This window comes from Pongo pygmaeus, chromosome 13 (genome assembly GCF_028885625.2).
Source record: "Pongo pygmaeus isolate AG05252 chromosome 13, NHGRI_mPonPyg2-v2.0_pri, whole genome shotgun sequence".
NCBI lineage: Eukaryota > Metazoa > Chordata > Mammalia > Primates > Hominidae > Pongo > Pongo pygmaeus.
In genome coordinates, this window is record NC_072386.2 from 71,710,797 (window position 1) to 71,782,885 (window position 72,089).

The 72,089-nt window shown below is 39.3% G+C and overlaps 1 protein-coding gene and 1 pseudogene across 1 annotated transcript; both read right to left on the reverse strand.

Annotated features, from left to right (window-relative positions):
* Nucleotides 1-18,244: 18,244 nt before the first annotated feature.
* On the reverse strand, nucleotides 18,245-24,489 carry LOC129043566 (putative spermatogenesis-associated protein 31C1). The gene is given in 4 exon segments (XM_054500229.1): nucleotides 18,245-22,094; nucleotides 22,351-22,411; nucleotides 22,979-23,108; nucleotides 24,259-24,489. Coding segments are annotated over 4 exon segments (4,119 nt in total). The 3' UTR covers nucleotides 18,245-18,397.
* Nucleotides 24,490-49,668: 25,179 nt separating this feature from the next.
* Nucleotides 49,669-52,307, reverse strand: LOC129043568 (probable ATP-dependent RNA helicase DDX10; annotated as a pseudogene).
* Nucleotides 52,308-72,089: the final 19,782 nt, after the last annotated feature.

Genomic DNA, 72,089 nt, shown 5'->3' on the forward strand with positions numbered 1-72,089 from the left:
AGGTTATTTTCAATCCTTCTCTTGTCTCTTTAAGCCTTAAGATCATATGTATCTTTTAAGAGATGTAAAAACAAATAGGAAGAATGAAAAAAATATATATTTAGTGAAGTTTGGAATCTATTCAGAAATGGAGAGCTTGACACAAGAAACCAAAACCAGTCTTCCTATATTAAGAGATTTTTGCCCATGATAAAATGTGACTTCCTGTTTACAAACCTAATCCAAGTTCTTGAAAATTTACTTGGTTATTGAGGGCTCTTGCCAAACTGTTTTTTAGGTAATGTAAGTTCAAGTAGTTAAAAAATATGGTCACAGAAAGTCTTATTTAAATATAGAACTGGAATATTGAAATATTTTTTGATGAGGCCAGGCATGGTGGCTCATGCCTGTAATCCCACTTTGGGAGGCCAAGGTGGGCGGGTCACCTGAGGTCAGGAGTTCGAGACCAGCCTGGCCAACATGGTGAAACCCTATCTCTACTAAAAATACAAAAATTAGCCAGGCGTGGTGGTGCACGCCTGTAGTCCCAGCTACTCTGGAGGCTGAGGCATGAGAATTGCTTGAACCTGGGAGGTGGAGGTTGCAGTGAGCTGAGATCTCGCCACTACACTCCAGCCTGGGTGACAGAGTGAGACCCCATCTTAAAAAAAAAGAAAAAAAAAGAAATATTTCTTGATGAAGTTTAATTAAACAAAAAGTCGCTTCTATGACATACTCAAAACAAATAGGGCACATGTGTTTAACATTCTATATAGAAACCCTATGTTTAATGTAAAAAATTATAAATAAATACTTTAAAAAGTATGTGATTGTGAATATCCATAAATTGACAAGTTTGGTTTTCCTGTGGAATTTTTATATTCGTAGGCTGGAGTGATCACAGGGAAACCACATCCAACTGACCTTTGGAAAATAGTATACCTAAGCATTTTGCAGAAGGCAGATGACCTTCTGGGGGCAGGCAAAGGGCTCCTGGAATGTTGGGAGAGGTCAGTCTGTCAGGATAATCAGGTGCATAGAGACATAAGTGTACTAACATCGGAGGGTCTGATTACCTTTGTACAGTTTCATACTTTTTAACCAGCTGGAATGAATTTCTGTTTATGGGGCAGAGAGTGGGGCCCAAGATTAGCCAAGGCCACGGCAGAAGCAGTGGGAGTGAGGATGGGTGAGATTTTGCAGGCTCTTACTAGGAAGAAAATCTACTTTCTGCTTTAACCTTTTCTTACCCTGCCCCATTCACATGTTTTTCCTTTAATCTATTTAGCCTTTTCAAAACTCTGGTAAACAGACTCATACGTTAAATAAAGATGGTATATCTTTAACTTCTAGAAGAAACATGTTATAAGAAAATGACATTGCAGATAGTTTAAAAAGTAACTATTGGAATATGACTTAAGTCAGTATGAATTTTTTATAAAAACATTTATTGAGATATAATTCATATACCGTAACATTAACTCATTTAAAGTATACAATTCAGTGGGTTTTTTTAGCATATTCACAGGGCTGTATAATAATCACCTAAGTATAATTTTAGAATATTTTCAACTTATTTTCCCTAAAGAAATTCTGTACTTATTAGCAGTCACTCTCCATTCCCTCATCTCCTCCCCACCATCCTTAAGCTACCATTAATCTACTTTCTGTCTCTATAGATTTGCTTATTCTGGGTATTTCATATATATAAATGGAATCATATAATTTGTAGCCTTTTGTGATGACTGGCTTCTTTGATTTAGTACAATTTTCCAGTTTAATCCCTGTTATAGCACATATTAGTACTTCATTTTTTTGCCAAATAATATTCCATTGAATGATATACCATATCTTGTTTACTCATTCATCAGTTGTTGGACATTAGGTTGTTTCCTTCTTTTGGCTATTGTGAATAGTGTTGCTGTAAACTTTCATGTACAAATTTTCATTTGAACATCTGGTTTTAATTCTAACATCACCTGTGTTTGTAAATAAAATCTTATTGTAACACAGCCACACCCTTAGGCATGTAGTTCACTCTTTGTTCTAAATAAATCAGTCCCGTCAAGCAGAGTTGTAGAGCATTTTGCTCCTATTTTCTGCCTTTGTACATGGTCAGAACCCCTGAGCTGCTGCACTAGGTATAAGGACCAGGACTTGCTTGTCCACAGTGACCCTTTCCCCGCTACCGTATCCGTGTGCAAGGGGAGGTGGCAACCACTGTTATTTTTACATAGAATCTCCATTTTATGAGTGAGCTGTGGTGTGGTGGTTGAGGCCCCAGTTTTCTTGGCCTCTTGCTCCTGGGGTAGCGCTTCCACCCTAAGAGTAGGGGCTAGTTGGGAAAGGGACCTGCTCCTCTTCACTGTACCAGCTAAAGAAGAATTTCTGAAACATGGGGCTAAGGGATATGAGAAACACTAGCAGCCTGCATGGGATGCAACTGTAGCCCTAGACTGGAAGCTAGGGGAGAGGGCACATAATGGAGTGAGTCCCGGCTTAAACCCAACAGACTCTTGCAGTTCTTACTGAGATTTGGTATATTTTCTTCAATGAATATTTCTCTGTTTGCTTATGCCCCTGGGACAATTTGCAGAAACTTTCAGGAATTACTTTTTAGAATTTTCACTAGTTAAATTGTTTTTTTGCTGAGGAGTGGGTCTCCTGAGCTAATTCACCATTGTGGATTCTCTGCCTCCTCCATTCACATTTAAGTTCAAATATTTGAGTAATGCTGATAAAATGAAACTTACACATGTCATTCATCATTGCTTTTTGGATTTTAAAAGAGTCTTTCTTTTTATCTTTTTCACATTTTTTGATGCATGCAGCCCAAGGGTTTGTTATTTTAAAAAATTGATTAATTTATTTATCTTAAACATTTTTCTAGCTGTTTTGAGGAATAACTGACAAAGAAAAATTGTATGTACTTAAGGAATGCAATGTAATGTTTTGATTATATCTACATTGTGAAATGATTAACCCTATCAAGCTAATTAACATATCTATCACCTCACATAGTTATTTTGTGTATGTGTGGTGAGAACATTAAGATCTACTCTCTTAGAAAATTTAAACTGTTTAATACAGTATTATTGACTGTAGTCACCATGCTGTACATTAGATTTCTAGAACTTAACACATCCTGCATACCTGATACTTTGTACCCTTTGACCAATTTCTCTCTATTTCCCCAACCCCCAAGTCTGGCAACCAATATTCTACCCTCTGCTTCTATGAGTTCAACTTCGTTAGATTCCACATGTAAGTGAGATCATGCAGTATTTGTCTTTCTGTGCTTGGCTTATTTCACTTAGCACAATGCTCTCCAGATTCATTCATGTTGTTGCAGATGGCACAGTTTTTAAAGGTGGAATAATATTTTGTTGTTTGTATATATATTTTCTTTGTTCACCCATCAACAGACACTTGGATAGTTTCCATATCTTGGCCATTGTGAATAATGCTGCAATAAACATGGAGTGTAGATATCTCTTTGACATACTGATTTCATTTCCTTTGGATATATACCCAGAAGCAAGATTGCTGGATCCTATGGTAGTTCTATTTGTAGTATTTTGAGAAATCTCTATACTGTTTTCCATAAGGGCTATACCAATTTACTTTATCATCAATAGTGTATAAGGGCTTCTTTTTCTTTACATCCTTGCCAACACTTGTCATCTTTTATATTTTTGATAATACCCATTCTAATGGGTATTATCACCTTAGATGTGAGGTGACATCGCACTGTGGTATTCATTTGCATTTCTCTGTTGATTAGTGATGATGAGCATTTTTATATACCTATTGACCATTTGTATGTCTTCTTTTGAGAAATGTCTATTCAGGCCTTTGCTCATTTTAAAATCAAGTTGTTTTCTTGCTATTGAGTTATTTGAATTCTTTACGTATTTGTGATATTAACCGCTTATCAAATGTGTGGTTTCCAAGTATTTTTTCCCATTTTATAGGTTGTCTCTTCATTCTTTTGATTGTTACCTTTGCTGTGCAAAAGGCTTTTAGTTTGATGCAATCTCATTTGCTTATTTTTGCTTTAGTTGCCCATGCTTTTGGGGTTATATCAAAAGAATCAATGCCAAGACCAGTGTCAAAATATTTTTACATATGTTTTCTTCTAGTGGTTTTACAGTTTCAGGTCTAATGTTTTAATATATTTTGAAATCAGATAGTGTGATATCTCTAGCTTTCCTTTTCTTGCTTAAGATGGCTTTGTTGATTCTGGGTCTTTTGTGATTTCATATCAGTTTTAGGATTTTTTTTCTATTTCTGTGAAAAATGCCATTGGGATTTTGATAGGGATTGTGTTGAATCTGTGGATCACTTTAGATAATATGGACATTTTAACAATATTGATTCTTTCAATCCATGAACATGGATAGCTTTCCATTTATTTGTCTTCTTTAATTTCTTCAATCAATGTCTTATAGTTTTCAATGTATAGATCTTTCATCTCCTTGGTTATATTTATTCCTAAGTGTTTTATTTTTTGATGCTATTAATAAATGTGATATATTGGGATATATCACAATATATAAATGGAATATTTTCTTAATTTCTTTTTGGGATAGTTTATTTTTAGTGTATGGAAATGCAACTGATTTTTGTATGCTAACTTTGTATCTTACTGAATTTATTAGTTCTAACAGTTTTTGTGTGGAGTCTTTAGGGTTTTCTGCATATAAGGTCATGTCATCTGCAAACAGAGACCATTTTACTTCTTTTCCAAGTTAGAGTTCCTTTTGTTTCTTTTCCTTGTCTGATTCTCTCATTAGTACTTTTAGTACTATGTTGAATAAGAGTGTTGAGAGCAGGTGGGCATCCTTGTCTTATTCCTGATCTTAGAGGAAAAGCTTTGAGCTTTTCACTGTGGAGCATGATATTAGTTGTGGATTTGTCATATATGACCTTTATTATGTTGAAGTACCTTCTTTCTATACCTAATTTGTTGTGAGTTTTTTTCATAAAAAGATTTTGGATTTTGTTAAATGTCTTTTCTGCATCTATTGAGATGGTCATGTCATTATTGTGGTATATCACATTTATTAATTTATGTATGTCGAACCATCTTTGTACCCCAAGGATAAACTCCACTTGATCATGATATATGATCCTTTAATTGTGCTGTTGAATTTAACTTGCTAGTATTTTGTTAAAGATTTTTCCATCTGAGTTCATGAAGGATATTGGCCTGTATTTGTTTATTCTTGTAGTGTCTTTGTCTGGCTCTGGTGTCAGGGTAATGCAGGCCTCATAAAATGAGTTTGGAAGTATTCCCTACTACTCAGTTTTTGGAAGAGATTGAGAAATATTAGTGTCAATTATTCTTTAAATGTTTGCTTGAATTCAGCTGTGAAGCCATCAGGCCCTAGGCTTTTCATTGTTGGGAGGTATTTTTTATTGATTCAGTCTCCTTACTTGTTATTGGTCTGTTCAGATTTTCTATTTCTTTGTTATTCAGCCTTGGTAAGTTGTATGTTTCTTTTCTTTTCTTTTCTTTTTTTTTTTTTTTGAGATGGAGTCTCGTTCTGTCACCCAGGTTAGAGTGCAGTGGCATGACCTCGGCTCACTGCAAGCTCAGCCTTCCGGGTTCACGCCATTCTCCTGCCTCAGCCTCCTGAGTAGCTGGGACTACAGGTGCATGCTACCATGCCTGGCTAACTTTTTGTATTTTTAGTAGAGATGGGGTTTCACTGTGTTAGCCAGGATGGTCTTGATCTCCTGACCTTGTGATCTGCCTGCCTCGGCCTCCCAAAGTGCTAGGATTATAGGCGTGAGCCACTGCGCCTGGCAGTAAGTTGTATGTTTCTATGAATTTATTCATTTCTTCTAAATTATCCACTTTATTGGCATATAATTGTTTTAGTAGTCTGTTATGCTCTTTTGTATTTCTGTATATCAGTTACAATGCCTCCTCTTTCATTTATTTATTTAAGATGGAGTCCCACTCTTGTCACCCAGGCTGGAGTGCCTTGGCATGATCTTGGCTCACTGCAACCTCTGCCTCTCAGGTTCAAGAGATTCTCCTGCCTCAGCCACTGGAGTAGCCGAGATTACAGGTGGGCATTACTATGCCTGGCTACTTTTTTTGTATTTTTAGCAGAGACTGGGTTTTGCCATGTTAGCCAGTTTGGTCTCAAACTGCTGACCTCAAGTGATCTGCCCCTCTTGGCCTCCCAAAGTACTGGGATTATACGCATGAGCCACTGTGCCCGACCTCCTCTTTTGTTTATAATTTTGAGTCCTTTCTCTTTTATCTTAGTTTAGCTAGAGGTTGTGTCAATTTTGTTTGTATTTTCAAAAAAATCAAGTCTTAGTTTCATTGATCTTTTCTGTTTTCCTAGTCTCTATTTCTGCTCTTTTCTTTTATTATTTCCTTCCTTCTGTTAACTTTGGGCTCAGTTTTTTCCTCTTCTTCTTGTTACCTGGAGAGTATAGTTAGGCTGTTTATTTGAGATCTCTCTTTTTTCTCACTGTAGACACTTATTATTATAAATTTCCCTTTTAGAACTGTTTTTGCTGGATCTCCTAAGTTTGGTATCTTGTGTTTCCATTTTTATTTGTTTCAAGATATTTTTCCTTCTTTCTCTTTTTGATTTTTCATTTGATCTATTGGTTGTTCAGAAGTTTGTTTAATTTTCACATTTTGTGAAATTTTCCAATTTTACTACTGTTATTGATTTCTAAATTGCATACTGTTGTGGTTGGGAAAGATACTTGATATGGTTTCCATTTTCTTAAATTTGTAAAGAATTGTTTTGTGGGGTAACATATAACCTATCCTGGAGAATGACTCATGTATGCTTGAAAAGAATGTGTATTCTGTTGTTGTTGGATGGAATGTTTAGCATATATCGTTTAGGATCATTTAGTCCGTAGTGTTCAAGTCTGCTGTTTCCTTATTGATTTTTTTGCTTGGGCAATCTATCCGTTGTTGAAAGTTGGATATTGAAGTTTCCTACTATTATTGTATTCCTGCCTATGTATCCCTTCAGTTCTATTAATATTTGCTTTATTTACCTAGGTGGTTTGATGTTGGGTGAATATATGTTTATTATTGTTACATCTTCTTGAGGAATTGACCCCTTTATCATTGTATAATGGCCTTCTTTGTCTCTTGTGACAGTTTTTGACTTAAAGTTTATTTTGCGTGATATTAAGTATAGTTACCCTGGCTCTCTTTTGGTTACCATTTGCATTTTTCCCATTTCTTCACTTTTATCCTATGCATGTCATTAATACTAATGTGAATCTCTTGTAGGCTCTCATTAGTTGGATCTTTTCATTTTTTTTAACCATTCAATTACTTTATGTCTTTTAATTGGAGAATTTAATTGATTTACATTTAAAGTAATTATAGATAGGTAAAGACCTGCCGTTGCCATTTTGTTAATTGTTTTCTGATGATTTTGTAGATTCTTTGTGTCTTTCTTCCTGTCTTGCTGTTTTCTTTTGTGATTTGACAATTTTTTATAGTGTTATGATTTCATATCTTTCTCTTTGTTTTTAGTGTACCTACTATACATATTTTCTTTGTGGTTACCATGAATTGTACATAAAACAACTCATAGTTATAACAGTCTATTTTAAGCTGACAACAACTTCAACTGCATATGAAATCTCTACACTAACTTTTTCTCTCCCTGCATTTTATATTATTGATATCACAATTTACAATCTTTTTTTTTTTTTTTTGACGGAGTCCTGCTCTGTCACCCTGGCTGGAGTGCAGTGGCGCAGTCTTGGCTCATCGCAAGCTCCACCTCCTAGGTTCATGCCATTCTCCTGCCTGAGCCTCCTGAGTAGCTGGGACTACAGGCACCTGCCACCACGCCCGGCTAATTTTTTGTATTTTTAGTAGAGATGGGGTTTCACTGTGTTAGCTGGGATGGTCTCGATCTCCTGACCTCATGATCCACCTGCCTCAGCCTCCCGAAGTGCTGGGATTACAGGCATGAGCCACCATGCCTGGCCCAATTTACATTTTTTTATACTGTGTATTTCTTAACAAATTTATGTAGCTGTAGTTATTTTAATATTTTTGTCTTTTAACCTTTATCCTAAAGTTAAAAGTGATTTAGGCACCACCCTTAAAATATTAGAGTATTCTGAATTTGACTATATTCTTATCTTTTTTTTTTTTTTTTTTCTTTTGAGACAAGATCTGTTCTGTTGTCCAGGCTGGAGTATAATGATGTGATCACAGCTCACGCCAGCCTCCAGCTCCTGGGCTCAAGCAATACTTCTGCCTCAGCCTGCTGAGTAGCTAGGACTACTGATACACATTATATGGCCCAGATAATTTAAAATTTTTTTTTGTAGAGACCGGATCTTGCTGTGTTCCTCAGGCTGATCTTGAAGTCCTAGCTTGAAGAGATTCTCCTGCCTCAGCCTCTCAAAGTGCTGGGATTATACATATGAGCCACTGTACCTGGTCTATATTTTTACCTTTACAGATAATTTTGTACTTTCGTATGTTTTCATGTTGTTAGTATTCTTTCATTTCAACTTGAAGGACTCCTTTTAGCATTTCTTTAAGGCATTTTGAAACCGCAGTTCCGTAAGGACCCCTGTTTTTATGGATCTGAGTGTCTGTTCCTAAGCAGTCAATCAGCATTCTAAAAGGCTGAGCAAGTAATGTTTTCTCTGGTCTTACATTTGAGATTATTGTCCATTTATTTTACTGCACTAGAATTAGACATCTGCCAATGATCCTGTTTTAGAATAAATATTATATCTCTTAGTACTTTTTACCCTTCTTATGAATGCTTTCAAAATATTTTATAAAAAGATGAACCCATTTTATCCTTAAATGTGAGCTTTTTTAAAGAGATAAAGCTGCCCATGAACTTTGGGGAAGATTCGCAGATACCCGTGGTTAGTTTTGCCAGTGACTACAGAAGAAGTGTTCTGGAGTTTCCCTCGGTTCTTGGATTGAGAGGGGTTTAGGATTACAGAAGGTAATAGAAAAGGTAGTAGATGGAATTCTAGCAATTTTTGTTCTGGTTGTGTTACTATACTCTCTCTATTGTCTTTCTCCAACCTGGGAATGTCTATTTATTGAATAATTTCTATGTTCAAGATGGTCCATCCATATATATGTGCATCCTAGTATACTATTTTATTTATTTAATCCTGAAAGATAGCCAGGGAGGGAGGTGTTGCTTTTGCATTAAGAGAAGTTAGCTTGAGCATAGCCACACAGAGCACAAGTAGAAAACTATTTAAACTCGATGTCTTATTCCAAGTTGATGCTCTTTTCAATGTACTGCAGAGCATGAATGTGGGAGACAGTAACATCTGTGGGATGTAGGGGAGACCAATAGGAGGAGAAAGACTGCACAGGTTTTAGGAAATGAGGGCAAGGTAAGGTAAGCATGAGGCAGAGGAGAAAGGGTCTTCCCTTTTCTTTTTGGCATAAAATGTACCCCACTTAGGCCCCAAAATTTTAGTTTTCTAAATTCCCTGTAAGCAAGTATTTAAATAGTTTACTAATACTTATATTTCTTTAGGTTATAAAGATTAGGAAAATTTACCAGACTTAGGCTGGGTGCGGTAGCATAAGTAAAATATACTACCTACCTCATTGTGTTGTTTGAAGATTAATATATGTAGATATATATGTAAAGAAATTGGAATTATTGCATGTACAGAAATGAATGGTGCCTGGCACACTATAAGTACTCAATAAATATTACTATTATTTAAAATTAGAAAATTTGAATGGTACTTATTAATTTTCAACATCTAAAATTACCCACAAGGTATATATGACTTAATTGTAGTTACAGAATGAAATTGAAATGTTAAGAGTCTTATGAAAATGCATCTATCAGAAGCTGGGAGGCAAAAGAGGAAAGGACAGGTGGAAAAAAGAGTGAGAGTTTAACATAAAGTAGGGAGTCAAGAGTTATGGTCTAAAATTAAAAAATAAGAAATAGAGGTTATATGAAAATGTATATATTTATAAAGGAAACAAATGAGAAATCATAATAGTATTATCAAAAAATTAGGAAGATGGGGAGAAATAAAGGTGGGAAATGCAGTAAAGGAGCTCAATCCTTATATCCTCTGTTATCTGTCACACTAGGAAGAATACATGTACAAATAAATTTTAAAGGTTAAAAACTCAAGAATTTTTGGTCTATACATGTTTACTTAGAGATATAACAAGAAACATATAGGTTGCCTCTGCAGAGAGGCTAGGATGGGAAAAGGTGAAACAATGCAATTTCTTTTATTATATTAGTTCTGTTACCTATTTACACATGACTTTAATAACTTTTCTTTTTTATAAAAGTAAGAGACAAAAAGATTCCCCAAACCAACTGTACTTTAGGTCAAAAATACAGTGTTTTTCAAAAACTAAGTCTGGTAAATTTTCTTTTTTTTTTTTTTGAGATAGATTCTCCCTCTGTTGCCCAGACTGGAGTGCAATGGCGCGATCTCAGCTCACTGCCACCTCCACGTCCCAGGTTCAAGCAATTTTCCTGCCTCAGCCTCCTGAGTAGCTGGGATTACAGGCATGCGCCACCATGCCCAGCTAGTTTTTTTTTTAAGTTTTAGTAGAGATGGGGTTTCACCATGTTGGTCAGCTGGTCTCGAACTCCTGGCCTCGCGTTGGCTTCCCAAAGTGCTAGGATTACAGGCATGAGCCACAGGGCCTGGCTGACAGCAACCATTTCTTTACTTCACAATTTCATGGGCCAAAAATTTGGGCTGGCCTTAACTGGCAGTTGTTCAGGTCTTGGCTGTGCCCATTCCAGCATCTGGGTGTAGCTGGGCAGTTATGCTTCTGGAAGGTAGGTGGACATTGGTTGGGGTTAAGCAGGAGAATGGGCCATGTGTGTCTTATCACCTAGCATGCTACTTTGGTCTGTTCACTAGGCTACTGTCAGGGTTTGAAGAAAGAGCAGAAGCGGGCCAGGCCTCTTGATACCTGGGCTTGGAAATGAATGGCACACTGCTACTTCGGCTGCATTCCTTGGGTCAAAAGGACTCACAAAATTAGCCCAGATTCAAAAAGAAAGGAAGTAGACTCCATTCTTGTTATGAATGGTTATAAAGTTACATTGTTGTGGTGTGCTTTTAGAGGAAGGTGGATTGTCATCTTTGCATTCTATCACAATTCCCTTGACCATTGCACATATTGCCCCTTTATTATGTAAATATTACACTGGCGAGCCAATATGTGTTCATTCTATACAGTTCCAATATCATCACTCAGTATGAAAAAAATTAATAAAAACGAGATCTCTTTCAGAATTCATTTGTTCCAAAGTTAGATTTTATTTTACTTTTATATTAGGCCATTGCTTTTTTGAAAGTTTTTTTCCTGGGCATTATTATTGCCCTCTTGCTTTTTTCAGCAGAAATACGTGCTTACTTTACAATACCTATAATATTTTATGGCTCTTTAGTTTCTTTAATAAATGTATTCCATTTTTTTCATAAAGTTATCCTGGATCTAAATGACTTTGGTTATAATTTGCACAGATTGCTTTGCAGGCTGTCATCCTGGGATTTCTTTTCATGCATATTTTGGTTTGTTGCACAGTTCTTTGTACCTTACATCTTTTCTTGATTTTTACCATTGTTTTGCTGGGGGATAGCTTTACCATCTTCTGCAGAATATAAGTAAATTTTCTGAGGTTTCGAATGTCAGAAAATAGATTTATTTTCCTTCTATGTTTACCAAAAATTTGTCTGGATATAGAATTCCAGGATCAGAATATCTTCCTTCAGTACTTAAAAAATCTTGCACAACCATCTTCTAGTTTTTACCACTTCTAATGAAAAATTTGAAAGAGCATGACTTTCTTGTTCCTTTGTAGATTCTGTATTTTGTTTATTCTCTTTCTAAGATGTAGGATTTCTCTATCATTTTGCTTTGAAATTTCACAAAAATGTCTTTAAGCACGGATTTTCTGTTGATATTTCTTGGATCCTTTTAAAGTTTCTGTCTCTCAAGCTTTGGGAAATTTTCTTTTATTGCTTTAATAGTAATCTTCCCTTTCTTTTCTCTGTTCTTACTAGAATTTCTGTTAATTCGATATTTTACTTCTTAGGTTGATTCTCTCTCTGTTTTTCTTTCTTTCTCTCTCACTCTCCCTCCTCTATTTTTCTTTCATTCTCTCTCACTCCACATCCTGGAAGATTTCCTTAGCTTTACTTTTTAAACTTCTGATTGAATTTTAAAATTTTTGTTATGGATTCAAGGGAGTATATGTGCAAATTTTTTGCATGGATATGTTGTGTAATGGTCAGGTTTGGGCTGCTAGTATACACATCACCCAAGTAGTGAATGTTGTTCCCAATAGGTAAGTTTTCAACCCTTTTCCCCCTTTCTCCTTCCTCCTTTGGAGCTCCCAGTGTCTATGATTTCCATATTTATGTCCATGTGCACCCATTGTTTATCTCTCACTTATAAGTGAGGACATGCAGTATTTGATTTTGTGTTTCTGAGTTAATTCAGTTAGGATGATGGCCTTCAGCTCCATCCATGTTGCTGCAAAAGACATGATTTCATTCTTTTTTATGGCTGCATGGTTGAATTTTAGATTTTTAAAATTATGCTTTTAATTTTTGTTTTTTAATTTTTAGATTTCTCTCCATACATTACTTTTCAAAAAAGGAAAAAAAAAATCTTAACTTTATATTCTTTGCCCATGAGGAATATTCAGTCTTCTTTAATTGATCTTCTTTCATGTGTTAACATCTATGTTTGCTATATCTTCAGGTCTTTTCAGCTAATAGCTCTTGAAAAGAAAGAAAGATGCTGTTTATGGTTTAACATTTAGTGGGGTAGCAATGAAATACTCATATTGGATATTACTACATTATCCAGATGTCACTATATTACAGAATATGGTAAGACTGTTATATTCTCCTCTCCCAGCTGTCCTTAGATTGTGTGATATATGGGACAGGAACTCTTACCATACATGTATATAAATATGCTTAATTAACATAGACAGATTTCTTGTCAGTGGTTGGTATATTAATCTGGCAAATCCTCCTTCTCCTGTCCTGCCAAATTTTGGATCTTTTGAAAGTCTGCCAATCTAGTTTTTAATGGCTCTAAATATGGGGAACCCTTTATTTGGGCTTTCTTGAAACAGGTGCCTGCCTTCTTGCTGCTCTTGTAGTAAGTCTTTTGGGTTGTTCTATTTTTTGCTCATCCCTGTTCAAAATTCCAGAAAGTTGCTCTCTTCCTCAGTGGATAGATTTGCTTGGTTGACTCTCAAACTCAGTTCATATTTTAATAAGCCCTTTTTGAATTCTCTAAGGGCCATGGTTTCATGTTGTCATCTTTTGTTTTTCTCCTGTGAATACATCCAGCTGTGTACCTTCACCATCAGCAGAAGTGTCCCCTAGACCCCCCTTGAGAGTTTCCACCCACACTTTTTCCTGTGATACTTTTCCCCATCCATGATGAGACAGTGTTTTCTTTGCTATTTATGGTAGCCTTTTGGAAACACACAGATTAGGTAAATAAGACGAGACCTGAGAAATCATTTAGACTTTCACTTTTTTTTGGGGGGGGGGAATCAATGTTCAGGATTTAATATTTTTTTAAACAAGTCTAAAGTATCTTATTCAATGAATTTTACCTGTGAGAACATTCATTCATTTAAGAATATACATTGAATCATTCTATGTGACAACCATTTGCTGGGTATTTGGTGATCAGAGAACAGATGTGTATTCGATTCAGGTATTAATAAAATAATCACACAAATAAATGTAAAATTACACAAGAACTGTGAAGAGGAGGGAAAATGCCATGATAATTAATCATGGTCTTGTAGAGTGAGGAAAGGTAAAATAGACAAGACTTAATGATTGGTTAAGTAATGTCAAGGTGGGAGAGAAAGAAAGGTATCAAGGTGGGAGAGAAAGAAAGGTATCAAGGTGGGAGAGAAAGAACAATGTCCAAAGTAATTTCAAGGATCAAGGCATGAGCAGATAGATGGACTTGGGTGGGTAACACTGGATGGGGGCCAAGTTTGACAGGAAGAAAGAAGACTATGTGTCGAATTCTGGACGTGCCAAATTTGAAGAACTGTTTCAACATTTGAGTATAGATATCATATAGACAATTAACTATACAGTAGCTTCCCACTTATCTATGCGGGATATGTTCCAAGACCCCCAGTAGGATGCCTGAAACTGTAGAAAGTACTGAACTGTATATATTCTGTTTTTCCTATACATATATACCTATGATAAAGTTTAACTTGTAGGCACAGTAATGTGTCCGGAATTGGTGGGTTCTTGGTCTCACTGACTTCAGGAATGAAGCCGTGGACCCTCACGGTGAGTGTTACAGTTCTTAAAGGTGATGTGTCCAGAATTTTTTCCTTCTGATATTCGGACATGTTTGGAGTTTCTTCCTTCTGGTGGGCTCATGGTCTCACTGGCTTCAGGAGTGAAGCTGCAGACCTTCGCGGTGAGTGTCACAGCTCTTAAGGTGGCATGTCTGGAGTTGTTCATTCCTCCTGGTGGGTTTGTGGTCTCGCTGGCCTTAGGAGTGAAGCTGCAGACCTTCGCAGTGAGTGTTACAGCTCATAAAGGCAGTGTGGACCCAAAGAGTGAGCAGCAGCAAGATTTATTGCAAAGAGTGAAAGAACAAAGCTTCCACAGTGTGGAAGGGGACCCAACTGGGTTGCCACTGCTGGCTGGGGCAGCCTGCTTTTATTCCCTTATCTGGCCCCACCCACATCCTGTTGATTGGTCCATTTTACAGAGAGCTGATTGGTCCATTTTACAGAGAGCTAATTGGTCCGTTTTGACAGGGTGCTGATTGGTGTGTTTACAAACCTTGAGCTAGACAGAGTGCTGATTGGTGTATTTACAATCCCTTAGCTAGACATAAATGTTCTCCAAGTCCCCACCAGATTAGCTAGATACAGAGTGCTGATTGGTGCATTTACAAACCTTGAGCTAGACACAGAGTGCTGATTGATATATCTACAATTCCTTAGCTAGACATAAATGTTCTCCAAGTCTCCACTAGACTCAGGAGCCCAGTTGGGTTCACCCAGTGGTTCCTGCACCAGGGCCACAGGCGGAGCTGCCTGCCATTCCTGTGCCATGCACCCGCACTCCTTAGCCCTTGGGCGGTCAATGGGACCAGGCACTGCGGAGCAGGGGGCGGTGCTCGTTGGGGAGGGTCGGACCACGCAGGACCCCACGGCCGTGTGGGGAGGTTCGGGCATGGCAGGCTGCAGGTCCCGAGCCCTGCCCCGCAGGGAGGCAGCTGAGGCCCAGCAAGAATTCCAGTGCAGTGCTGGTGGGCTGGCACTGCTGGGGGACCCAGCACACCCTCTGCAGCTGCTGGCCCAGGTGCTAACCCCTTGACTGCCTGGGGTTGTTGGCTCTGGCCAGCCGCTCCGAGTGCAGGGCCACCGAGCCCACGCCCACCCAGAATTTGCGCTGGCCTGCAAGTGCCGCGTGCAGCCCTGGTTCCTGCCCACACCTCTCCCTCCACACCTCCCCGCAAGCTGAGGGAGCTGGCTCCGGCCTCGACCAGCCCAGAGAGGGGCTCCCACAGTGCAGTGGCAGGCTGAAGGGCTCCTCAAGCATGGCCAGAGTGGGCGCTGAGGCTGAGGAGGCGCCGAGAGCGAGCGAGGGCTGCGAGGGCTGCCAGCACGCTGTCACCTCTCAGTAAGAGATTAACAACAGTGACTAATAATAAAATAGAACAATTATAGGCCGGGTGTGGTGGCTCACTCCTGTAATCCTAGCACTTTGGGAGGCTGAGGCAGGTGGATCACAAGGTCAGGAGATAGAGACCATCCTGGCTAACATAGTGAAACCCCATCTCTACTAAAAATACAAAAAATTAGCCGGGCGTGGTGGCAGGCACCTGTAGTCCCAGCTACTCGGGAGGCTGAGGCAGGAGAATGGCATGAACCTGGGAGGCGGAGCTTGCAATGAGCCAAGATTGCATCACTGCACTTCAGCCTGGGTGACAAAGCAAGACTCTGTCAAAAAAAAAAAAAAAAAAAAAGATTTTAAATTGTGATATCAATAATATAAAATAGGGTGACCTGGTCAGTGGGGATCTGAGCAGTGGGTGCCCATTCAGTGGGGCCTACTCACTAGGGTCATAGTCAGGGGCATCTGGTCACCTGGGGCCTGCTTAATAGGGGCCTGGTAAGTGGCAGCCTGTTCCCTGGAGGACTGGTCAGTGGGGCCTCATCTGTGGGGCCAGGCAATGGGGTCATGATCAGTGGAACCTGATCAATGAGGCCTTGTCAGTAAGGTCCTGGTCAGTAAGGTCCTGGTCTGTAAAGTCCTGGTCATTGTGGGCCTGGCAGTGGGGGCCTGGTTAGTGGGGTGTGGTCATGGGGTTCTAATCAGTGAGGGTGTGGTCAGGGAGGACCTGATGTCTGGGATCCGGTCAGCAGGGACCTGGTGCGGGGGCTGCTGAGCACTGCTGGGGGATGTCAGGTGCAATGCACGTTATCAAAGGCCGTGTGGACAGCTCGGATGGGCCAGTGGTGCCCAAAGGCCCAGTCAAAATTGGACAAAGCAGGTGTTTGGATGGACCTGGGAGATCTTGCTCAGAGATTTTGACAGGACAAAGGCAAAGGAAGGGCCAGAGTGGCCGGTGAGATGGTCACAGTCTATGGGCTGCAAAGGATGGAGTGAGCCAGGGAACAGGCAGGGTGGGCAGCTGGGGTGCAGGGAGAGGCAGGTGCATGCTGGGAGGTCAGACCCTCTCAGTGCTGTGGGGGCGTCAGGTGGGGTGGGCTCCAGGTGCACCCTCAGTGCACTGGGCAGGTCTTGGCCCAGGCTCCCTGGACCCTGGCCGAGTGATGTGGTCACTCCCTGGGGGACTGCTATCGGGCCCTGGCCACCTACCCTGGGCAGTGCTGTCCCATCTCAGGACTGGACTTTCTCAGATCCTGCAGAGGGCACAGCCTCCAGCCCAGGAGGGGCAGCCCCATGGTGCAGCCCAAGCTCTCCATGGGCCTGGAGCATCCTCTGCCAGCCCTGCGCTCCCTCTTCTCCCAGGTCCCACTTTTCCAGTGTCAGCCAGTAGGGAGGCCCCATCCTCCCTTCCCTATGTGTCTCCTGGGCTGAAACTTGCGGCGGATTGGGACAGGGATGGTGCTTCCCTCAGGCCCATTTAGGGAGGGGACTGGCTCCCATCCCGGCACAGGTCCTCAGCTCTGCCTTGGTTGCCTTAGAGTGAGAAGGATCAGTCAGTGCCCTGAAGGTAAATGTAAGAGACTGTCTGTGCTGTGTGGGAGGCTGGTCTAGGGATGGAGGACTTAACAGGTCCTCCCAGTCTGTCAGGCCTGGGCAATACTGTCCTATCTCAGGACTCAGAAAGTCCAGTCCTGCGATGGGACAGTGCTGCCCAGGGTGGGTGGCTGGGGCCTGACAGCAGTCCCCCAGGGAGTGACCACATCACCCAGGCGGGGTCCAGGGAGCCTGGCCTGAGACCTGCCCAGTGCATTGAGGGTACACCTGGAGCCCACTCCACCTGATACCCCCACAGCCCTTGCAGGGTCTGACCTCCCAGCAGGGTCATTCACTCATCTGGGGCAGGGGAGTTCAGCGCCTTCAGCAGCCTCCATGAAGGCTGCCCCCCCAGACCCCCTCACCCCACCTACACATGCACAGAGCTGGAAGGTCTGTCCCCACCACCACTCCAGAGTGTGAGAAATGGAGAGGCAGTGGGATGGGGACTCTGTGCTTCGCATGTTGGTTGAGCTAAGAGGGCCCATCTCCACCCCAGCCTTTGTCAGGGAGAGAAGGGGCTTCCCAGGGGCAGACATTATCTATTCTCCACCAGGATACCCAGGGTCAAGACTTCTCCCACTTCTGAAATCAGGGTCCAGCACTGCCCCACCCAAACTTCCACTATTTTGTGACACATGAAGCTACTGGGCTGTGGCACTTCCTGGAGCCTGCATGGAGATGTTCAGACCTATGACATCTCTGTAAACCTTCTCCCTACAGCTGAATAAAGCTTGAGGTAGACAGTAAGTAGTGGAAAGATAGGTTGAACCTTATTTCAGAGTGGGATCTTCATAGGTTTTTCTCATCTTGTTTTTATAATTTTTTGGTGTTTGTGTAAAGACAGTATTATGGAAACGTAAGGTTTGGTGAAGGAACTCAGGATGAAAGTGGGCTTACAGCACCACTGTCAGCATCCCTCCATGTCCTGTCGCTTCTAGAAACCAAGCCCACACCAAGCGTGGCACAAATAAAAGCCATTACCTTCTTATGAATAAAAAACCATATATATTGTGGAATATTAAATGTTCTGCATGTACTAACATTAGAGAAAATACTTTTTGTCTACATACAGTGAATTTTTTCTTGGGGACTTGTTTTTCTCTAGGGAAGGCTAAAAAACAATTTGTGACTGACCAAATTAGATACCTCCCCGAAGAAGACAGTGGTGATGGTGGCTGGAGGCACCGGGTGTCTTCAGCCGGTGCTGAGGGGGACTGACTGGAGATACAGCTTTCTTGGGGAGCAAGAGTTGGGGATGTTGCAGGCCCCATTGCTCATTGTTGCACCGGACACTTTTCAAGGGCTGCTGATCTCTGATTTGCCTGTCTCTACTGGGACAACTCTGGCTCTTGGGAGTGGCTTGTTGACTGCTGGCTGCATAGCTCAGCATTCTGCTGTGTTCTGAGTAGAAGGGGTGCCTGTGGTTGCAGGGAAACCCACAGACTGGGGCTTGAAACTGCTGTTTTTGCTGATTTACCTTCAAGGCATGGCGCGCATGGCAAAGTGACATTTTCTCCTCCAGCATCTGTCCAACTGCTGTCATGAGCTCCTGAGCTTCAGCACTGCTGCTGTACATGCATGATCGGTTTTTTACTGTTTTTTGGCTCTCGGCAGTGACTGGTGCTAGCTTCCTTTTTTTCTTTGAAAAAACCCTCTGAAAAAATTGCTTGATGTTTTCTCCAAAGTGGTTTATTGAAAGAGGCTGTTTCTTTGATGGCAGTAGCTGGACGCCTTCATTCTGATGGGTGTCTTCTGTCTTCCTGCCTGGGGTAAGTTGAGGAGTCCTCAATCCTTGAAACATTTCTTCATGTTTTTCTAACTTGGGCTTCCTAGAGTTCTCACTCTTGTGAGTAGGGGGAAACATTGGGCTTTGGCTCTTGCATGAACCTTGACAGTTTGGGTTCCTGGGCTCCTTGTGCCCCACGTTGCTCCTTATGGCTGCCATGAGGTCACATAGCTCCTGGGAAGCCCGCATGTTCCCAGTAGACATGCTCTGGAGATGGCCCTGGGGCACTCGAGAAGCCAAATTCTCTGAAGCATGGGGCAGAACAGATGCTTGCCCATCAGGAAGGAGCACAACAGTGGCAGAAACTTGAGGCTGGGTCTCTGACTTCATGGCCATTCCAGGCTCAAATTCACTAACAACATCCTCGATAAGACACAGCTTTCTGGGATCTTGGGAGACAGACATTCTAGGGAGTATAGAGATTTTGCTGGCCCCTGGAGCCTCGAAACCACGGACATTCTCACTTGTGGCTTGGAGGTTTGCCATCATACAGGTTGCCAAGGGGACTCTGGGTTGTGGCACTGCCTCCCTGGTCTCTCCAGCCCTTGAAGATTGGGCTCCTAAGCTCCTGCTCTGCTGGGTGCTGCCTGTGAGACTGTATGTGAGGGGCTTAGATGGCCACCTGCCCTCCTGTCCAGCTGTAGGAGCCTTCAAGGACCCATGATCATTCCAAGATGGGATCCCTCGCGGGGCCCTCTGGAACTGCTTACACGCAGGTGAGGAGGCCTGAAGACTCTCTGGCATATGAACAGATGCTTTGGTCAGCACCTGCTTTCTCAGACTTGCCATTGGTGGCTCTCTAAGGAACGTGGCCACCTCAACTTTTGAGCCAGCCCCAGATTCACAGGTGGCTGAGGAGGGACCGGCAAGCTGTATCAGGGACAAGGATGAAACCTTTTCCAGTTTAAAGCACTGAATGGGCTTGAGGACCCTGAGGGGTAGACCCCACCTGTGTTTGGCCCAAAACCTCACAATATGGGCTCCCAGCACCTGCTGAGTACATGGCTCAAGGAAGGAAAGCACCTGGGCTGTGTTCACACAGGCTTTCCCACTTTTCAGGGCTGCTAGATTGCTGGTTTTCACGTGGGTGTTGGACACGGAAAAAGCCTGGTTGACAGCAAGTCAGGATCGATGCACACTCATGGGGCTCAAGCCCTCGTTGGTCTGGCCCAACTTCCTGCCCACGTGGGCTTTCAGGATGTTTTCTATATGATTCCTTTCTGTGCATCTTAATAAATCACTTCCCGAGTCACTCCTCAAGGGCTTCCTCAAGTTCCTTTCTGAATCCTCAGAGGTCACCCCCAGAACCGTACCTGGGAAGCTTTCCATGTCCCTGGATAGATTTTGCGGGGTCTCACCCAGAATTTGCCCCAGATGTGGGCACGGGTCCCTCTCTAGCTGGAACTTCACCTTCTGTGCCTCCTTGCTGCTTTTGCCTGTGGACATGGAGGCCTGCCAGGGCCTGGGTTTGCCCTTGGCCTGACTTGTCCCTGGCGATTCATCCTGAAGCTGCATCAGATCCAGAGACGCTTGGATTCTTCCACGTTGCCCCATGTGTTACTCCAGTTGTCTCTGGAGTTCAGGACTGACTGGAAAGTTCTCAGGTAGAATGGATGTCAGTCTTTCCTGGGGAAGGTTAGGAGTGGAGACACTAAAGACGTCCTGAGATTTTTGGACCCTAGAGGGTAAAGCCAACCCATCTTCTAGTTGTTTCCTCAACAAAGGCCATTCAGGGTGCTGAGTTTCCGGTAGGGAGAGAGCTTGCACTTTATTCTGCGATGCAGGGCAAGCTACTCCAGTGTTCTTGATCGGGGATGGAAAAGCAGGAGATAGGACTGGGAAAGAGGATTGAAGATGGGCCTGAGCCTCGGCCTGAGCCCTAGGTGTGGGCCGGGATTGGGGTGTGGAGGAAATAAAGGGTTGGGACTCAGGCCCCAGATGGGACCGGGGCTGGGCCTGGAAAAGCAGTGGGGACATTGTAGTCTCCCTTTGAATTGGGCAGACATTGGAAACTTGATTGAAGAAAGAAGGAGACTGTAAAGTGCAAGACCGGTCAGTGACCCAGGCATTAGCCACCAGGGATTCGCTGTGCAGAGAGGGGAGGCCCCAGAAAAGCTGGCTATAATTCTTCTGAAAACTTTCCTGCAAGAGCCTAGGATCTGAGAACTTCTGAGGACTGGGCAGCTCTTTCAAGTTCTCTCCCTTGTTCCAGAAGGGTTTTGGGGTTGTGGTGTCCTGCTCAGCATCCAGTGATTTAAACAAATTCCCCAAAGAATTTAAGTGCTTTTCTGGGGTCGTTTGGTTTGTAAATGATCCATCATTTTCTTTTTCTTCCCAAATGTTGACCTTGGCTCTTTCTGTGACTTGTATCCCCACGACATTCTGGCCATCAGAGCTGAGCAAAAATGGGCTACCAGCTTCCATCTGACAGATCTCTGGTGGGTGGTGGGAAAGATGATCTTGCTGGACTGGTGAATTGAAGACGCATGAGGTTCTGGTGGTCTCCTGTCACCAGGAGAAGGCAGAAACTTGACTGTTTGAGCCGCCAAGGCCTGAGATGGCTGGGACAGAAGCCACCAAATCCTCACGTGGAGACAAGCTTTGAGGGACAGTGCCCAGTGGAAGTGCCACTGAGTCACAGTGAGATGGAGTTATCAGAGTGGAGTCCCGTAGGGGAGGAGCAGTGAAGTCTTTTGGAGGAGGCGGAGAGCAGGCCAGAGGATCAGGGGTGTGTGGTGGGTGAGGGAAAAGTGCAGGTGGCTCGGGTGAGGGGTGTTCTAGGAGAAGGGAAGGTTCTGGTGGCTGGGAGTCACTTAGGGAGGAGACTGAGGTGGTCATTGGGCCTGGTGATGGGGTGGTGGCCAGATCCTGAGGATGCTTGATTTGAGGATCTGGGGAAGCTAACGGGTAGAGAATGGGAGCAGCGTCTTCCATAGGCTCAAGAGAAGACTGGGAGGCTCCATCAGGTGCTCTTTTGCCCACCTCACCTCGGGGGTCTGGACCGGAGAGCTGACCAAAGTCACCTTTGTCAAGGTGTGGCCCCAGGAGGCTGCAGGAGACAGGAGGCACACGCTGCAGCCAGGAGCAGGTGGGTTTGGAGGGCAGAGTGGGTGCTCGGTCCACAGCCTCTCCACCACCCCACACCCTGACCGCCCAATTCTCCTGCTACCCCTCGCCCCAGGGTTTTTACTCCCATCCTCTGTCCCCCTGGTCTCCCCATCCCAGGTCAGCTCCAGGCTGCCTATGGCCCTGGGGTCGCATCCCAGCCCTGGTAGGAAGGATGCAGGGAAGGGGAAGTGCCTCACCTCTGCAGTTGTGAAAGCAGGTCCCAAGTCTCCTCCAGGCCTCTCGGGCACTCTCTACAAGCTGGAAATCAGGAGACTGGGTTAGGGCAGTGAGGGAGGGGCCTGGGATCTCACAGGAAGCTGAGTGGATGTTTCTTTAGGGAAGACCTTGGGGAATTAGACCCTGGAACCCACCCATCTGTGTCCAAAGCCACATGGCCCCAATGGTAATAGCAAGGCATGGAGGACAGGGCTTTGTCATTCACAAAGGGCTTCTACACACGGACCCTCCACTCCCACAGTCCTCACAACTGCCCTGTGGGGAGAAAGGACTGGGGTGGTCTCAAAGAGGAATCAGCCTTAGCAGAGTTGAACAGCTGTTCCCAGGGAGCGGAAGGCCCCCTCACCCCCCTCCGCATCCAGGCAGGCATTGGTCTCCCCAGGACACACACACTGCCCCCTGCTGGGTAACTCCCAGTCCCTGGCCTACCATGGCTTCATTCCGGCATGGAATCTGAGAAGGACCCGGGGTTCTGATTTCCTTCCTAGGAGCCCCACCTCAGGCTTCTTCAACTGACTTCTTCAGAGTCAGTTCCCTCCGGGACAGACGAGATCAAATTAACTCTAGTGTGCCCTGGCAGAGCCTTACCTCTCAGACTGTGGTTTTTCATCCTGCCTCTGGGCCTCCCCCTCCACCCTACTGGACACTGGGAGACACGATGATGTGGGGAGACAAGATGACATGGGGAGACAAGATGACGCTGGGAGACAAGATGACACTGGGAGACAAGAAATGGCGAGGATCTAGGACCAGCTCTCCCTCTCCGCCCCCAGCCCAGCCGCAGCACGCTGCACTCACGAACTGTATGGCTCTGTCTTGCTCAGGGAGCTCTGTGTGCTTCCTCCCACTTATGTTTAAATGGATGATAAACTGCTTTTCTTCTTACAAAAACAGGAAGAGGGGGCTGGGCACGGTGTCTCACGCCTATAATCCGAGCACTTTGGGAGGCCGAGGCGGGTGGATCACCTGAGGTCAGGAGTTTGAGACCAGCCTGGCCATGGTGAAACCACGTCTCTACTAAAAATACAAAAATTAGCCAGGCATGGTGGTGGGCGCCTGTAATCCCCAGCTACTCAGGACGCTAAGACAGGAGAATAGCTTGAACTCGGGAAGCAAAGGTTGCAGTGAGCCGATATCACTCCATTTCACTGCAGCACGTGTGACAGAACAAGACTCTATCTCAAAAAATAAAAAGAAATAAATAAAAATAACACACAAACACATACACACACACACACACACACACACGCACACACAGAGGGATTTTCAATATGAGGTCCAACATGGACGCTATCATTCCCTGTTCCTCGGCTCTAGGAACACCCAGGCTCAGGCCCGCAGGCACCACTGAGCTGTCAGGTAGGATTTTGCTTCCCAGGAGACCAGAGGAGACGCTGGGCCCCGGTGGGAGGCCCTCGGGGGCCCAGGACAGGCCCCATATCACCCCACACAGAGGAGGCTGGGCCCAGAGCCACCTGCCCCAGGAAGGGGCTGATGAGCTAGGGCTCAGGGCCTGGCCTCGGACAGAGACCTCCCCTGTCTCATGACCAGAGACCTCCCCTGTCTCATGACCAGAGACCTGCCCCGTCTCATGACCAGTCCTGGCCGCTAAGCCCACGGGTTTGATTTTGCCTTGACACCTCCTGCGCTCCCCCACAGATGGACTGAGAGCTTGGCATGGAAATCCCAGTACACGATCTACCCCTACCAACCCCTGGCTGCCCTGCCTCTCCCTGGAAGGATGATGTTCTGCTCTCTCCTGAGACTTCCCATCGCAGAAATCTCTCCACTGGATTTGGAAAAGTGGAACTATAATAAAAAGAAAGGAGAGAATCAAGCTCTGTGGGTCGGGACTGAGGGCTCCTTACCTTTCTCTTCCCAGGTGATGGTGAGGGTGGGTCGTCACAACGGAGGTAAGAGAAGTAGGGGAGTAATAGGAAGAAGAACCCCAGGGCAAACACCAAGGTGAGGAAGATATCCAACACCCATGGTGTGGAGCTGGGGGCGTTTAGTGATGAGGCACTAAGTAATTTTAGAGGAAAGGGAAGATTCTCCATGTGAATAGGCGCGTTGCTTTCAAGCAACTGAGCTCTGGACATCCCTGTGGAGACTAGGGACTGGGGCCCAGGCCTGCGTCACAGAGCTGGGGCCTTCACATCACAAAGGCTCCTTTGTTGGGGAGGGGCAGTGAGAGGGGGAGGGGCAGTGGGAGGGGGAGGCTGAAGCACAGCTCCTCCCCACCCCCCAAGCCGGGGATCCCTCCACCCTCCCACCTTCCAGATCCCTCCTTCCCACTAAGTTTTGTCAGTGATAGAACTCAGCCAATTTTCTATTCTTTCTCCCTGGAACACAGATATTACCTGGTTCCTTTTATCTGTTGGAGATGGTGGCTTGAGGCTACCTACTTTATAGCCCTTGAAAATCTGAAGTTGATTCTGAAATTTTGGCTATGTACCAGGGATTTTTATTCTCAGAATCTCGTTCGTCCTCAACTCCAGCTTTCCCACACAATGTTTTTGTCTTATATCAATCCAGGGACAAAATGTAAATTCCTTTCACTCTTATTTAGTTTTGCAAATTTTGAATAGTAAGTTTTAAAAAATTATTTCTATCTCACTTTCTTTTTTTTAATTTTTTTGAGACAGAGTCTCTCTCTGTCACCCAGGCTGGAGTGCAGTGGCGTGATCTTGGCTCACTGCAAGCTCCACCTCCCGGGTTCAAGCCATTCTCCTGCCTCAGCCTCCGAAGTAGCTGGGACTACAGGTGTCCGCTGCCACCACGCCTGGCTAATTTCTTTTTGTATTTTTAGTAGAGATGGGGTTTCGCAGTGTTAGCCAGGATGGTCTCGATCTCCTGACCTCGTGATCCGCCAGCCTCAGCCTCCCAAAGTGCTGGGATTACAGGTGTGAGCCACTGTGGCCAGCCTTCTATCTCACTTTCAATTAAAGGGACCTACCCACATACAATTAAGATTTTTTTATTTTTTAAAATTTTATTGATGTACTTATGTATTTATTTTAAGTTCCAGAGTACATGTACAAGACATGCAGTTTTCCTTTTTTTTTTTTGAAACAGAGTCTCGCTCTGTTACCAGGCTGAAGTGCAGTGGTGCGATCTTGGCTCACTGCAACCTCTGCCTCCTGGGTTCAAGCAAGTCTCCTCCCTCAGCCTCCCGAGTAGCTGGGACTACAGGCATGTGCCACCACGCCCAGCTACTTTTTGTATTTTTAATTGAGATGGGGTTTCACCATGTTGGTCAGGATGGTCTTGATCTCTTGACCTCATGATCCACCCGCCTTGGCCTCCCAAAGTGCTGGGATTACAGGCGTGAGCCACGGCGCCCGGCCAGATTACAACATTTAATATTGTTAAGATGGCAATACTTTGTTCAGTGCAATCCCTGTTTAAATTCTAATGATGTTTTTTGCAGAAATCGAAAAACGTATCCTAACATTTATAAGGAGTGTTAAGAAAGTCCAAATAGCCTGAACAATTTGGAATAAGAAGAATAGAGTTGGACTCATGCTTCCTGATTTCAAAACTTACTTTAAGGCTATAGCAATCAAAACAGCATGGTACACAGTGTGGCATAAGACAGATATATATGTAATCCCAGCACTTTGGGAGGCCAAAGTGGGCAGATCACTTAAGGTCAGGAGTTTGAGACCATCCTGGCCAACATGGTGAAACTCTGTCTCTACTAAAAATACAAAAATTAGCTGGGCATGGTGACACGTGCCTCTAGTCTCAGCTACTCGGGAGGCTGAGGCAGAAGAATCACTTGAACCCAGGAAGTGGAGGTTGCAGTGAGCCGAGATCGTGCCACTGCATTCCAGCCTGGGTGACAGAGTGAGACTCTGTCTCAAAAAAATAAATAAATAAAGGAAGACAGATATCAGACATATAAATAAAAAGAACAGAATAGAGAGCCCAGAAATAAACCCTTGTACATATGTTCAAATGATTTTCAACCAGGGTGCCAAGACCATGTGGAAGGACAATCTTTTCAACAAATGGTGTTGAAAAAGCTGGGTACAGTGTATCCATATATAGTGACGTTGGGCCCTTATGTATACTGTATACATAAACTAACTCAAACTGGATCAAAGGCCTAAACATAAGACTTAAAACTATAAAGGTCTTAGAAGAAAAAGCATAAAGGAAAAGATTTTGACTTCAGTTTGGCAATGATTTATTGGATCAAAGACACCAAAAGCACAGGCAATAAAAGAATAGATAGATTTCATCAAAATAAAAATATTTTGTGCATCAAAGGACACTATCAACAGAGTGAAAAGGCAACTCATGGATTGCAAGAAAATGTTTGCAGATCGTACATACTGATACAAGATTAATATCGAGAATATATAAAGAACTGCCAAAACTTGACAGCAAAAGATACAAACAAGATGATTCAAAAATGGGCAAAAGATTTGAATGGATATTTCTTCAAAGAACATACACAAATGCACAAGATGCTCCACATCACTAATCTTTAGGGAAATTTAATTCAAAACCACAATAAGATATCATTTCACATCCATTATAATGTATATTATCCAAAAAAAATAAGCAACAAGTGTTAATGAGGATGTGGAGAAATTGGAACACTTGTGCATTGCTGGTGGGAATGTAAAATAGTGAAGCTGGTGTGAAAAACTATTTGGTAGTTCCCCAAAAATTTAAAAATCAAATTACCATATGATCCAGCAATTCCGCTTCTAGATAGGTATATACCGCCAAATAATTGAAAGCAGGAACTCAAACTATTACTAGCACATCAATGTTTATAGCAGCATTTCACAATAACCAGAAGGTAGAAATAACCCAAATGTCCATCCACGGCAAATGGATTAACAAAAGGGGGTAACATTACTCAGCCTTAGAGAGGAATAAAGTTCTGATACATGCTACAATATCAACGAATCTTGAAGAAGTTGTGCCGAATGAAATAAGCCAGATACAGAAAAAGAAATACTGTGTAATTCTACTTATATGAGGTACCTAGAGTAGTCAAATTGTAGAGACAAAGCATAATGTTGGTTGCCAGGTTTGGGTATACAAGGAATGGGGAATTATTGCTTAATAGGTATCGATTCAGTTGGGAACATGAAAAAATTCCTTTGGGAAGATGAAGAAAAAAATGTCTGGGATGCAGATGGTGGTGATGATTTTACACCGATGTTAATGTATTAGACGTAACAACACTGAACTGTACACTTTAAAATGGCCAAAATAGTAAGTTTTGGTGTGTATATTTTACTTCAGTAAGAAAGCCAGAATTATTAATGCCCCAAATAGGGAGATGAAGTAGAGGGTGCCTTGCATGTTAACCAAAATGATCTCTCTTTTAGACAAAGAGGATAAACATTTGCTTATGAGGGTTTTTTGTTTGTTTGTTTGTTTTTGTTATGTCGAGCCTCTTTAAAATGTTTACAAAATGTTGAAGTTCATACAATGGGATAATTTTTTCAGTCAATTTTTTGTTTACATACCATGTTTGCAACTTCTTGCTTTAGGCCATCAAGAAAAATGTCCAAGGGGCACTAAAACTGTCAAGATTTGGAGCTAATTCGGAATATTGTCTGAAGATGTTTAGGGAGATCGTTTCTCATATTTTACATTAGCTTTAGCTAAATAATATTTTAAGGATGCAATATTTGAGTCCAAATTGTGCTTGAGGTCTCCTCATACCCATTAAATAGACTACTGAATGGTAGGAATATTTTGATATTGTTGTTTTAAGGTGCCTCTTAAATGAATAATCGCTGCTCTCTTAGTTATAATTCACAGTTATTATACTGGAACCATGCTGATGTGGTGGTAAGGCATTGTAGAGGGAAAGCAGTGTGTAATTTTATGATTACATATCCATTTTCTAGTGGGCCTGAGTCCCTGGGCTCTGACCTTCAGAAGAATTTCTTAGCCATTTTTTTTAACCCTTTATGTGAGACAGGAAGTCTAGTGTGGGCTGAGTTGTGTAATTGCCCTTCCCCTAGGTCTGTTAAGTATTTCCTTTTGAGGACAGGTCTTTCTTAAACGGAGCCCTATGTTCTAGTTGTATGTCAAATGGTAACTTTCCCTCTCTCCCTGCCAGGTGCACGAAGGAATTTATTTTCTGTCCACAATGAGCACCTGGTGGGGCTCCTGGAGGTAACACTCATGTAAGTGTGGGAGAATCCAGGCTGTTTACATATGGGAGTGGAACCAGATCTTTTAATGTGCTTATTTCTGTTGACCTAAAAATAAGAGGCTGGGCTGGGCACTGTGGCTCACACCTGTAATCCCAGCACTTTGGGAGGCCAAGGCAGGAGGATTGCTTGAGGCCAGGAATTCAAGACCAGCCTGGGCAACACAGTGAGACCTCCATCGCTACAAAGACCAAAATTAATTAGCCAGATGTGGTAGTACATGCTGTAGTCCTAGCTACTTGGGAAACTGAGGTGAGGGGATCACTCGATCTCAGAGTTTAAGGTTACACTGAGCTTTGATTGTACCACTGCACTCTAGTCTTCTAGCCTGAGCCACAGAGCAAGATTCTGTCTCTCCAAAAACAACAACAACAACAACAACAACATCAAAGGAAATCGAGGACAGCTGCCCAAAAGACTCAGACCCAAGAAACCCTGGATAAGAACTCTATATGGCCTTTATTAAAAGCATAAAAGGGAGACGAGTGGGCTGATACAAAGCGATTTGTCAGGAATTCTCATTGGTTATAGAAATAACATTGGCTGGGCGTGGTGGCTCATGCCTGTAATCCTAACACTTTGGGAGGCGGAGGTGAGTGGATCACGAGGTCAGGAGATCGAGACCATCCTGGCTAACATGATGAAACCCCGTCTCTACTAAAAATACAAAAAATTAGCCCGGTGTGGTGGTGGGCGCCTGTAGTCCCAGCTACTCGGGAGGCTGAGGCAGGAGAATGGCGTGAACCCGTGAGGCGGAGTTTGCAGTGAGCCAAGATCGCATCACTGCACTCCAGCCTGGGAGACAGAGTGAGACTCCGTCTCAAAAAAAAAAATAAAAAAAAAAAAATAGAACAATTATAACAAATATGCCAGCTTCACTATTCTTGAGTTTTAGGGCCATTTGTAAGTGAAATAAGAGCCACCTGAACACAAGCACTTCAGTATCTCAACAGTCACTCTGATAACCAAGACAGCTACTAAGTGACTAACCAGTGGTTACTGTATGCATATAGCATGAATATGCTGGACAGACAGATGACTGACATCCTGAGTGGGTCACAGCAGGATGCTTGAGATTTCATTATGCTAATCTGAATGATGTGAAATTTAAATTTATGAATTGTTTATTTCTGGAATTTTTCATTTAATATTTTAGACCAGGCTTGACTCTGGGTAACTGAAACTTCAAAAAGTCAAACCTTAGATAATGGGGGAGGACTGTAAATAGACAAAACTATGGGTTCAGGTCAGGCCACTAATGAGCTATTTAGACAAGTCATTGACAGGGAATTTTCCCAGATCAAACCACCTAGTGGATAACAGAGCTGAGATTAGAAGCCAGATATCCTGATTTATAGGAACAAGCTTCCTGCTACAACTCACCACAGATCACTATTTGGAGGTATTCTTTTACACACTTCTCTACTTTGTAGTTTCTTAGTCTACACTTTTATTCTTACTTTTTATTCTCAAAACTGAAGTTTTTTGTCATTTAATTATAGTCTATTTTTATCAGTTTTAGGTTCACAGCAAAATTGAGCAAAAAGTATAGAGAGTTCCACTGTATCCTCACAACCTCCTCTACTCTCAACACCACTGGGGCATGTGATGTAATTCATCATTACAATCGATGAATTCTACATTGATACATCGTTGTCACTTAAAGTCTGTCATTTACACTAGGGTTCATTCTTGATGTTGTCCATTCTATGGGTTTTGGCAAGTATACAATGACATGTGTCTACAATTATAGTATCATATGGATACTCTGATCTATCCTCACAGAATGTCACAGAGTTGTAATCACACAGTACATAGCATTTTCAGATTGGCTTCTTTCACCTAGAAATATGCATTTAAGTTTCCCCATGTCTTTTCTTTCTTTGTTACATTTTATTTTTATTTTTTTCTTTTTTACACTTTATTTTTTCAGCTTTATTGGGAGATATAATTTACATATAGAAATTTGTAAAATACGTAATTTACAAATAAAAATTATATATATGTAAGGTGTGTAACATGATGTTTTGATATATGTATACATTGTGAAATGATTGCTACTGTCAAGCTAATTAACACTTATCACATCACATAGTTATTTTATTTTATTTTTTTTGGTGAGATCTACTCTCTTAGCAAGTTTCAAGTATTCAATACAGTATAGTCACCATGCTTCACATTAGATTTACAAAACTTATTCATCCTGCATAACTGTTGCTTTGTGCCCTTTGACCAACTTGTCTGCATTTTCCTCACCCCCAGTCTATGGTAACTACCACTCTGCTCTCTGCTTCTGTGAATTTGACTTTGTTAGATTTCACCTATAAGTGAGATCCTGCAGTATTTGCTTTTCTGTGTCTGCCTTATTTCACTTAGCTTAATGTACTCCAGATTCATCCATGTTGTTGAAATGGCAGAATTTCCTTCTTTTTGAAGGCTGACTACTATTTTGTTATTTATCAGTCTACACACACACACACACACACACACACACACACACACGCCAAAACCCATATAATGTACACCAAAATGTTGAGCGTTTTTTCATATGCTTTATTTGCTTTCATATATCTTTAGTGAAGTGTCTGTTCAGGTCTTTTGACCATTTTTAATTGGTTTATTCCATTTTATTATTGATGAGTTTTAAGAGTTCTTTGTATATTTTGGATAACATTCCCTTGTCAGATATGCCTTTGCAAATATTTTCTCCCAGTCTGTGGTTTATCTTCTCATTCTCTTGACATTGTCTTTCACATCAGACTTAATTTTTGATATAAAACTTTATGTTCTGTGATATCTGGTTCTGCACACTCAAAAATACTTTTGAATTTTGGAAATTCATGTTGAAAGGAAGTAGTTTTGTGAATTCTGAAGTACTCCCTTGAGTGACATTCCAAACTTGATGTCTTAGTTTACCCTGAAAGGCTCACATTTTATGTGTCAGTAGTCACCTCTTGAGCACAAGTTCTGTGCTCTTGACATTGGGCAGATGTAGGTCTTTGGCTGTCAAGTCAGAGCTAAATACAGCCTGGATTTTGGGTCTCTTATTGGAGGGAATGTAAAACTTACTCTCACAAAAATTACAATCTCCTGCAATACAGTAACAAACATGCAGTGTGGCTAGTGGAATGTGCTTATGATGAGGAGCAAAAGGATCTACCTTCTAGAGTGTGCTCCAACATGTGGTGGATGGTAACTTTGGTTAAATAAGCCTTACAAAGCCTATTTCTTTATCTGTAAAACTGGAATAATATTAACTGTTGTGGTGGTTAATTTTATGTCACCTTGGCTAGGCCATGGTCCCCAGTGTTTGGTCAAACACCAGTCTAGATGTTGCTGTGAAAGTATTTTTTAGATGTAAGTGACATTTAAATAAGTAAGTAAAGCATATTACCTTCTGCAGTGTGGGTGGGACTCATCCAGTAAGTTGAAGGCCTTAAGAGAAAGGCTTTAGGTCCAAAGAAGAAATAATTCTGCCTCCAGATTACCTTTTGACTTGAGACTACAACGTTAACTCTTCCTTGGGTCTCCATCCTACCCTTCAGATTTTGGACTTGCCAGCTCCTATAATCATATGAGAAAATTCCTTAAGATCTCTCTACACACACACACACACAAACACACACACATCCTATTTGTTCTGTTTCTCTGGGGAACCCTGACTAATACAACTGTTTAGGCACTATATATATATATATACATATATATGTATATATATATGTATATATATATACACACATACTATATCTATATAGAGAGTATACAATGTGTCTACAGACAGTATACTATATATACACAGTATATATGTAAATATATGGTATACATAGTATATATATACACAGTATATATAACACTGAATATATATAGACAGACTGTATTATACACAGTGTATCTATATATAGATATATACACACATAAAGTATATATATTGTATGTACATAACATACTGTCTATATATAGTATACTATGTATATACTATGTATGCTATGTATATTTATATGCTATATATTTATATATGCTATATATATTTATATAGTATACATAGTATATATCGTATGCTATATATTTATATAGCATACATAGTATATATATAGTCTACTATATATAGACAGTATATCTCTATATGTGTGTATATATCTATAGATATACTGTGTATAATGGTGTGTATATATACACAGTGTATATTATATATACATATGTATATGTATATATACACATGTATACTGTAATATATATACATACCTATAGATAATATATTACAGTATTGTATATACACTGTATATACATCTACATGTATATTATGTATACTATGTATACATATATGTACACATATATATATTATATATATATACACACACACACAATGTCTCTTTCTCTATAGGCTTTTCTGTATAATGGAGTGATCATTTCCTTGTTCTTTATTGACATTTGTTGGCCGTGTTTCACTTCTACAAATTGTTATAAAGGTTAAAGAGCAGATCTAGCAGACAAAAATGAGCTTTGGAGGCTCAGTGAAGATTTGGAATGTGCTGGATTTCAGAGGCTTAAAGAACATAGAGACTGTGATACATATACACCATGGAATACTATGCAGCCAAAAGAAAGAATGAGATTGGCCAGGTGCAGTGGCTCACGCCTGTAATCCCAGCACTCTGGGAGGATGAGGCAGGTGGATCCCCTGAGGTCAGGGGTTTGTGACCAGCCTGACCAACATGGTGAAACTCCATCTCTGCTAAAACATACAAAAAATTAGCGAGGCGTGGTGATGGGTGCCTGTAATCCTAGCTACTCACGAGGCTGAGGCAGAAGAATGGCTTGAACCCGGGAGGTGGAGGTTGCAGTGAGCCGAAATGGCACCAGTGCACTCCAGCCTGGGCAACTGAGCGAGACTCCATCTCAAACAAACAAACAAACAAACAAAAAACAGATCATGTCCTTTGCAGCAACGACAACAACAACAACAAAAAAACAGATCATGTCCTTTGCAGCAACATGGATAGAATTGGAGGCTATTCTTCTAAGCAAACTAATACAGGAACAGAAAAATAAATACTGCATGTTTTCACTTATAAGTGGAAGCTACACAAGAACACATGGACACAAAGAGGGGAACAACAGACATCAATGGTGGAGGGTAGGAGAAGGGAGAGGATAAAAATAACTACCTATTGGTACTATACTTATTACTTGGGTGACAAAATAATTTGCATACCAAACCCCTGAGACACACAGTTTACCTGTGTAACAAACCTACATATATACTTCTGAACCTAAAATAAAAGTGAAAAAATAATAGAAGAGAGAAAGTCGGTTATGAGCAAAAGGATGGGATGAAATGAAGATGACTGGATTTGGCTATTAAAGTAGTAACAGATCACCTTTTGTGAACCAGGTTCCATAGACTGGTGGTAGTGGAACTCCATTTGTATGGGTAGACCCAAGATCCCACAATGGTTCCTTGAAGATTATATTTTCAAAAAGTACATTCTGGAAGAATAAGCTCTAGGACTAACACCCTGTAGAGTTATTGAAAACACATTTACTTTCCAAGGATGTCATGCATCATCAAATGACCAGAATAATAAGTTAATCCTTAGGGTAGGAGTTCTATTTGTGAGTTTAAGAGTGGAGAAGGTATTTTAATATTGTACTTCTTTGTTCAGGTATCTCCTCAGATTGTGTGGGAAAGTTCTTAATAAGGAAGTTAAATAGAGAGGGATAATAACTTTTCTTAATATACAATACACATTTGATGCCATCAAGATTGGCAAATTTCCCAGATCAAAACTGTTATTAGCTCACTGTTTCTTTAGCCAATATATTTTTATTCAAATTATCTACTGTGCACTGACATGCAAGAGAAACATCCATTTCTAATAAAATATGGCCTGATATTATCTAATGTGTTAAATCTAAGGGTCATCTCAAGAATACAAAGTTTAATATAACTCCTTAAGGACTGTACTAAATAAATATCATTCTTTTGCAGTAACCTCATGACCATATTTATTTACTTTTAATTGCTGTAATAAATGACTTCTGTTCAGATAGTTTCAGAAAGATCCTCCCAAAGTTTATTCATTGGTGCAAATGCTGATGTGCAAACAGCAAGAGGCTGAATGCATGCATAATCAATAATGCATCTAGAAGCTCTCAACAGAGTTTAGTCAGAGTATCTGTTAGACCTTGTCTCTCAATATCTCATCTCTCTGGCTAATTATTCATACATTTCGGGGAATCTTGACTGCATTAAGCCTCCTTCCGTTGGACAATGAGGGGAAAGAAATTATTCCCAGAAGGATGAAAAATATTTTTCTGCAGTGGCTCCATATATATAAGAACCTATGACTCCATGGTTATGCAAAATCAGCACATATTTCAGAGTCCTTCATTTATTCAACATTCATTCAAAAACACTTATTAAGTACGTTCTAGATGCCAGGCACTATTGGGAATAGAGCAGGTAAGTTCCCTGTTACCTGTATAGCATTTAGCAGAACACAGAAAAATAAACAAATAAATCAATATATAAAGATACTTTACAGCTAGTCTAGATAGGCCTTAAAATAATAAAATGGAGTATTATAATGCAGGGAGTGGGGCTGACTGTGCTAATTACATTAGACAGCTAAGGAAGACCTCTTAAAGGAAGTGACTTTGAGCTGAAGATTTGGGAAAAGAGATATCTGAGGCTTAGGCAACCACAATTTAAAGACCCTCAAGTAGGGTTTAGTATGCTGAAGAAAGAGAAAGGAAGCCTGCCTGACCAGAGTGTAGAGATCACAGGTAAGAGTGGTATGCGGGAAGACTGTAAGGTCTTGTAGACAGTGATTGAGAGTTGGATTTTATTCTAACTGAATTTGGAAGTCACTGCAGTGTTTTGAGTCAGGGAATGACATGATTTGCTTTTTCTTCCTCCTGCCATTTTTCCCCTTGCTTTTTCTCAGGTACTTTCTCATTCAGCTTTTTCACAGGTTTTCTGAGTCAATGTTTCAGACAATATGTTCTCCAGATAGTTTCTGTTTGTTCAAGTAGCTTCATTCTATGAACTGGTAGTAGTTGTATTGCTACTCTTTTTTAATAATTGCATAATTACCTCCACATTTTTGGTTTAATATCACATGAAATGTGGTACTATAAAATATGAAATGAAATTGATTTGGTTCCATTGTATCGGAGTTTGCATACTGACAGCCTATGGGTCACAGATCATAGACATATTTTATTTGGTCCATTCAGAATTTTACAAATAGAGAAATTTGTCATAAACACTGAGAGTAATGTGATGATTTTTTTTGTATGTTTCTAAAGGATCATATTTGGAAAATAATATTAGAGAAACAGCTTACAAGAAGAGACATAAGGCAAAGTGAAAAGGTAAAGAGGCAGGGGAGGCAGGTTTTACAAAGTTAAAGATGAAAGCCTGGAGATCAGCACTCATTGTATATGACATGCATTCTTTGAGACACTGTCTCTTTACAGCCATTTACAGCTAAAGGTATCTAAGAGGCAATATATATAATGAACCCATTGAACTCATATTGCATGGGTTAAAATCCTAGTTCTAATGCTTATTAGATATCTAATTAGGGGACCCAATACTTTATCTTTCTATGCTTCAATTATTTTATTCTCTGCAAAGCTGGGATAATATAGTAAGTACTTTTTTCATAGGGTGGTTATGAGGATTAAGCAATTAATACATATGAAGCACTGGGAACAATGTCGGTCACTTAGTAACATCCAATAAGCTATTATTGTTATTATTCTCATTTTACAGATGATTCAAAAAACACAATTCTCAAACAACTAATTGACATGGCTGAAGTTACCCAACAAGTTAATGAAAGCGTCAGATGCTGAAATTAGGTCTTTTAGAAAGCTGTGCTGGAAATAAGTGTTTTAAGAGTAATTTGAATAATTTGGCTTGGGAATCAAAAATTGCCAATTTTACCTTTGTTTAGCCCAAGTTTTATGTCAGTCGTTCTAAAAAATATATCAAGACTTTTTACCAGTCTTAAAAATTGTTAAGGACCAAAAAGAGGTCGTGTTTATGTAGTTTGTATCTATTGATATTAATAATATTAGAAGTTAAAGCTAACAAGCTTAAAAATTACTTATGAATACATTAAAAACCTATTAAATGCTTTCATAAATAGCATATTTTTAATGCAAATAATTATTTTCTAAGACAAAAATATTTAGTGAGAAAAGTGGCATTATTTATATTTCTACAAATCTCTAATGTCTGTCAGAAAGACAGTTGGAGTCTCTCGTCTACCACTGCATTCAATCTGTTGCAATATCACTCTAGAAAACTCAAATGTACATGCATCTTCTTACTCATAGGAAAGTAGTTTTGACTTGACATACCTTCTGTTAGTCTCACAGATCCCCAGAGGCTCCCAGACCATACTTTGAGAATCATTGATCTAGATAAAACCAGAAATTTGAGATGGGAGAGATATAAATCTTGCCCAAGTCTCCAAATTTACTTTGGAAGTGGAAACTCAGTGGCCAAGAGCAAACCTTTCCAGGGAGAAAACATTTGTTGCCTTTGCACAAGATAACTCCAGTTAAAATCATCACAACAGATGTCTACAGCCACCTCAAAATATTCATTGCTTTGACTAAATATGAAATATTACCCCTCCAAACCCTTTCTCCAGATTTGTGTGTCTGAAAGAGCTGAGGTGAAATAGAGATGGTGCACAATAGCTCAGAAGTAAATTAAAGAGTAAAAGAGTATACTCTGAATTCACAAGAAAATGAGAAAAATTCCATGTACTCACCTTCTTCTTGTCCCTCTAAGCTCCTTGGAATTCCTGAGTATTACATTAGTTTTCTTTGTGGTGGGAGTTGGAGAATTATAATGTCCTCTTCTTGTAGTTGATGGGCAAGGATGAGGCATTTGAAAGATAACTTCTACTTGATAATAGACCCAATGACCTGTGAAGATTTCAGTTCTCTTCTTCTTATCCATCAGATCTTTATAGTTCTGAAGACCTGCTATTAGACGGACTGCATTTAGAGAAGGAAAATTATTTTCTCATCTAAAAAAACTTTAGATAAACCATTTTTGTAATGGGGTTCATTCTGATGAGGTCTGAGTATTTGTGGACTCCTCAACAGACTAAATCTTTTATTTCTTCAGGCAAATCTTGAAGTTCCACATTCTCTCTTAATGCCATCTGTAATTTATCCATTTATTCATTCAAAATTTGTTGGCTAGCTATTATGCCAGACATGATATTAGGTACTGCTGACTAAAGATGAATGTCCAAATTTATATATTTGAAGAGTTCAGAAGGAGGTATAAATTATTTAAATATATGTGAACTATATGTGAAAAACACTGTGCTAGAGACATGGATAGAGTGCTTTGGAAGACAAGCAGGGGAAGACTAATTGTAGTTGAATGATTTGTAAAAAGTTTCTCACTGGAGCTGGGTCCTGTAAGAGGAATTGTGATTCAGGGGATTCTTGATGAGAGAAGGGCATTCTTGAAGGGAACAGAGTGAGTAGAAGTTTGGAGTTGTGAAGAAGCCTGAGATGTGCAGGGAATGATGAGAAGCTGGAATGTAGGGTGCACATGAATGTGGGCTAGAACAAGGTTGGAAAGGAAGGCTGTGGTTAAACTGGGGACAGGCTCTAGAGATTGAAAAGGGGGATTTGTACTTTATCCTGTAGGCCACAGGGAACCATCAGTGGGCTGTTTTCTGTTGCGATGTATGTTTTAGAAATATCTTTCTGCTTGTGGATAGGCAGGAAGAGGAATGAGCAGTGCTCCATGTGAGGTAAGATGGTTCACTTTTGCTAAGGCAATGGCAATGGGAAGAGAAGGGAGGCAGTGGGGATGGAGTTGAGAGGTATGTAGAAGCTTGCATCAACCAGACCTCATTCTAGATATGGAGAATGAGAATTCATCCTTGAGGACAACTTATAGGAGACTGAACTAGTGAATTAAAATAGTTACTAATTCAGGTGTAGAAAACTGGAGCAATGACAGGAGTTTGTAGAAATGCTGATACTGATTTTAAACATTCTGAATTTGACCCATCTATGGTTTATCTAGGTGACACTTAGAAATATGAATCTCAAGAGAGGTTGAGAAGAAGTTATGTGTTTTCTTTCTAGAAACATCTGTAACCAGCTTAATGTATACTACATATGAACTTGATGACAAACCCTTTGCTGTTTTTTGTATGGATGTCTTATGTCTTCAGCAAGAAATAAACATTTCAAAGGGTTCCAAATATTTGTCCTTAGTAGTAAGCTTTTAAAAGGCAGAAACACTGGGTTCTACTTCTTTTATTTTCTCACAGAGCCTAATACAGGGGTAGGCACAAATTGGGAAATAAATACTTAAAGGTATTCTTTAAAGTAAGAAGATAGAATCAGAGAATGAAGGCAATAAAGAATAGTTTAGGCCAGGTGGGGTGGCTCATGCTTGTAATCCCAGCACTTTGGGAGGCTGAGGGGCAGATAGATCCCTTGAGTCCGGGAGTCCTAGACCAGCCTGGGCAACGTGGCAAAATTCTATCTCTACAAAAAAAAAAAAAAGCAAAAATTAGCCAGGAGTGGTGGCGCATGCCTATAGTTCCAGCTGTTTGGGAGGCTGAGGTTGGAGGATCCTTTGAGCCTAGGAGGTGGCAGTTGCATGAGTTGAGATCACACCACTGCACTCTAGCCTGGGCAACAGAGCAAGACCCTGTCTCAAAAAAAAAAAAAAAAAAAAAAAAAAAAAAAAGAATAGTTTAGAAAATTGAGCAATTAAAGTAATTCAGAGGACTTAAAAAAGAAAAAAAAAAAAATCCCCTTAAAAGTTTCTTAGTAAGAAGTGGGGAGAAAAATAGAATCCAGAGATACAAAGAAAGATGAAGAATATGGGCAATTATGGCTTTAAAAAATATTTAATGCTAACAGTAATTGAAAGAAAGATTATTGCCAGAAGGGATATTTTTAGAAGGGAATTTTATATATATATATATATATATATATATATATATATTTTTATTATACTTTAAGTTCTAGGGCACATGTGCACAACGTGCAGGTTTGTTACATATGTATACATGTGCCATGTTGGTGTGCTGCACCCGTTAACTTGTCATTTACATTAGGTATATCTCCTAATGCTATCCCTCCTACATCCCCCCACCCCATGACAGGCCCCAGTGTGTGATGTTCCCCTTCCTGTGTCCAAGTGTTCTCACTGTTCAATTCTCACCTATGAGTGAGAATATGTGTTTTGTTTTTTGTTCTTGAGATAGTTTGCTGAGAATGATGGTTTCCAGCTTCATCCATGTCCCTACAAAGGACATGAACTCATCCTTTTTTATGGCTGCATAGTATTCCATGGTGCATATGTGCCACATTTTCTTAATCTAGTCTATCATTGTTGGACATTTCGGTTGGTTCCAAGTCTTTGCTATTGTGAATCATGCCACAACAAACATCCATGTGCATGTGTCTTTATAGCAGCATGATTTATAATCCTTTGGGTATGTACCCAGTAATGAGATTGCTGGGTCAAATGGTATTTCTAGTTCTAGATCCCTGAGGAATCACCACACTGTCTTCCACAATGGTTGAACAAGTTTACAGTCCCACTGACAGTGTAAAAGTTTTCCTCTTTCTCCACATCCTCTCCAGCACCTGTTGTTTCCTGACTTTTTAATGATCGCCATTCTAACTGGTGTGAGATGGTATCTCATTGTGGTTTTGATTTGCATTTCTCTGATGGCCAATGATGATGAGCATTAGAAGGGAATTTTAAAAATATAAAATACTTGTAATGGTACATACTCTTAGAGAATTTCAACAAAAAAGTCATTGAGAGTTAATAAAAAGGTAGTTGAATTTGAGAATTTCAGTAAAAAATCCTGAATCTCTGAATATAAAGACACTGAATAAACAGAAAGTGCCATTTATTATTAATATAATTAAAAGGGACTTAAACACTTTAAAAATAATGTTTTGGGAGTTTTGCGCCCCATAGAGAGAGGTTACTGAGTATTGATTGACTGAAGGGTAAATTCCTACTGTCCAGAGACAGAGATAAACTCAGTGGAATGGGCTAGGTTTTTTGCTACAGGAACAATGGTGACTTTGTCAAGCAAATTTTTCACTTTGTTTTATTTTCAGTCTATATGTTGTTTTCTATCTCATTTTTCTATATCATTATATATCTATGATTATTATGTGAAAATCACTTTTCTTACTTTGTAACAGATACTGGTTTGCTTTAGAAAGTGTTAAAAATCTAACTTCTGATCAGCTTTAAAGAACATAGTCTCTGGGTGGTCCATGTCTGATCTATACCATTACTTTAACTTTGTTTCGATACTATTAATATTCAAACAAAAATAGCTTAAGAGGACCTGCCAGATGAATGAGATTGTGTCATATTCCTCTTCAATAATAAAAATTTTGCTAAGGCTGGCACCTGGGGAAAGGCTAGTGAGATTAAAATCAGTGACTCTTTCACCTCCCTTTGCTCCATCAAGCATAAGAGAAAGAGGGACTGTGAAGCCTTGACAAGGAGAGCAGGGACTTTAATTGAGGGCAAGAAGGGCTCAGGTCTTGTTTCCTAATTATAGATGTTTTTTCAAACATCAGAGGTGCAAATTCAAAATATGTTGCAATTTATTGGCGAGTACAGTCTATTTAAATAAAGGACTGTTTAATTCAAATAAATTTAGAAGACTTTTTCTTAAGCCAGCTTCGTGTATATTATATTATTATATCCCTGGAGAATGTAAAATTCTGAATGTGGGCTTGCACCTTGCTATTTTTTCCCCCACTTGGATCTTCTTTGGTGTGTATGTGACTGTGTTTGTATGTGTCTCCTATGTGTCCAACTTATTTTTGGGTGTAGAGGAGATGTTCCTGATGACTCGCACTCTTTACTTCTCGTTACCATCACATACATTACTTTTATAGCTTCCATCCTGCCATTTCAATGAATGGGGAGTATGATCACAGGGTAACATGAGTTAATAAGTAATTTTAGGAGGATATTGCTTAAAAATGGTTTCTCAATTATGTTCCAATTGGTTCCTTGGTTGATAAAATGAGAGCTTCCTTAACGTAGAATTCACATCGTAAAGTTGAGTTGAAGTTTGAGGATTCTTGCTACCATTTAACATTTAATGGCACTCAATTTTCTTGACTCATATTTTTGACATAGTGTTCCATGTTTCATCTGTCACTGATGCAGTCCTACTTGGACCTGTAAGTCAAATGAATGCCACCTATTAAGTGTTGTAGTGTGCTCTTCGATTGTTCATGTATTTAGTAGGTTATTATTAATTTAATGACTATGGTCCTAGTCCCTTTCACATATGGTGCCATAGGTGGAGAAGGAGTTCAAATGTTTCTATAGTATTTACATTTTTTGTTATGTGAATGCCGCATAAGCAGCTCTGCAGCCAGAATTTCTTGGTGGCCCAAATATAAAGCCTTATAATTAGAAGTATGTGGTGCTATAATAAAAACATTATCAAACCAGCTGTACTAGGTGTACAGATTTTCTGTTTTTATTCATGTGTGTGCATCTATTACAAACACAGCACAAATAGAATATAAAAATAAGTTAACACTCACAGCCAAACCTGTTAAATTTAGTTCAACAAATTGTATGAAACCCTCCATCTGTTTGCTACATTATTCTCACAATAATAATAGGCAAGGCAGATTTGCTAGCTGGGTTTTATAGAGAGAATGGCTTGTTCAAAAAATATGTAATAAGCTCCCCTAAATGAAACCAAACCAAACCGCATTATTTTCTTCTCTGTGGCTTCGAGTGTTTATGTTGTGATATTACATTTACACAGATGTTATTACTGATCTGTTGTGCCAAAGAATAATTTTGAAGCTCATTTATCAATAATTATTGCTCTGGCCAGTATGAATGTTCCAAAAGAGCAAGCAAGTGTGAGGAACAGATCTTTTGATTTCTTTAGTAATAGGTCATGAATAGCTGTTTTTTGCCTTTAGTACCTTTTTCTATGATTTGCTCTTGGCATTGCAAACACATTTATATTTTCAAAAATACAGGAGAGCCACAAAGGTCTTTACCATGTAATAATTTGTAAATTGAATAATATTCACATTGTAGGGTTATTGAGGATTGCATGAGATAAAGAAGTGTCTAGCACCAATGCTGATTTCTTAGCTGATGAAGCTGACTTGACTTACTTACCTGTGAGCACCTACATCCTATTAGTAATAATTGTGAATTACTGCAGACATCGCTCAGAATTCCCATGACATGTCTCTCTAGAAAGCCAGAATTTTTCTGAATATAGTTTTATGAACAACTATCTTAGTTCTCAGATACTAATTCTCTTATTGTCTGAGAACTAAGATAGTTCTCAGATACTCATGATAATTTTTATTTTATTTTTTCAATGTAAATGAACAATTGTTTAGTTCCTACTATGTGTGAAGAATTTGTGTACTAGATATATAGGGAGCAAAGATAAATGCATCACAGTCTATACAGGTTCAAACATTAATTTGAAACACTAGTCACACTTTTATTCCATTAAACACTGATTTTCCTTCCAGTTTTTGGATTTGTCTTGGCTACATGCCTGGAAAAACCTTAAAACCTATCAAGAAGACATATACCATTCATGACACACATATAATATCATTCATTATTTTAATAATTCTTTTATTTATTATTATTTTTACATATAAACAGCTCTGGAGGCATCCTATAGAGAGAGAAACTATGGCACAGATCAGGTTTCACTGCCACTGTGTTTGTTAGTAAACCAAGTATCCCCAGGTGCTCTGGGTATCAGGGCCCACAGGCCCCTTTTGTATCTGAATAGTAATAGTAGATCTCCCCACTGCCACATTCAGCATAACCACAGGAAGACTTGTCTTCAGGTTCTTATCCCTCTTGTATCTGGAAAATCCCAAGGAACACATTCTGTTTTCCAAATCTAATTTTGGGGGATGGATTTGGGAGTCTTGTGGCAGCTTCTCCAAGCTGCTTCCACACTCCCTTGCAACTTTGTTCCAAATGTGAAAACAAGCCCCTCATTTGACTCTCTGTAGCATACTTATGATTAAACGCAAACATTTTGCAAACTCTACTAAAAACCTGCAGGTAATTCAGGAAATTACAACACAGAAAAAAATTTTAAATATGAATTTGCCTATTATAACTCCTAGAGTTCAGAAGCCATATTCTTTTACAGGATGTTGTCTACTGTTTTTCCTTCTTCTCTGTTCCAACCCAGTGGCAGTATTTACCTCCACAACAGGAGTGAGAACATTTGACCAGGTTTCCTTTATTCAGAGACCTGACACCCCAACTTTCTCTTAGGCTAACTGCAAAGAAAAAAGAATAACAAAACACTTTCTCTTTACCTCCAGGCTGTGGTCCATGTTGTAGTAAACCTATAACCTCCTTTTCAGATGAAACTCTGCCTCTATTTAAGAAGGCCTTTTATGTTATTAGATAGAAGAGTTTAGCATCTGGTTTTCTCAGCTCACCCATTCCTGAAAAGCAGGATTTATAAATTCACATATCTTTGTAATCTGGTAAATATAAATGGGTGATAGGCCGGGCACAGTGGCTCATGCCTGTAATCCCAGCACTTCGGGAGGCCCAGGTGGGTAGATCATGAGGTCAGGAGATGGAGACCATCCTGGCTAACACACTGAAACCCCGTCTCTACTAAAAATACAAAAAAAAAATTAGCCGGGCATGGTGGCAGGCGCCTGTAGTCCTAGCTACTCAGAAGGCTGAGGCGGGAGAAAGGCATGAACCCAGGAGGTGGAGCTTGCAGTGAGCCAAGATTGTGCCACTGCACTCCAGCCTGGGCAACAGAGTGAGACTCCGTCTCAAAAAAATATATATATATATATATTTTATAAATATATATATTATCAATATATAATATATAAAATATATATGATATATAATATATAATTATATGATATATTATATATCATATATATTTTATATATTATATATTGATTATATATATATTTATAATATATATATATTTTTTTGAGATGGAGTCTCAAAAAATATAATATATATATATAATATGTAAAATATATATTTTGTATATTATATATTATATATAATATGTATAATATGATATAATATATATTTTATATAATATATAATATATATTACATATAATATATAAAATATATACTAAATCATACGTTATATAATATATAAACTATATTTTATCATATATTATATATAAATATACATTATATCATATATTATATATCATACATAAAATATACATTATACCATATATTATATATCATATATAAAATACATATTATATCATATATTATATATCATATATAAAATACATATTATATCATATATTATATACCATATATAAAATATACATTATATCATATATTATATATCATATATAGAATACCTATATCATATATTATATATCACATATAGAATACCTAATATATCACATATTATATATCATATATAGAATACCTATTATATCACATATTATATATCATATATAGAATACCTATTATATCACATATTATATATCATATATAGAATACCTATTATATCACATATTATATATCATATATAGAATACCTATTACATCACATATTATATATCATATATAGAATACCTATTACATCACATATTATATATCATATATAGAATACCTATTATATCACATATTATATATCATATATAGAATACATAATATATCACATATTATATATCATATATAAAATACATATATCATATCTTATATATCACATATAAAATACATATTATATCATATATTATATATCATATATAAAATACTTATATCATATATTATATATCATATATAAAATACATATTATATCATATATTATCTATCATATATAAAATACATATTATATCAAATATTATATAATATATAAAATACATATTATATCATATATTATATAATATATAGAATACATATTATATCATATATTACATATAATATATAAAATACATATTATATCATATATTACATATAAAATATAAAAGATATATCATATATTACATATAATATATAAAATATATATTATATCATATATTACATATAATATATAAAATACATATTATATCATATATTACATATATATAAAATATATATTACATCACATATTACATATAATATATATTACATATAATAAATAAAATATATATCATATATTATATATCATATATAAAATATATAATATATATTATATATCATATATAAAATATATAATATCATATATTATATATCATATATAAAATATATAATATATATTATATATCATATATAAATATATAATATATATTATATATCATATATAAAATATATATTATATATTATATATCATATATAAAATATATATAATATCATATATAAAATATATAATATCATGTATAAAATATCTACATACATGATATGTATATTAAAATATATTTGTATATTTATATATACATATATTTATATGTATATATATTTGATATATACATGTAAATATATATGTATATATGTATATACACATATACATATGTATATTGACATATATGTATATACGCATATACATATGTATATATTGACATATATGTATATACGCATATACATATGTATATATTGACATATATGTATATACGCATATACATATGTACATTGACTTATATGTATATACATATACATCTGTATATATTGACATATATGTATATATACATGTATATATTGACATATATGTCGATATACATATGTATATTGACATATATGTATATATACATATGTATATATACATATATGTACATATATACATATGTATATCGACATATATGTATATATACATATGTATATATTGACATATATGTATATACATATGTATATATTGACATATATGTATATACATATGTATATATTGACATATATGTGTATACATATGTATATATTGACATATATGTGTATACATATGTATATATTGACATATGTATATATTGACATATATGTATATACACATATGTATATGTATATATTGACATATATGTATATATACATATGTATATATTGACATATATGTATATATACATATGTATATGTATATATTGACATATATGTATATATACATATGTATATATTGACATATATGTATATATACATATGTATATGTATATATTGACATATATGTATATATACATATACATATGTATATATTGACATATATGTATATAAACATACATATGTATATATTGACATATATGAATATTTGTATATAAACATACATATGTATATATTGACGTATATGTATATATGTATATAGACATATACATATGTATATGTATATATGTACATATACATATGTATATATGTACGTGTACATATATACATATAAACATATGTATATATGTACGTGTACATATATACATATATACATATGTATATATACATGTACATATGTATATATACATATACGTATACATGTACATATGTATATATACATATGTGTATATATGTATATATGCATTTATATGTATGTATATTTTAAATATATATACATATATATGTGTATACACATATGTGTATATATGTGTATACACTCATATGTGTGTGTATATACGTGTATATGTACACTATATATGTGTGTGTATATATACGTATATATGTGTGTATACATACATATATACGTGTATATATACACACATGTATGTATATATGTATATGTATATATACGTGTATGTATATATACGTGTATATATGTGTGTATATATATATATGATGTGGGCTTGGTAGAAGAAAAAGTATGCTGTCTTCAATCCTTTTTTGAAATAAATGGTTGAACTTCTTGTGTTTATTTTGTAACAGAACCTCTGATAGGAAAAAGTTTAGGAAATATTTAGCCTAAGTGTGATGACATTTATCATCTGACATATATAATAAATAGGGAAAGATGGGGACCATGGTAAGTGGATAACAGATACTTCACCTACAGAGAACCTGGGACTCAGCTTTAGCTATTGACACCACATTAGAGCATGAGTGGGGCATTCCCAGCTCTTCCTACTATTTGGAGAGACAACAGGAATTCCCATTTCTGTGAGGTGACAGTTTTTTAATTCCAAAATTTAAAAAACACTGTGAGGGTTGATATTGTATATTTCAAGTGAAACATGTTGGTAGGCCACATCTGACCTTTAGGGTGCAGTTTCTCAGCCTCTGTTGAAAAGGATTTGGGCTTCACTTTTGCAAAGCCAAAAGGCCGGAAGGTCAATGGGAATTCTTTTGTTTTTGATTTTGTTTTGGCCAAATCTATAAACAGTGTTTTTATTGTTTCGTGGAATAACAGGATCAACAAGTTACGACATTATAATAGTATTTTGTCCCTGCTACATAGACAAGATGAAGATTTTGGGAAGAACAGTAGTTTACCTGGAAATGTTTGATTTAGTTACAGGAATTAGTTTGGATAGAAGAAAGGACATGAAAGGTTTGGAATCAGGCAGACCTAGGCTGAAACCCACCTCTGACATTCAAATGTAATTTGGTGTAAAAGACAAACTCTATTACTCACCTTCTTATTTGTAAAATGGGAATAATAAAGCTTACCTTACAAATAAGAGTAAGGCCAGATAATTCATACAACTGGCTGGTCCATAGTAAGCATTAAAAAATACCAGTTTCTTCTTTTCTACCTCCTGTTTACTTGGTTGTTTATTAATTCCCACCATTTGCCTTAGTTCCAAAGCCAGAACTTTTAAGTTTGTTTTGTTTCTGTGTGTAGGTTTTGCAATGTTTAGAAGTGGGATGGCTATCTCAACAAGTTCCAATGAATTCTTAGTTTTATCAAACGGTAGACTCTCTGGTCTCTTACCCATGATTTGTTATGGCACTTCCCCAGTACATTTTGTTGTATTCCTAGTACTGCATTAATCCATCTAGCTGTGCTCACTTGATGTCTAATGGCTGGTCCTGCTGACATACCCTTAGCAAACTTACTCTGCTTGTTAGTATCACCCACAGCAGCCAAGTAGCTCCTCCACCAATTACACATTTAATTGTTTAACTACTTGCATGTATTTCTCTGTTACATTGTCATTCATATTATTTTTAGTGGAATTTGGGTCAGAGAAGCTACTATCATTTTTTCTCTTTGTCATTATTAGTTTGTACAGCCAGTGCAAAGCAATCTGAAGAAAACACAGGCTGTTTATCAGGAATGCTGTGTTCTAGTTGTTCTAGTAGCAGAAGGTCCTCCATTAACTGTATGCCATTAGGCAATTCTCCTGACTCTTAGGTGCTTGGTTATCTCTTTTGTAAATCGAAGTTAATAGTATTTGCCCTGCTAGCTCTCTGGGTTGTCATGAGATAATAGATAACAAGGAATTTCACTCTACAAATGTAATGTGACTGAAAAATTAAGGTCATCATTTTAGAATTTTAAGGAACAGGACAGGGTTCCTCAAACGTTGCTCTACACTGGAAACACCTGGGGAGCTTTAAAAGTGCCCCATGCTCAAACACAGCTTATAGTCATTAAATCAGACTCTGGTGTGGAGCCTAGGTGTTGGTATTTTTTTAAATAGGAAATATGTTTATTGTTTGATTATCTCAATTCAAAAATACTCATTCTTTTTCAGGGCTGTCCATCATAGTCTCTTTGCAAAGATTAAATACATCAAAATCATGAGCAATTTTAAGAGTAACATAGAAACTTCTGTACAGTAACCAAGACAGGAATTTCTAACAATGACACAAGACCTCCAGAACTTGTCAGTAAAACAAAGGAAGCATTTCCGATGACAAGGCGTAGGAACCCATGGATAAAAATCTAACAGAACACATGCTGGAAAACGGGGTCAGGAAATAGTATGATCCACCCTCAATCTGAATATGATCAGTGATGGCACAAGGCATGTCCTGTGAGAGGGACTTGGAGATACGATCGCTTTTATCCAGAAATGTGCCCTTTGGGAATGGGACATATGGTACCTAAGTGCCCCCAAATCAGTTGTTTTTCAACTTCTTGTCTACACAATCTTAACCAAGGTTTCAAGGAAAAGGCAGGTGCAGGAAGTATTTAGCTTTGACTTCTTAGCAGATGTAACACCAGCTCTTCATCCTCCGCTAGAGACAGGCCAGTATCCAAAGGCTCTAAAGTGTCCCACTTGGCCTTCTTTCTGTTACGACTTGTTGGTCCCACGTCTTCTACTTCACTGTTGTTCCTCTTCTTCATTCCCTACTTCTTCTTGGTATCACTAATTTTATTTTCCATATCTTCACTATCTGAATCTTCAGAGCTTCTGTACTTATCTGGATCTGGGAGTGTACTTGGATCAAATCCATCATCATCATCATCACTCCAATCCAGAAAGGCTTCCTCTTCATCTTTGGCCTTTGCTTGTGTCTTGTTGGCTTCTCTTCTGGCTTCCCTTTCTTTCAGTCTTTTCTCCCGATGCTTTGCCTTAATTTTCTTCCTATATTCTTCTTTGTCAAATTTGTCCTCTTCCAGAAGTCTTCCCTTTGCTTTATTTAAGTTGATACCACCCGTGTCATCATCTTCCTCAGCATCCTTGATGGCAGCTTTCTGCATTTGTGGCTACTGCTGAACCAACTCCCCTTCATCAGTACATGTTATCTTATTATTCGCTTTAAAATTTCTCTTCATTACTTTTTTTGCTTCTGCAACTTTGGCCACTTTTTTCTTGATGCTGGATTTAGAAGGTTCTTTCTTCTGTCATATTTTCTCCTCTTTAAGGTCAAATCCAAAAACATTGTGCTGCTTCAACTTCAAGAAATCAGCATTTTCTTCCTCCTCATCTCTGTCCAGGAACTACACAGGAACTTCCTTGATCTTCTTTGCTTCACTGGTGTTAGGAAGAGATGGAGCTTGAGATCCTTTTGCTTTTGCCAGTTTCTCTTCTATTTCTTCTTCATCTTCTTCCTCTTCCTCCTGTTCTTCGTCACTAGTATCATTAGCCAGTCTGTGCTCTGTCCCTTTGAGTCTTTTTCCACTTTTCTGAAGGATGGACATTTTCTCATTGAAGAAGGCTCTAAATTCTTCCACTTTGTCATCGGTGAGGGAGGGAGCCCTTGGCTCAATTACTTTATTGGCTTGGCTCATTACCAATTCTTTGGTGGGTTGTTTCTGCATTTTCTGAAGAAATCTTATGCGTGGTGCCACAGCAAGCCCAAGAGACAAGGCATATTCAGGTATAGGTAACTTGCTCACATCAAATACTTCTTTATCCTTCGTCAGATATACCGATCATATATCGGAGATGAAACACCTTTGAGCTCTTTCTTTTAAATCTTGATCTTCAGCTAAAAAAGATTCCAATGTTTTCTGGATATCTATAAGTTTTTCTGGATTGATTTTGATTTCCTTCATAGGTACTTTCTTCTGAAGAAGCTGCTGCACCATAGCTTTTTCTGAGGCAAGCAAAATTAATAAACTTTCACCATCCTCTTTGTACCTGGCAGTTCTACCTCCTCTGTGAATACATGTTGGCATCCTCAGGACAATCAAACTGAAGAGCCCAATTCACAGCCGGGAAATCCAGTCCCCTGGCTGCAACATCACTAGCAAAGAGTACTGCAGCTCTCTTATGGACAAACTCATTATAGACTTCCATTCTTCTCATTTGCTGCTGTTGACCATGGAGGGCAAGGTTAGAAATACCAGGACGTAGCCGGCAAAACACTAGGTACAGATATTGGACCTCTTTGCAACTGGAAAAAAATACAATGCTCTTCTTCTTCAGATGGCTTCTCAAAAAGCAATACAGCACACTTATTTTTTGCTGCTGCTCACAGACTATGTAGTTCTGTTCCAAAGTGGCAGGGGTGCTATATTTTGCATTTTTCACGAACCCAGACATACTCAGGGTTTTTCAAACTCAAGCGTGTAAGGTCCTTTACAGATATAGTTTCTGTTGCTGAGAAAAGTAAAGTCTGACGTTTCTTGGGGAGATTTTCAATAATAGCGTTCATGGTATCAGCAAAGCCCATATCCAAGATTCTATATATTTCATCAAGAACTAACATTTGGAGAGCGGTAGCATGAAAAGATACTGTTTCATCCATGTGTTGAAGAAGCCGACCTGGTGTGCACACGAGTATATTTATGTTGTTGATCCTCTCAGCTTCGTGTTTCAGATACTTTCCACCAATGATGAGACCAGCTGAGAAGTCATGATTCTTTCCTACCTTTTGGAGAATCTCAAAGGTCTGATAGGCCAGTTCTCCCGTAGGTGATATTATGAGAACCCCCAGCCCATCTGTTGAGGTCTATTGCAGTTGATATAAGGCTTCCAGCACTGGAACAAGGAAAGCCAAAGTCTTGCCAGATCCAGTTTTGGCCATTCCAGGTACATCTTTACCTTGCAAAGCCAATCCAATGGTCTGCTTCTGTATCTCAGTTACCAAAAGGTACTGAGCTTCTTGCAAACCTTTCAATGTTTTTTTGGACAAGGAAAAATCTGAAAATCTTGTAATTTCTTTTACATTTATCTTCTCATAGTTCTGCATGAGGTGGCTGTTACCTTCGCGCTCGACCTGCCATTCGGGTTTCTTCAGTTGCTTCCTCAACTGCTTCTTTTTGTTCTGCCCGTGGCTGTGTTTTTTCTTCCAGCGATTGAAGCTCCGCACTGGGTCAGGTCAGGCTCCTGAACCTGGAGAGTCCGCAGTTTTGCCCATTGCGGTGGCAGCGACAGCTGGGATCACCCCCAGATACGAGACACCTAAGGCCAGGCTCATGGAACCAGCATGCGGAAAACGCACAGAGGCGCATGCCTAAGTGTTGGTATTTTTAAACTACTCACGTGATGCTAGTGCACAGCCAAGTTTGTGACCAGTGCTCCAGCACCTTGCTGTCAGAGTATGGTCCATGGGGCCGACAGTTATCAGGATCACCTGAGAGTTCATTAGGACTGCAGGTTGTCAAGTCCATTCTAAATCTTTGTATTTTAACAAGATCTTCAGGTGATTCATTTGCATCTTAAAATTTTAGAAGCACCGCTTTAGAAGTTATTTCATCTGTTTTATTTTGAAGTTGAAGAAAAATCCACAGAAGTTACGGAGTTTGCTGATGGTCACAATTCTAGCTAATGAAGCCAGGACTAGAATTAAAAGTTCTTCAAACCTGTGCTTCTCTCCAACACTGTGGATGTGGGCCTGTGTTATCCTTCATATAGAAGAAAAAGGTGTGGCTAAATTGTCAATAGTGTGTACACTTTGAGTGCACTCTGTCTTTTTGAGATGTAGCTAATGGATTTGCTGTAATTATCGTCTCTCTCCAGACCTATCACTTTTGAGAACAATGTTCATGACATGGAGAAACTGACTGAAAGCTGCACCTAGATAGATTGCTTTGAACATTTCGGGAGAGAGTGGAACAGTTTGCAATTTAATTGTGCTAGTTATTGAGTTTGTGTGTGTGTATGTGTGTGTGTGTGTCAGGGTCTCACTCTGTTGCCCAGGCTGGAGTGCAGTGGCACGATCTCGGCTCACTGCAACCTCTGCCTCCCAGGTTCAAGCGACTCTCCTGCCTCAACCCCCCGAGTAACTGGGATTACAGGTGTGAGCCACTGCGCCTGGCCTGTTATTGACTTTTCTTACTAAAATTCTCTACTTCCAAAGCATAAATGCTAATAAAAAATATTTATGAAATAAGACTTTTCTGCTCTTCATTAGCTGATGGACTAGTCTCAAGACTAAAAGACCGTGGTGTGAGACAAGAATACTAGTCTAAAAAGATGATGGCATGGGAAAAGAATATAACTTTTTCTTTCAGTTATCAACTTGAAGCTTTTGGGAAAGGGGAAAACCTGGAAATTTAGGGATGTGGGTAGTTTTGTAAGAAACCAACCAAATGTTCTAAAGACAGAGTTTATGCTGGGCTCTGTGCTCAAACTGATCTAGCCAGAGTATGAAGGAAGCTGGAGAGAATATGCAGGCTAGGTTGGTGTTGACCTGTCCAATCAAACGCCACATGGGTTTAGCAGATGTATGCCATGCACATCGATATGTGCTATTTTAAATTTCCTGGGGCAATACGTGTTAGAGAAGAGCAGTATGTTGGACTCATCAGGCTTCTTAGTAATATGTACCTAGCTCTCTCCTCCTCTTTGCACCTGCTGTGCTACTGATTATACTGTAAGTAATGGCAGCTTTGCCTTGGGAGGTTATGGATATGCCGCAGATGGGGCATCTTTCCTGTGAAGGTGTGTAAATTTCAAATTGCTAGTTGCAGCTCCTTGCAAGGGGGCCATGGGGAGCAGGAGGGAGAGAACACCAGTGGGAGTGACACCCAAAGCCATAATAATTTCTGATGATTAACCTCCAGTTTTTCACATCCTCTATTATGTGTTTTTCCAGGATCATAGACAAAATGATTGCTTTGCTGTGTGGAAAATCTGGCACTGTATAACTCTCTAATTTTCCACACATGATATCCTAATACCTGTAGTAGCACTGTTTGTAGCTAAAGCCTCCCTCTCCTCCTCCTTCTTCCTGTTTTTTCCTCTATTTGATGTATTTTCCTTTCTTTCATTAATTGCAAGGGGCTTTAGTCCAGAGTGACGATAGTGAGTAGTGCAATAGGAGTGGTGGCTTCAGAGCCTCCTGTCTGCATGGTAAAAAATATATGTGTGTTTATCTGTTTAGGAGAAGATTCCTAAAGACCCAGAGTGATATTATTACAGCTAGAATGCATTTAGAAACTCTAATGAAATGCGTGTAAGGACAGAGGCAGGTAATAGAAATGAGTGACTGGATCAAGAGAACTGCAGTGGACTGGGTGGCTCCTAGCCTGTCTCAGAGGGGACGTACCAGCCAGCTCCATCCATTGTTGCTATAGAGAGAGACAACCAGTGCTATGAAATCTCATTTTTAAACAGAAGCTAAAAATTCAAGTTTTACATGAAATTTTCTGCTCTCTAAATGTTCATAATTAATTGAGGTTTCTTTTTAACTCCATCAACTATGTAGGCCAAAAACCATGTCTGAAGGACTAGATTGGGCCTGTGGAGCAGGAGTTTGTAAACTTGATTTAGTCTGATGTCCTCATTTCATGGAAGAAAAGGAGTTTGTCCAAGCTCACTCATGACATTAGTGAGGTGCAGAGTTGAGAAGAGAATGCGGGTCAGAATGTTCCTCATTCCTTTCACCTCTGAAGATACCTACAGTAGGATTTATGTGCTAGGCAGTGAGCCAGGTCAGGGTTAGGTTACAGATATGGCTTCAGCCCTCAATGAGCTCACAGTCTGGCAGGGGTGACAGACAAGCAAACAACTAACTATAATTCTTTGAGGTACGTGCAACAAAGAAGTAGCTATAAATGCAGAGGCAACATCAGGAGGAGCAAGTTCATTTCATCTGAGGAGAGGGTGACAGGGCGTGGAGAATCAGGGATGGGCTTACAGAAAAGGTGATGCCTCGGTTGGGTGTTAACACTTAAATATTTTGATAATAGTCACAGTGTTTTGTTTGCTTGCTTCTTTTATGTTTGTTAAGCAGCTGGTTTGTTACTGTGATTCTGATGAATTTAGGGAGGCAGAAATTGATAATAAATTGTCTCGTATTGGCTTGATTTAAAGTTCACACATACCAACTTACTTGGACCTCATGATGTTTGGTGAGGGTAAGGAATAGGACAGGTATTAACTCAATTTCGTAGATGAGGAAATTGTGACTCAGGAAACCTAAATGCAAGGCCCAGTGTCACCTCATTATATATGCATCAGTAGAACTGGGTGGAAGGGAAATTTCTCATTTGCAGTTGGTGCTATTTATATTCTGGGTCCTGACTTAGTGTGGCATCACAAATAATCCATCCTGTGCTGTAAACCAATTCCAAGTTCTGGAATCCTCGGGAGCTTTTGCCTCAACTTTCCTGGGAAATTGGATTTGAAGAACTACCCTTATGTTCATTGGAGATAAGGTGAAGACAAAGGTTTGGTAAGACGCTGATTCAGAGTGCAGAAACACTCAGGCTTTCAGGTCCTGCCCCATTCCACAAGTTGTAGGCCTGCAGGGCTGTGTTCAGTGGGACACTGGTGAGGGTAGAAGGTTGGGGGATAGGAGGCCTAATTTTCACAGAGTCCCAGTGTAGGCTAGCAGGAACCTTGGGAATGCTATGGGCGTGGGGTTAAGTACATACAAACAATTTCACACTTATAGTGGGATATTTTAGAAATTCATTGACTGGCTGGGCATGGTGGCTCACGCCTGTAATCCCAGCACCTTGGGAGGCTGAGGCGGGCAGATCACAAGGTCAGGAGATCGAGACCATCCTGGCTAACGTGGTGAAACCCCGTCTCTACTAAAAATACAAAAAAATTAGCTGGGCGTGGTGGCGGGCGCCTGTAGTCCCAGCTACTCGGAAGGCTGAGGCAGGAGAATGGCGTGAACCTAGGAGGCGGAGCTTACAGTGAGCTGAGATGGCGCCACCACACTCCAGCCTGGGCGACAGAGTGAGACTACATCTCAAAAAAAAAAAAAAAAAAGAAAAAAAGAAAAGAAATTTATTGACCACGTGACCCAACTTTTTAGGAGAAAATTTAGACAGTAAGAAAGGGGGCACTTTAACTGAGTGCTCATTGTGTCTTTGCAACTGCACTAGGTATTTTTATGTTATCCAAGTTAACACTCCCAGAAAGCCTGAAAGATGAACATCATCAACTCCATTTTCCAGAAGAAAAGCTGGGACTCAAAGAAGAAGTTATGTGACTTGCCAAATGTTAGATGGATATTAAATGATGGAGCTTGTATAGAATTTAGGTCTGGTAGTCTGATTGAATCCAAAGAACGTGTCATAAGAAACCTGAGAAATGGGACATAATTTTCTGTGTAATGAAGGTGATTTATTTCATGTAATAATTTTACTTGGGGTACCTATGCACACGTGTGCATGTATGTGTTTGTATGTGTATGCTTATGGTGATGGTGAGATGTCAACAGAAAACAGCATAGGAAAGGCGGAGGAAAGAACCAAATGGGTGAATTTACTTCTAATTCTAATTTACCACGTTGGCTATTCACTTTCAGTTACTCTGCATTAACGGAGATAAAGAGTCTGGTGGAAAATCTCAAAACTGGATTAATGAAATTATTTGTATTTGGCATTGGGTGTGAGTGTGTGTAATGGTTTAGAAAATTATAAAACAAATAATGAGACCATTTAGTCAATGTTCAACTTAGGAGCAAGAGAAAAGCTGTGCTTTTCATCAACTCTGCTAAATAACATCTCTCTCCTTCCTTCTTTCACATAGCAGTGTCTCTTAGGCAGGCACAAGTTATCCTTACAAAGGGAACAGGTTTATCTCTCTCAATTTGCTTGTTTACTTTTTCAGATTTCCTGGAGGAGTTAAGGTAATTAAACAGCTTGGTGTAATTGCGATAATTTTCAGCTTTCTTTCCCAATTTCTGTTAAACTATAGCCTATAGTTGGGTGTAAGGAAGACTACCAATTAATTTATCTAACATAGTTTAATTGAACACCTACCATATGCAAGGCACTGTGCTAACTTCTGGGGAATACAAATATAAAAGTGACAAAGGCAGATATGCAACTAACTGTATTGTAGTTAGATTGTAACAAAAACAGGCCCAGATCATACCAGGCAGAGATGCTGGGAAAGATAATTTGATATCCTTAAAAAACAATATTTAAAAAATATTTATTCTGCATTTATTTATCAGGGGAGAGATTATTACCAGCCTGAATTTTTAATGTTCTATTCGAGTGTACCCTCAGCTTTGATGAACAAGATCAATTTTTTTTTTTTTTTTTTGAGGCAGGGTTTCGCTCTGTCACCCAGGCTGGAGCGCAGTGGCACAATCTTGGCTCTCTGCAACCTCTGCCTCCCAGGTTCAAGTGATTCTCGTGCCTCAACCTCCCGAGTAACTGGGATTACAGATGTGTGCCACCATGCCCAGCTGATTTTCATATTTTTAAGGTCAATTTATATGTACATATTTTCAGCTATTTATGGAATTGCTTGTGGGTACCATGGTACCATTTTATTTCAATGAAAGCCCGCTCTTATACATTGTTACTCTGGGCTACCACCCAACTGGCCCAGCCCTTAATTTTGCTCTCTACAGAAGAATGGAGCTCATGGAGACGGGGGAGGGAAATGGAGGAGGGAAAGACTAATTCTGACTGCGACTGAGCCAGGTCTCAAAGAATGATTAAAGTTTCTAAAAGCTGAGAAACTGAGGCCCAGGACAAGATAGGTCTGTCAGGAAGAGAGGGCAGTAGAGGCAAATGCAGGGCCAACTAAGCTAAGGTACAAGGGCCACAAACTGAAAGTGACATATAGGAAGTCACTAGCTGACTGCAGAGGACAGATCTGATGAAGTATTACTGGCAGAGTCAAAGGTCTTACTTCTACCATGGTACAGTTCTCATGAAGTGAAAAAAGCTGAAGTTGGGATGAAGCAGGGGAGAGCCAGGCTGGAGTGCTTCTCTTATTGGAGGCCATAGTCACTCCCTTTAACTTACGCCTGTCCTTAAGTACGAGCATTCTGCGCCAGCTTCTACACTACCCTCACTGTCCTATGCCTTGCTTTGCTTCAACAGCCTTTCTTGAAAGGATGTGTCATTTGGTGGCTCCTTTGCCACTTTTTTTTCCAGATTGCTGACTTAGGATTTTTTTGTTTATTTGTTTTAAAGACAGGGTCTTGCTCTGTTGCCCAGGCTGGAGTGCAGTGGTGCAATCATAGCACATAGATCATAGGTCATCAGATCCTCCTGCCTCAGCCTCCTGAGTAGCTGGGACTACAGGCATGCACCTCCATACCTGGCTAATTTTTTAGTTATTTGTAGAGACAAAAAACTCACTATGTTGCCCAGGCTGGTTTCAAACTCCTGGCCCGAAGCGAGTCATCCCACCTCTGCCTCCCAAAGTGTTGAGATTACGGACATGAGCCACTGTGCCTGGCAGAGGGCTGACTTAGGAAGTGGCATGCCTTGAGATCATTCAAGGACTTTAGGTAGTCTGAGTTTGCTATTTTTATGAACATAAACAGGACTGACATTAACAGGACTGATCTGGGAAGTTAATCATGGCAAGGAAGGTGCCAGGCCTGAATGCCTGGAGGAAGTGAGTAGATGTAGGTGTCGACTGGTTCTGCTTGAAGCAAAGGCTTTCCATCCGAGAGACCCTCTAGGAACACCTGGGAGGCTCAGTTTCTAGGCTCAAAGAATGCCTGGAACTTTGAGAACGTGGTCTTGTAGAGAGGATCTGTCAGATCAGTATTCAAGATGGTAGATACCACTTACATAATTGTAATTTCATTTTAGATTCTTGGCCTTCATATTTAGAAACAAATTCATACTTGTCATAGTTCCTGTTAAGCATTAGTGGAACAAGATTTTAGCATTCTTCCTCTACCACAGGCACAACACAAATACAATAGCTGAGGATATTTAGAAAGGAAGGCATTTAGAAAGTGGGATTACATGTAGACTTCCACTCCAAGTATGTTGGAGTTGAGAACATTTATTCAGTCATCTAATTTTTCTATCATCTTCGATATTTTAAGGACATATTCCTAGCTTAATATTTTTAAAAGGGTATTTGGCAGAACAATAAATGGTATTTTAAAAAATAAAAAATTCTGCAGGTAAATAAGTTTGGAGAATGTTGGCTTAAGAAACTTAAAGAATTTTTTTTTAAGTCCAGGACTTTTCAGAGCTTTAAATATGGTAATGTGCTTTTAGCAATTATAAGAAGAGTATACAGTATTCATGGTCACCTATTTTGTGGTAAACTGAGATTCACTAGACACAATATGGGAAGCATTGTTCTAGATCATAATTTACATGTAATCTCTTGGGAGAGTCACTTTACATCTTTTTTATTTATATACAATGTTTTTCAACTTTTATTTTAGATTCAGGGACTACATGGGCGGGTTTGTTACATGGGTATATTGCATGATGCTGGTTTGGGATACAGATGATGCAGTCATCCAGGTAGTTAGCATAGTACCCAACAGTTAATCTTTCAACACTTTACCCCCTCTGCCTCCCTCCCCTTCTCCAGTAGTCCCCAGTATCTATTGTTCCCATCTTTATGTCCGTCAGTACCCAGTGTTTAGCTCTCACTTATTTTTATTTTTATTTATTTATTTATTTATTTATTTTGAGATGGGGTCTTGCTCTGTTGCCCAGGCTGGAGTGCAGTGGCACGATCTCGGCTCACTGCAAGCTCCGCCTCCCAGGTTCAGGCCATTCTCCTGCCTCAGCCTCCTGAGTAGCTGGGACTACAGGCGCCCGCCACCACGCCCGGCTAATTTTTGTATTTTTAGTAGAGACAGGGTTTCACCTTGCTAGCTTTCACTTATAAGTGAGAACATAGAGTATTTGGTTTTCTGTTTCTGCATTAATTTACGTAGGATAATGACCTCCAGCTGCATCCATGTTGCTGCAAAGGACATGATTTCATTCTTTTTTATGGTTGTGTAGTATTACATGGTGTATATATACCCCATTTTCATCATCCAGTCCACTGTTGATGGGTGCCTACATTGATTCCATGTGTTTGCTATTATGAATAGTGCTGTGAGGAACGTACAAATGCAGGTGTCTTTTTGGTAGAATGATTTCTTTTCTTTTGGAATGAGTTTTCTGGGTCGAATGGTAGTTCTGTTTTAAGTTCTTTGAGAAATCTCCAAACTGCTTTCCACAGTGGCTGAACTAATTTACATTCCCACCAACAGTGTGTAAGTGTTCCCTTTTATCTGCAGCCTCACCAGCATCTATTAATTTTTGACTTTTTAATAATAGCCATTCTGACTGGTATGAGATGGTATCTCATTGTGGTTTTGATTTGCATTTCTCTGATGATTAATGATGTTGAGTATTTTTTCATATTTTTGTTTTGGCTGCTTGTATGTCTTCTTTTGAGAAGTGTCTGTGTCTTTTGCCCACTTTTTAATGGGGATATTTGTTTTTTTGCTTGTTGATTTGTTTAAGTTGCTTATAGATTCTGGATATGAGACCCTCATTGAATGCATAGTTTGCAAATATTTTCTCCTATTCTGTAGATAGTCTGTTTACTCTGCTGATAGTTTTCTTTTGTTGTGCAGCAGCTCTTTAGTTTAATTAGGTCCTACTTGTCATTTTTTGGTTTTGTTACAATTGCTTTTGAGGACTTAGTCATAAATTCTTTCTCAAGAGCAATGTCCAGAATAATGTTTCCTAGGTGTTCTTCTAGGATTCTTATAGTTTGAGGTCTTAAATTTAAATTTGTAATCCATCTTGAGTCAGTTTTTTAATATGGTGAAAGGTAAGGGTCCAGTTTTATTCTTCTGCATATGGCTAGCCAACTATCACACCATTTATTGAATAGGGGGCCAGTTCCTCATTGCTTGTTACTGTTGACTTTGTCAAAGATCAGATGGCTGTAGGAGTGCAGCTTTATTCCTTGGTTCTCTAGTCTGTTCCATTGGTCTCTGTGTCTGTGATGAGAGTGGGCATCACCATCTTGTTCCAGTTCTTAAGGGAAATGTTTCCAGCTTTTTCCCATGCAGTATGATGTTGCCTGTGAATTTGTCATAGATAGCTCTTCATCTTTTAAGGTATGTTCTTTTGATGCCACATTTTTTGAGGGTTTTTATCATAAAGAGATGTTAGATTTTATGAAAAGCATTTTCTGCATTTATTGAGATCATCATATGGTTTTTGTTTCTAATTGTGTTTATGTTGTGAATCACGTTTATTGATTTGCATATGTTGAACCATCCTTACATCACAAGAATAAAACCTACTTGATCATGATGAACGAATTTTTTGATCTGCTGCTGGATTTGGTTTGCTAGTATTTTGTTGAGGATTTTTGCATTTATGTTCATCAGGGATACTGGCCTGTAGTTTTCTTTTTTCATTGTATCTTTGCCAGATTTTGCATCAGGATGATGCTGGCTTCCTAGGATGAGTTAGGGAGGAGTCCCTCTTCCTCAATGTTTTTATATAGTTTTACTAGCATTGGTACAAGCTCTTCTTTGTATGTCTGGTAGAATTTGGCTGTGAATCCATCTTGTCCAAGAATTTTTGGTTGGTTGTTTTTTTATTACTGATTCAATTTAGGAACTTGATATTGATCTGTTCGGGGTTTCAATTTCTTCCTGATTCAATCTGGGGAGATTTTGTGTTTCTAGGAATGTATGCATTTCTCCTACATTTTCCAGTTTGTATGCATAAAAGTGTTCATAATAGTCTCTGGGGATCTGTATTTCTGTGGAATTGGTTGTGATGTCACCTTTGTTGTTTCTGATTCTGCTTATTTAGTTCTCTTTTCTTCTTTGTTAATCTAGCTAGCAGGCTGTTGCTATTTCTTATCCTTCCACAGAACTAACTTTTAGTTTTGTTGGTCCTTTCTATGGATATTAGGGTCTCAATTTTATGCAGTTCTGCTCTGATTTTAGTTCTTTCTTTTCTTCTGTTAGCTTTGGGGTTAGTTTGTTCTTCTTTTTCTAGTTCTTCTAAGTGTGATGTTAGACAGTGAATTTGAGATCTTTCTTTCTTGATGTAGGCATTTAGCACTATTAACTCCTGTTAATGAGAGGTGAAGCCAGCTGGACTTCCTGGGTCGAGTGGGGACTTGGAGAACTTTTCTGTCTGGCTAAAGCATTGTAAATGCACCAGTCAGTGCTCTGTGTCTAGCTAAAGGATTGTAAATGCACCAGTCAGCACTCTGTGTCTAGCTGGAGGATTGCAAATGCACCAATCAGCACTCTGTAAAAATGCACCAATCAGCACTCCATGTCTAGCTAAAGGATTGTAAATGCACCAATCAGCACTCTGTAAAATGGACCAATCAGCAGGACGTGGGTGGGGACAAATAAGGGAATAAAAGCTGGCCACCCCAGCCAGCAGCGGCAACCCACTCAGGTCCCCTTCCACACTGTGGAAGCTTTGTTCTTTTGCTCTTCACAATAAATCTTGCTGCTGCTCACTCTTTGGGTCCATGCCACCTTTAAGAGCTGTAACACTCACTGCGAAGGTCTGAGGTTTCATTCTAGAAGTCAGCGAGACCAAGAACCCACTGGAAGGAACCAGCTCTGGACACATTAACACGGTTTTGCTGTGTCCCAGAGATTTGGTATGTTGTGTCTGTTTCCATTTTTATTTAAAAGAACTTTTTGATTTCTGCCTTAATTTTGTTGTTTACCCAAATGTCATTCAGGAACAAGTTGTTTTATTTCCATATAATTGTGTAGTTTTGAGATCTTCTTGATATTGATTTCTATTTTTATTCCACTGTGGTCCAAGAGTATGCTTGATATGATTTCAGTTTTTTTGAATTTATTGATACTTGCTTTATGGCTGAGCATCTGGTCAATCTTAGACTATGTTACATGTACAGAAGAGAAGAATGTATATTCTGTGGTTGTTTGTTGAAGTATTCTGTAGATATCTGTTTGGTCCAATTGGTCAAGTTTTGAATTTAAGTCTGGAAGTCTTTGTTAATTTTCTGCCTTGATGATCTGTCTGATGTTATCAATGAGATGTTGAAGTCCCCCACTGTTATTGTGTGGCTATTTCTTTTTATAGGTCTAGAAGTACTTGTTTTATGAATCTGGTGCTTCAATGATGGGGGCATGTATATTTAAAATAGTTAAGTCTTCTTGTTTAATTGAACCCTTTATTGTTATGTAATGCCTTTCTTTGACCATTTTTTACTGTTGCTGGTTTAAAGTCTGTTTTATATAATATAAGAATAGCAACCCTGCTTCTTTTTGTGTTCCATTTATGTGATAGCTCTTTCTCCATTCCTTTACTTTGAGCCTATAGTTTTGTTACATGTGAGATGGTTCTCTTGAAGTTAGCAGATGGTTGGGTATTATTTTATTATCCACCTTGCCACTCTGTGCTTTTTTTTGTTTTTGTTTTGTTAATGTTTTTGTTTTTTGATGTTGTCTCACTCTGTCACCCAGGCTGGAGTATAGTGGTGCAATCTCGGCTCACTGCAACCTCTGCCCTCTGAGTTCAAGTGATTCTCCTGCCTCGGCCTCCCAAGTAGCTGAGATTACAGGTGCCTGCCACTGCGCCCAGCTAATTTTTTGTATTTTTAGTAGAGACAGGGTTTCACCATCTTGGCCAGACTGGTCTTGAACTCCTGACCTTATGATCCACCCGCCTCGGCACTGCACCCAGACCACTCTGTGCTTTTTAAATGGAGTGTTTAGAGTGTTCACATTCAAGGTTAATATTGATATATGAGGTTTTGATCCTGTTGTGATGTTGTTAGCTGGTTGCTTTATAATCTTGTGTAGTTGCTTTTACAGACTTTGGGCTATGTAGTTATGTGTGCTTTTGTGGTAACAGATATAATTCTGTTTTCATGTTTAGAACTCCCTGGAAGAATTTCTTATATGACTGGTCTAGTGGTAATGGATTCTTTCAGTGGTAATGGATTCTTTCACTGTTTGCTTGTTTGGAAAGGATTTGATTTCTCCTTTGCTTATGAAGCTTAATTTGGCAGGATATGAAATTCTTGGTTGGAATTTCTTTTCTTTAAGGATGCTAAAAATAGGCCCTGATCTCAACCTGTTTGTGAGGTCTGCTGAGAAGTCTGCTGTTAGCCTGATGGAGTTCTCTTTATAATTGATCTGACCCTTTCCTCTAGCTACTAAGATTTTTTTCTTTTGTGTCAGCTTTGGAATGTTGATGACTATATGTCCTGGGGATGGTCATTTGGTACAGTAATTAACCTCACAGGGGCTCTCTGAATTTCCTGAATTTGCATGCTTACCTCTCTAGCAAGATTCAGGAAAGTTTTATGGACTACGTCCTCAAATATGTTTTCCACGTTGCTTATTCTGTCTCCTCTCTCAGGAATACCAATGAGTTGTAGGTTTAGTTTCTTTACATAATCGCATATTTCTCAGAGGTTTTGTTCATTTAAAAATTCTTTTTTCTTTATTTTGGCTGACCGGGTTGATCTGAAGCATCAGTCTTTGAGCTCTGTAATTTTTTCCTCAGCTTGGTCTAGTAGGTTGTTAAGGCTTACAACTGTATTTTGAAATTTCTGTGGTGAATTTTTAATTCCAGAAATTCAGTTTGTTTCTTCCTTAAAATGGCCATGTTGTGTTTTAACCCTTGAATCATTTTACTCACTTTTTTGGATTGGGTTTTAGCTTTCTCTTGAATCTTATTGAGCTTCCTTGTGATCCAGATTCTAAAAGTCAATGTCTGCCATTTCAGACATTTCAGTCTGGTTAGGATCCAGTGCTGGGGAGCTAATGTAATCTTTGGAGGTAAGGAAACATTTTGACTTTTTGAGTTGCTAGAGTCCTTGTACTGGTTTCTTCTCATCTTAGTGGGCTGGCATTTCTTTATCTTTTTGAAGATGCTGTCATTTGGATGGGGCTTTTTGTGTTTCTATTATTTTTTCCCTTGAGGATTTGACTGTGGTGTATATTGTGTATAGTTGACTGGCTGCATTTCTGGGCGCTTTCAGAGGGTTAAGTCTCTGTACAGGTTCCTTAGTTGTGGCTAGTTTCCTGCATTGGGTTTCACAGTCCATGCATGCTGTAGGAATTTATTTTTGTTGGTAGTGTAATTCAGGCTGTGATCCAGTAGATGTCCCTTAAGAGTAAGAGCTGGCAGATAGGCTTTTAACCCTGTATCCTTTGTATTTCAGTGCATTCACAGCAGTGCTCTGGTGAGTGGGAAATGGGGAGAGCAGGGATTACCCCTTTACCAAGGTTGTTCCCAGGCCTTGGAGAAGCTGCCTCCAATCACTGGTTCTATGCCTGCATTTCCTGAACCCCAAGGGGCCCCTGGTTGACTGCACTCTCCCCTCCCTTAAGGGAGGCCTGAGCTGAAGGTTAGGCCACCAGAAGACTTGCAGCTCCCCAGGGACTCTCTGGTCATCTGAGCTTGGCAGAGTCAGAGGAGGTTGTGGGGTATGTCTGCAGGTGGTCTGGTGATGCCCACAGGGTGGGCAGGATGGTGGGGCCAAGGGCGTGCAGCTGGTGTGGCACCTACAGCTTGGGGTTTTTGCCCAGAATACAGTTATAGGGACCACCTAGCTCAGTCTCCCTGAGCTGGGACTACTTCTGGTGTCTGTCACAGGAGTAGGCCTGACCAGCTAGTTTTGTCCCAAACCTTCTGGGTCCAGATCTCTGGGCTGGTCAAGGCCAGAGGGCTCCCTCAGGTAGCAGCTACACTGCCCAACAGGCTATACCCTTCCTGTACCCGTCTTGTGGAGGGAGGGACACCAAGCTTTTGTGCTGGCACACAAACTCACACCTCACTCTTCTCAGTGTTCTGAGAGTGGGGGCTCCTTCCCTGCTCAGGCTGAAGTCACACATCTCAGCTGGATACCCATGGGCAGTGTGCTTGAACCCTGGGGGATTCGAACCGACCTTTGACTTTGCCCTCTGGCCCCTTGGGGTTGAGTACCACCTGTGCTGGAGGCACTGAATTGCTTCCAGGCCACTGGCAAAACACTCGGCGTAGTGGAAACTGTGCTGTGTGCACCCTCTTGTAGGAGTGGCCAGGCAGGGCCTTGGGAGGGGCCAGCTGACAAGGGGGCACACAGATCAGATGGACTCCAGACCTGTGTAAAGGCAGCCCTGGTTTCTCCTGGCCCAGCAATCCGCAGGGGATAGAGTTACTTAAAGCAAAATGGAGAGCCTTGGGGATAGGCACATATAATCGCATTTTGCCGCAGCTGCCCTGCATGTTAAACCTTCTGGGCTCCATGGAGGTTCAAGCTCTGCCTCTGTCTATTCTCCAGCAGTTCCCTGTGCCAATTCAAATGTCTTTTCAGGTCATAGGATCTCTTGTAGTTAGGACCCCAGAGGTCTGTGGCAGGAGTGTTGCGTCCTGGAGCTCTTTTACTCTCCCCTTCCTTAGTACCTATGAAGGACCAAGAGCTGGTCGTGGTGCTTGGTGAAGTCATGCAGGCTTCCTAGCTTCCTCCCTCTTGGATCTCACTGTCTACTTCACCTTCCTATTGACTTTCAGCATTTTGTCTCAAAAGATTTGTTTGAAGTATGATGGTTTACTCAACATTTTGGTTTCTCTCAGTGGAAGAGGCGTTTCCTGGCGGTGTCTACTCAGCTATCTTTACCTCTAAGCTGTAGTTTTGTAATGTGCAAATTGACAGTGAGAGCACTTGGGATAATTTGAAGTCAAGTGAGATCTTGTGAACTATTTAAAGTATTGGAACAATTTAAAGTGCTGGGAAAATGTTAGTTATTATTAGTCTACAAAATTTATATCTAAAAGACATTTTATGATTATTATTCAATACAATAACTTTTATGTTAAGGAAAACAGTACAAAATCAATTACAAGCATATTTAATATTGAGTAATAATAATGCCCTCAGGTGAGGCTGGAAATAATTTACAGATATATCATAGCAGGCTTTACCAATAGAATTTCAGTAAACCAGAAGTACTAAGAAGATCAGGTGTTAATTACCACACAATTAAACTTGGTTCACGAACTTAGAAATGCCACAAGATGCATCAATATAAATTGAGGGAATATAGAGTAATTAGACAATGAAAAACAGATAAACAAGAGAGACCGCCTCATCTTCCCGATTATTTGTGTGAAATGTATAAGTTATTTTAGATTGAGGATTGGGTCTTATATCATCTTATAGTTGTCTTTCAGCATACAAATTCACAGACAGATATGTTCTGCATTTCTGGAAAAACATGGTTTAAATTAGATTACTGTTAAGTGGATTCATACCTAGTTGACAACACGATTTGTAATGCTTCAGTATCAATATAAGAGTATTTATTATTTGAATGAAACTCCACACTGGTCAGTCTTTGGGCAACTCAGCGGGGACCCATTAAGACAAATTATCTTAAAGCAGGAAAAAGAATACCAGTATCAAGCAAATAAATTCTTTGCTGTTTTTGTTTAAGTATATAAGAAAAAAGGAGCTAAGAATCAAACATCACATACTGAGGGTTACCAAATTAAGATGATTTAAGATACAATTCATGGAATAAGCAGGTCTTTGCCTAGACAGGTGAACTTCTGAGGTCTTTGGATATACTGTTTTCCAAGAATATATACAATTTTTTTATGAGCTGCATTCTTTTATGTAGGCCTTGTTATATTAGACTAGGTTATGTTTATATTTTAGTTATCTTTTTTTGTAAAGCTAATATGTCCCCACAGCAATTAAATGTAGTCATTGGCCTCATTGGCACCATGGTGCTATGTATAAAATTAAATAATACAGTGTATGAAATCAATTACACTCTTATTGAGCTATTTTCTGCATTTGGGGGATATTATAATTAAATAAGATGGTTAGGAAATGGATAATGTCCAGAGCTACATTGTCCAATATGGTAGCCACTAGCCATATGTTTATATTTAAATTTGAATGTAAATTAATTAAAGTTAAATTTATTTTAAATTTAATTTATTAAATTAAATTTAAATTCAAAATTCAATTCCTCAGTCTCACTGGCCATAATTTAAGTGCTCAGTATTCACACGTGGCTAGCTGCTATCCTATTGGACAACATAGAAACAGAATATTTTCATTACTTCAGAAGGCTCCATTGGACAGTGCTGTTTTAGAGAATAGCAATGTAAATGTTGAGATATAACTGCCAGATTTGAGTTTTTTTAGCTTCAAGAAGAGGAGCTTGGAATAGAGGCTAAGTTAATAGTCATTGACTACATGAGGAGCTTTGGTAATCATCCTGCAGTTTCAGAAAGGAAGAATAATAAATTAGGACCAGATAAAATTGTGGCAGGAAGGATTTAGATAGACTTTTTTTTTTTTTTTTTTTTGAGACGGAGTCTCACTCTGTCATCCAGGCTGGAGTGCAGTGGTGCCATCTCGGCTCACTGCAAGCTCTGCCTGCTAGGTTCAAGCCATTCTCCTGCCTCAGCCTCCCGAGTAGCTGGGACTACAGGTGCCCTCCACCATGCCCGGCTAATTCTTTGTATTTTTAGTAGAGACGGGATTTCATCGTGTTAGCCAGGATGGTCTCAATCTCCTGATGTCGTGATCTGCCGGCCTCAGCCTCCCAAAGTGCTGGGATTATAGGCATGAGCCACCGCACCCGGCCTAGATAGACTTTTTTTTTATTACTTTCCAACTTCTATTTTAGGTTCAAAGAGTACATGTGCAGGTTTGTTACATGGGTAAACTGCGTGTTGGGGGCGGGGTTGGTGTAGAGATAATTTTGTTACCCAGATAATCAACATAACACTAGATAGGCAGTTTTTCAGTTCTCACCCTCCACCCACCTTCCACCCTCAAGTAGGCCCTGGTGTCTGTTGTTCCCTTCTTTGTGCCATGTGTACTCCATGTTTCACTCTCACTTGTAAGTGATAACATGCAGCATTTGATTGTCTGTTCCTGCATTAATTCACTTAGGATAATGGCCTCCAGCTTCTAGATAGACTTTTTGAAGTCCTTCTCACATGAAAAATTAAGCCTTGGAATAAACTAAATATGGAGAATGTGCAAATGTTTTCTGGATTGTTGATAAAAATATATAAGACAGTGATTTCTAATATTTTAATACCTTAAATGTTTACATGGATGGATCTTACTCTTCTATAAAAAATTAACTTTAAAGAAATTCACATATCATTTGTCCCATGCCTCCAACCTTGAGTGTGGTGTTGCTTTTTAGTGTCTGTTTCTTGAGAAACCACTGAGGAAGAAAAACTGCTAGGAAACCAGTAAAACTTTATAGTCAATATCTAAGTATCGTTAAAAAGTATTTTGTGTTTGTATAAGACTGACTGTTTAATCAGCCCTAGCCAATATTTGCTGCTCTTGTGCATTCTTGAACCTGTTTTAGTAACTGAGCCCCGCCACCTAGAGAAGGGTGGTTCTTGTCTGGGAGCCACTTGTCTACACATTCACCTCTCGGATGGAGTTAAAGTGAGTTGGACTGGAGGGTATAGGCAGAGGTTAATGACTTTTAACATTCCTTCTGGACCTCATCTTCATGATTTAAGTACTTCTGCTCATACGTTTAAGTTTTGCTACTTTTTTTCTGGCCTGTATCCAGATTTTTACCAATCTGATCTGAAATGAAATTTTTCATTTGATTTTAAATCAGGCCATTGTAGGCTTTTGAAAGCTCAATGATAGCTTCTCATGTCTTAGCTTTAGTACCCTGAAAGATCATTTTATTAAATGTAAATCCAGATGATCTCCTTTGTCTAAGATGTCCATTGGTATAAGCGATGTGCACACATTCCACACCTGGCGGGACCTTCAGTTATGCGTGAAAATCTTGAGTTCCCTTCTTAGTCATGCAACTTTGAATTACTTGAGAATGTGATTTTTTTCATTTTTTTATTTTCTTTAAATCTACATTAATAACGTAGGGCTGTGAACATCTCATTGAAAAGGATTAGCCCTTGAGAGAAAAGGGATTTGGATTCTTGACTTGTGCTCATAAGCCCAGGATGGGGAGTTCAGGACCATTGGTTATGGTTATGGGAAACTTGGCCATCCTGTGTGTAATCCCATGTGGACAACAAAATCTGTTTGGGAAGCAATTATGAGGGTTAATTTTCTTTTAATCTGCTTTATTCTGGGGACTGGACTCTGGTGGCAGGCAAATAGACTCAACAGTCCAGCCGAGGCAGCCTGCATCGTGCTTCACTGAAAGTCTAAATCCCTTCAGTCTCTTTAAGAACAGTGTTTCTTTCAGAAGTGCCAGAGGCACTGTATGTAGAAATCAACATTCAGGGCATTTTAGCTATAGGAATAGCTCAGGCTATAGCTGGAGATGAAATATTTCTCTTCCCATGACTCTGGCTTAGCCTAGGAAAAAGAAGTTTTTTTTTTTTTTTTTTTTTTTACTAGGTGGACTACAAAGACATGCAACTGACAAAGGTAAATCATTCTTAAGTTTTTAGCATTCACAAATCTTAAGAATGGCCATTTATTATCTACTTTTTGCCAGGCACTGGAGATATTATTCTCTTTAATAAGGAAGCCAAACAAGTCAACATGCAGGTATAACATAGTACAGGAACTTTGGGGTTAGAGAGATGGAGATTTCCATGGTAGCACAGAGGAGAGGAATCTAACCCAGTCTGTGACAGTGAATGGGGGAGCTAGGATTAGGGGTTTCCAGATCTTCCTGGAAGAAGAAATATCTAAGATGAATCTTGAATTATTATTATTTTTTTAAGGTAAGGAGTTGTAGTTGGGGGAAGTTGAAGTCATAAGGAGGATACAGTATGATGTATGCAGAATGCTAAAAAGCCTTCAGTTCTAGTAGAGCATAAATAGCACAATGTTGAGTATCAGGAGAATTAGAAGCAAAGAAGCAAACATTCCCCAAATGTCACTTGATCATCTCTTTCCTTTTAGCACAATATCCCAAAGGAAAATAACTGAAGTGAAATACATACATATGCACACGTGCACACATTTTTTTCAAATATAAAGAAAGTGGGTGCTCTGAAAACAATAAAGGCAGTGTTTGAATGAGGCTTAGCTGAGGTCAAAATTAAAGCCATCAGCCAGTAAGCCAGAACTCCAATCTTGTCAGAGCCAAAGAACAAAGAAAAAGTTCTAAGTTCTGACCAATTCTTGAAAACCTGGAAAATTTTCCCCAATAGCTCCTCAAATGGCCTAACGGCAAGTATTTGTGGGCTTTTCGATTACAGTCATGTGCTGCATAATGATATTTTTGGTCAACAACATACTGCATGTATAATGGTGGTCCCATAAGATTATAATGGAGTTGGAAAAATTTTATTGCATAGTGATGTTTAAGCCATTGAAATATCATAGCAAAACACATTACTTATGTGTTTGTGGTGATGGTGGTGTAAACAAATCTACCACACTGCCAGTTATATAAAAGATTAGCACCTTCAGTTATGTATGGTACATAATACTTGACAATGATAATAAACGACTATGTTACTGGTTTATGCATTTACTAGACTATGCTTTTGTTTAGAGTGTACTTCTACTTATTAAAAAAAAGTTAACTGTAAAATAGCCTCAGGCAGGTCCTTCAGGAAGTATTCCATAAGACGGCATTGTTATTATAGGATATGACAGCTCTATGCATATTATTTCCCCTGAAAACCTTCCAGCGGGACAAGGTGTGGAGGTGGAACACTGATACTGATGATCCTGACCCAGTTTGGGCTTAGGTTAGTGTTTGTGTTTGTGTCTTTGTCTTTAACAAAAATGCTTAAAAAGTAAAAAAAAAAAAAAAAAAAGAAAATTAAACATTTTAAAAAGAGAAAAAAGCTTATAGAATGAGGATATAAAGAAAATATTTTTGTACAGCTGTACAATGTTTGTGTTTTAAGCTAAGTGTTATTACAAAAGAGTCAAAAAGTTAAAATAATTAAAAAGTTATAAAGCAAAAGAGTTACAGTCAACTAAGATTAATTTATTATTGAAGAAAGAAAAATATTTCTTTATAAATTTATAGTGTAGCCTAAGTGTATAGTGTTTATACAGTCCCAAGTAATGTACAGTAAAATTTACTAGATTT